General features: G+C 40.1%; 1 protein-coding gene across 1 annotated transcript; it reads left to right on the forward strand.

Annotated features, from left to right (window-relative positions):
• Positions 9,074-50,963, forward strand: ERICH6 (glutamate rich 6). Its single transcript, XM_005675576.3, has 14 exons — positions 9,074-9,363; positions 10,175-10,232; positions 12,136-12,227; positions 15,971-16,033; positions 16,393-16,448; positions 16,551-16,667; positions 18,409-18,522; positions 27,647-27,804; positions 29,979-30,049; positions 31,703-31,848; positions 37,515-37,600; positions 39,588-39,743; positions 42,730-42,958; positions 50,700-50,963. The coding sequence occupies exons 2-14, from the start codon at positions 10,210-10,212 to the stop codon at positions 50,961-50,963; spliced, it is 1,575 nt and encodes a 524-aa protein (XP_005675633.2). The 5' UTR covers positions 9,074-9,363; positions 10,175-10,209.

The raw sequence follows: 72,089 nt of genomic DNA on the forward strand, positions 1-72,089 counted from the left end.
ATTTTTTCCTAAACAAAACTACATGGTCTTACGTGGAAGCAACCTAAATGTCCATCAACAGATGAATGGATAAATAAAACGTGGTACATATATATAATGGAATATTACTCAGCCATAAAAATGAATAAAATAATGCCATTTGCAGCAACATGGAAGGATCTAGAGATTGTCATACTGAGAGACTTAAGTGAGACACAGGAAGACAATTATCATATGATATTGCTTATATGTTTGAAATCTGAAAAAAAAAGGGGTACAAATGAACTTACTTACAAAATAGTAACAGACTCATAGGGCTTCCCTGATGGCTCAGTGGTAAAGAACCTATGTGCCAATGCAGGAGACATCAGTTCAATTCCTGGCTTGGTAAGAGCCCCTGGAGAAGGAAATGCAACCCGCTCCAGTATTCTTGCCTGGGAAATCCCATGGACAAAGAACCCTGGAGGTCTACAGTCCCTGAAGTTGCAAAAGAGTCAGACACAACTTAGCAACTAAACAGCAACAACAACAGACTCATAGATACAGAAAACAAACTTATGGTTACCAAAGGGGAAAGCTCTGGGGAAGGATAAATTAGGAAGTTGGGGGATTAATATGTACACACTACTATATATAAAACAGATAAACATACTAGAGCTAATCAATGAATATAGTAAAGTTGCAGGATATAAAATTAACGCACAGAAATCCCTTGCATTCCTATACACTGACAATGAGAAAACAAAGAGAAATTAAGGAAACAATTCCATTCACCATTGCAGTGAAAAGAATAAAATACTTAGGAATAAATTAACCAAAGAAACAAAAGACCTATATATACAAAACTACAAAACGCTGATGAAAGAAATCAAAGATGACACAAACAGATGGAAAATATACCACGTTCATGGATTGGAAGAACCAAATAGTTAAAATGAGTATACTACCCAAAGCAATCTATAGATTCAATGCAATCCCTATCAAGCTACCAATGGTATTTTTCAGAGAACTAGAGCAAATAATTTTGCAATTTGTATGGAAATACAAAAAACCTAGAATAGCCAAAGCAATCTTGAGAAAGAAGAATGGAACTGGAGGAATCAACCTGCCTGACTTCAGGCTCTACTACAAAGCCACAGTCATCAAGAAAGTATGGTAGCACAAAGACAGAAATATAGATCAATGGAACAAAATAGAAAGCCCAGAGATAAATCTATGTGTCTATGGACACCTTATCTTTGACAAAGGAGGCAAGAATATACAATGGAGAAAAGACAATCTCTTTAACAAGTGGTGCTGGGAAAACTGGTCAACCACTGCAAAATAATGAAACTAGAACACTTGCCAATGCCATACACAAAAATAAACTCAAAATGGATTAAAGATCTAAATGTAAGACCAGAAACTATAAAACTCCTAGAGGAAAACATAGGCAAAACACTCTCTGACATAAATCACAGCAGGATCCTCTAGGACCCACCTCCCAGACTAATGGAAATAAAAGCAAAAATATACAAATGGGACCTAATTAAACTTAAAAGCTTTTGCACAACAAAGGAAACTATAAGCAAGGTAAAAAGACAGCCTTCAGAATGGGAGAAAATAATAGCAAATGAAGCAAATGCAAAGAATTAATCTCAAAAACATACAAGCAGCTCATGCAACTCAATACCAGAAAAATAAACGACCCCAATCAAAAAATGGGCCAAAGAACTAAACAGACATTTCTCCAAAGAAGACATACAGATGGCTAACAAACACATGAAAAGATGCTCAACATCACTCATTATCAGAGAAATGCAAATCAAAACCACAATGAGGTACCATCTCACGCCAGTCAGAATGGCTGCTATCAAAAAGTCTACAAACAATAAATGCTGTAGAGGGTGCAGAGAAAAGGGAACCCTCTTACACTGTTGGTGAGAATGCAAACTAGTACAGCCACTATGGAGAACAGTGTGGAGATTCCTTAAAAAACTGGAAACAGAACTGCCATACAACGCAGCAATCCCACTGCTGGGCATACAAACCAAGGAAACCAGAAATGAAAGAGACACATGTACCCCAATGTTCATTGCAGTGCTGTTTACAACAGCTAGGACATAGAAGCAACCTAGATGTCCACCAGCAGATGAATGGATAAGAAAGCTGTGGTACATATACACAATGGAATATTACTCAGCTATTAAAAAGAATGCATTTGAATCAGTTCTAATGAGGTGGATGAAACTGGAGCCTATTATACAGAGTAAAGGAAACAAGAGTGAAGTAATATAGAAAGAAAAACACCAATACAGTATATTAACACATATATATGGAATTTAGAAAGATGGTAACAATGACCCTATATGCGAGACAGCAAAAGAGACACAGATGTAAAGAACAGACTTTTGGATTCTGTGGGAGAAGGTGAGGGTGAGCTGATTTGACAGAATAGCATTGAAACATGTATATTACTATATGTTAAACAGATCAACTTTATTTTGGGGGGCTCCAAAATCACTGCAGATGGTAACTGCAGCCATGAAATTAAAAGATGCTTACTCCCTGGAAGAAAAGTTATGACCAACCTAGACAGCATATTCAAAAGCAGACACATTACTTTGCCAACAAAGGTCCATCTATTCAAGGCTATAGTTTTTCCAGTGGTCATGTATGGATGTGAGAGTTGGACTGTGAATAAAGCTGAGCACCAAAGAATTGATGCTTTTGAACTGTGGTGTTGGAGAAGACTCTTGAGAGTCCCTTGGACGGCAAGGAGATCCAACCAGTCCATTCTGAAGGAGATCAGCCCTGGGATTTCTTTGGAAGGAATGATGCTAAAGCTGAAACTCCAGTACTTTGGCCACCTCATGCAAAGAGTTGACTCATTGGAAAAGACTCTGATGCTGGGAGGGATTGGGGGCAGGAGGAGCAGGGGACGACAGAGGATGAGATGGCTGGAGGGCATCACTGACTCGATGGACGTGAGTCTGGGTGAACTCCGGAAGTTGGTGATGGACAGGGAGGCCTGGCGTGCTGCAATTCATGGGGTCGCAAAGAGTCGGACACGACTGAGCGACTGAACTAACTAACTAACTAACTAAACAGATCGCCAGTCCAGTTTCCATGCATGAGACAGGGTGCTCAGGGCCACTGCACTGGGATGACCCTGAGGGATGGGATGTGGAGGGAGGTGGGAGGGGGGTTCAGGATGGGGAACACACGTACACCCATGGCTGATTCATGTCAATGTATGGCAAAAACCACTACAATATTGTAAAGTAATTAGCCTCTAATTAAAATAAATAAATTATAAAAGAAAAATATATAACTACATCTTAATCACTTTGTTTTACACCTGAAATTTACACAATATTGTAAATCAACTATACTTCAATTTTTAAAAAACTATTTGGTCTTAAAAAATGAAACATTCAATACAAGATCAGTTCTCAATAATAAAATTATAATATATATATTTATAACATAACAAAAACAAAAATAAACTTTATCTCAAAATAGCATGTCAAGCATACTGACTGGGAATCTCAGATAAGGGAGCCGAAGCCCATTAAGCTCCAAATCACAAAGTAGGTAGGGCGGTGCCTGGTTCTCAAATCCCAAGCCCCCCAGCTCCAGTGAGGCACAGGGAATAGAGGAGGGGAGAACACTAAAAGGGTTTCCCTGGTAGCTCAGACAGTAAAGAATCTGCCTTCAGTGCAGGAGACGTAGGTTCCATCCCTGGTTTGGGAAGATCCTCTGGAGAAGGGAATGGCAACCCATTCCAGTATGCTGAAAGACCCAGAATCATCTGGCCTCTTAATGGCCAAAACAAAAAAGTGATTCCATTGTGAGGAAGTAAGAAATCGTTCTTTGTGCAGTGAGTAGGTCTGAGAAGGTTTTGAAGATTTTCAAAAAGGCCTTAATGAAGATTATAAATAAGGGATGCTTTAAAAAAATTACTTTTCCATGCAATTAAGAAAATGCTATACCAGCCACAGAACCTTGCTAGAGGCAGGCAGCTCAGAAGAACACTTTTACCCTTGGTGGGGGCTTTCTTCCAGCCCCAACTTTAACCCACATCCTGATTCCCATTCTGCTCTCTGAGGACCCTGGAAACCAACTTGCCTCTCCTCAGACAGGTCACATCCCTAAGGAGAAATGGTCGGCTGAGTTTCGTGACTTCTAGGTTCCCTTCCGGCATCAAAATACCCAGAAAAGTGTTGGGCTGTTTTCTTAATCTATTTATCTTTATTGTACCTTGAATCTCCACCCACAGTTCCCATTGCTAGCCCCCTTCCCTACCCTAGGTACCCTGAGATGCTTTTGAATGCTTTTCACTCTCCTCTCCAAACACCCACATTTCCCCCTTCCTTCCAGAGCCTTAGAAACGTCCTCTCATCTGTGCTGACTGCTTCGATAGCCTATAAGAGCGCTTCTTCCAACAATAGTCTGTGTATCAGCTCTCTGACTCCCTGAAGTGCATGTCAGTTTTGTGCCTCTCTCCTGCCTTGTTCTGCTCCTATGCCTGTGAGCTCACTGAACTCTTGCCCCATGCTCAGGTACTGCTTGGCAGGTAGGGAGGGCAGGGACCACAGGTTTCCTACTCATTGCCTGGCCAAGGCAATAGAGAGCTGGCTCATAGTCCTTAGTAAATATTAGTTTGATCTGACAGTCATAAAATACTGCTTAGGGACTTCCCTGGTGGTCCAGTGGTTAGGACTCTGAGCCTCCACTGCAGGGAGCATGGGTTTGATCCCTGATCAGGAAACTAAGACGTCACATGCTGCATGGAGTGGCCAAAAAATTAAGAAATTGTACCAAATTATATATTTTTAAAATAAATAAATAAATTACATATGGCTTAGTAATTCTAGACATTTAACTTCTCACTTTCTGCCCCCTTGAAAGCCCTGTTATTACAAGTGCCCTGGGTTGGAAGACTCAAGGCTGAAAGTCCCTGTTGGGAACTGACCAGATATTCACAGCTAGACCTCCATATTACTGCAAGCTAGGCTGGTGCTCACTGCCAGGCCATGTAGTCCTCCTGTTGGATAGAAAGATTCTCGAAGAATAACAACCTCAAACAAGGGGCTACAAACTAGAATGTTGGTGTCCCCTTAAAATTCATCTGTTGAAACCTAATTTCCAATGTGATGGTACTTGGAGGTGGGGCCTTAGGGTAATGATTAGGTCATAGGGACAGAGCCCTCCTGAATGGGATTAATGCCCTTAAAAAAGAGGCCCATAAAGTTCCCTCTCTCCTTCCGGCATGTGAGTTCAGTTCAGTTCACTCAGTCGTGTCCGACTCTTTGTGACCCCATGAACAGCAGCATGCCAGGCCTCCCTGTCCATCACCAACTCCCGGATTTCACCCAAACCCATGTCCATTGAGTTGGTGCTGCCATTCAACCAGCTCATCCTCTGTCGTCCCCTTCTCCTGCCCTCAATCTTTCCCAGCATCGGGGTCTTTTCAAGTGAGTCAGCTCTTCACATCAGGTGGCCAAAGGATTGGAGTTTCAGCTTCAGCATCAGTCCTTCCAATGAACACCCAGGACTGATTTCCTTTAGGATGGACTGGTTGGATCTCCTTGCTGTCCAAGGGACTCTCAACAATCTTCTCCAACACCACAGTTCAAAAGCATCAATTCTTCGGCGCTCAGCTTTCTTTATAGTCCAACTCTCACATCCATACATGACCACAGGAAAAACCATAGCTTTGACTAGATGGACCTTTGTTGACAAAGTAATGTGTGTTAGTTTCAAGTGTACAGTTATATATATTCTTTTTCATAGTCTTTTCCTTTATAGGTTATTGAAAACTATTGAGTATCGTTCCCTGTGCTATACAATAGGTCTTTGGTGCAGAATACTTCATTTTCTGACAATATCCACTTCAGAGTAAAAGCTCATTTCCTTAGACCTCTCACAAATCATCTAACCAAACATGAAATCCTGTATTAGATTCTTTCTGACATTCTCTTACTAAAACATCTTGCTGTAACAGTAATAAACCCAACTTATTTAACTATATATGTATTCCTGGTGGTCTTTGGCTGAAATGTCCTTACAGCTATAGGCAGTCATTTCACAGTTATTGTCTTCACATACATCTTTCTTATTCACTCAGTGGTGTCTGACCCTTTGTGACCTCATGGACTGTATGGGACTTCCCAGGCAAGAATACTGGAGCAGGTAGCCATTCTCTTCTCCAGGGTATCTTCCTGACCCAGGGATTGAATCCAGGTCTCCTGCACTGCAGGCAGATTCTTTACCATTTGAGCCACCAGGGAAGCTACATACACCTTAGGGGTAAATGTTATTATTCCCAATATACTCCCAGGGAAACTAAGGCTGCAAGATGTAAGGTTATTTAGCAGAGAACACAGAAGGGGACTCTAAGCCTAACCCTGGTTACTTAACATAAGGGTCAGTCCAGACCCTTTTCACAACACCTAAATGTCCTCAGCCACATAGAGTCTCAGCTGGCTTCCTTTATTAGAGGTAAAGTTAAACAGCAAGAACACAATCCTTCCCACCAGGAACCCTTGTCAGTCTTAATAGGCTTTTAAAAGGAAGTTGAACTGTACCGGTGAAGTTATAACTTGCAGTCCAAGCAGTAGGTAAACAGATGTCCATTATATTATTCTGTATACTTTATGTGTACAAAAATATTTTACACAAATTTTAGTAAGTATGAAACTATTGCAGGAAGGGGGCCCCTTCCAGTGCCCAAAAGTGGGCTCTTGTCTAACACTCGGAAATGAATTGTCCAAGGAGACACATGTGCTGACAAAGCAAGAGATTTTATTGGGAAAGGGCGCCTGGGCGGAGAGCAGCAGGGTAAGGGAACCCAGGAGAAATGCTCTGCCAGTCTTGGGTTTTATGATGATGGAATCAGTTTCTGGGTTGTCTTTAGCCAATCATTCTGACTCAGAATCCTTCCTGGTGGTGCACGCCTTGTTCAGCCAAGATGGATGCCAATGAGAACGATTCTGGGAGGTGGCTGGACACGTGGTGTCACTTTTTGACCTTTTCTGAACTCTCCTGGTTAGTGGTAGCTTATTAGTTCCATGTTCCTTACCAGGACCTCCTGTCATAAAACAACTCATGCAAGTAGTTACTATGGTGCCTGGCCAGGGTGGGCAGTTTCAGTTAGTGCTTCCCCTAACAAAACCAAGCAGCATCCTACAGGATTCTCCCAGGTACAAAAGCCCTTCCATGTGCCCTATTTCTTGTTTGTAGAAAAAGGCTTTAGTCCCCTAGGAGCCTCCTCTGAGTCACAAAAGCCTGGCTTAAGAATTAATGATTGAAAGGATGTAGACATGTAGTGACAAAAACAGCAATTAGGCCTAGAGAACTGGTAACAATTTAAGCAGGAAATCACCCGTAAGGCAGTCACAGAATCTTTGGTTCTGCCCTGAAGGACATAGATAACGGTATCTGAGACACATTCCTGAGTTATTTTGCAGACACTATAACCATCACCAAAGGGAAAAAGCTAAACAGCATAATGAACAGACTGTAACCATGATATAAGCTGCTGCACCCTGCGCAGGACTACATCTATGACTAGCACAATTCCAGGAGCTGGCTTCAAGAAAATGGCAACAAACCACCCTGAAACTGAGAATTATTATGCTTAAAAAAATCAAGACCAAACCACAGCATGATCAGTTTCAAGATGGTGGTCAAGAGCTGACTGTGCTGCTCTGCACAGCCCCTACCTGTACATCCTTAAAGCTTTCCTCTAAAGCTCTTGCCCCTGATCTGCTCACTGGGAGATGGTTTGGGGGACATTAGTTCACCACCTCCCCAGATTGCCAGCTTCCCAAGCAAAGCACCTTTCTTTTTCCACCAACCCTTGCTTGTTGAGCACTAAGTTTGGAGCAATGAGCAACCAAACCTGAGCTGGTTTCCAGCCAGGTGGTAAAAAGTACAATGAGCTGAAAACAAGGTCACAGGAGATGCCTTGGTGGCCAAATGCCTCAGGCCTTGTCCACCCCCTGTATGGATGGATAGAACAAGCATTAATCAGGCCCCAGACTACAGCAAGGCACTCACCTCAGTGGCAAAATATAACTGGCATCAAAAAATCTCATTAATCAAGATAAACAATATTTAAGGTGTGCATGCTAAGTCGTTTCAGTCGTGTCCAACTCTCTGTGACCCTATATACTGTAGCCTGCCAGGTTCCTCTGTCCATGGGATTCTCCAGACAAGAATACTGGAGAGGGTTGCCATGACCTCCTTCAGGGGATCTTCCCCACCCAGGGATGGAAACTCTTTTATGTCCCTTGCATTGGCAGGAGGTTCTTTACCACTAGCATCATCTGGGAAGCCCACATTTAAAGCAGTGTTTTAAAAAAAATCAAACCAGCAAACTACCACGGTGGACTTGTGCCAGCTTTTGTAAATAAAGTTTTCTCATAAGCTCCCCCGAGAAGCACCCGTCCACTCCAAAACCAAACCCTGGCATCAGCAATACCAAGTGGCCTTATGGGGGTCCATCACTAGTAGCCACTCTCCTTCCCTGGCTCCAAAAACTAGCTTCCCAATATTTTATAATAAATTAAAACGGAGTAAGTTCTACAAAAATATCGAATCGTGTTGTACACTAGAAATTAATACAATATTTTAAGTCAACCACACCTCCTTTTTTTTTTTTTAATTAAAAACAAATTTAAAGACTGGCTCCAAATAAGCTGAGAAATTAGAAAGGAGGATCAGTTGGCAGCAGGCCGCTAGAATTTCCTGCTGGACTCCAGAACGCAGATGCCAAAGGAACCTGCAGGAGTCCTGGCTACCCTCCTCGTCGGCCCCGCTCCCCTCAGCGCCAGTCCTCCCGGCTGAGGGGTCCTGCGACTTTAATCTCCAGGCTCGCGGGCCAAACTGCGGGCGGTTGCCCAGGGAAACAGACGCACAGAGGGCGGCGCGCCCCCCGGGCCTGGACCTGCCAGTGTCCTTTGTGCTAGCGGGGATCCTGCTTCCTGCCCGCCACCGCCAACATGCCCTCGAAGCGCAGCTTCGGAAAGCCCGAGAAAGAGCAAGGCCAGGAGGAGGAGGAAGAGGAGGAGGAGCGGGAGGTGAACGTGGAGGAAGAGGAGGAGGAGGAAGAAGAGGAGGTGGTGGACGAGGAAGAGGAGGAGGAAGAGAAGCAGCAGGCGGCGGCGGACCTGGAGAAGGAGCTGGAGGCCTTTGGGAGGTTCAGCGAGGACTACTTCTGGAAGTTTTGGGACTTCGGAGATGCCAATGAGGAAGGCTGGCCTCGCCCCCGCTTAGCCAGCGTCGTCAGCCCCAGCCTGAGCCCAACGCTGACGTTCAGTACGCCGAGCCTGTCGTGGTGGAGCCAGACGTCTGTGCCCAGCGAGAGCGCCCCCTCCAGGATCTCCTCCCAAAAAAGTACCGCTCCCCCCACCTCGGCCCCCAGCCCGAGCCCTTTCTTCTAAGGCTTCCCGATCCCTAGGGGAGAGCTGGTCCAACTACTCTAGAACCTTCGTCTACGGGGTGTCAGTTTCCAAATACACTGACCATTTCCCATACACCCCTATCTCAGTCCCTTCTATCAGAGACACTGAAATCTTCGCTGAGCGGCTGTGATGGTTCACAGTTTAGAATGAAGGGGAAGCATCCTCCTAAAACAGGAAACAGGCAGTAGTGTACCGAGTGCTCGCTTTATAACATGTACGAGTGCATTCAGTGATCGTGTCCTCTCTCTCATATTCATCATGTCCTCCTGCCTCTCTCTTTCTCTCATACCACGAGGAAGAGGAAGGAGTAGTGCTTTAAGGATGCTCTGCTATTGAAACAGCTCTGCCTCCCCTCCTCCCCGCGCCCCCCTCCCCAAATAAACAGTTCTCATTTGTGCCTAACTTCCTGTACTGAAACCACTCCAGCCACTTGGAGGCAGAGCAGTTACTTAGAGTAGATTTCGCCCATCCCCCAGTATTGACATTTCGGTCTAGATCACTCTTTCCTGGGGCTGAGTGTGTTGAGGGCAGGAGGAGGGACTGTACTTGGCATTATGGTATATTTAACAGCATCCCTGTCTACATCTGACTCTGCCAGTTAGCCCCTACCAGGCTTTGTGACAATCAAAAATTGTCAAAATGTCTTTAGATATTGCTAAATGTCTTCTAGGGGGCAAAATTGACCTTTCGAGAACCATCGATTCAAATAGAATGGCTAAATTGTTTCGTGTTTTATTCAACAGGTTTTCCTAAAATATTTCAGACATTTAGGAAAGACATGTCTGAAATGGATTTTGATAGGTAAGAAACTGTTTTCAGTTTTCATCTTATTATTTTTTGAAAATGATGTTTACTTTGGGGATGAACATGTCAGGAAGGTAGAGTAAGATCATCCAGGGCATTTGCAACTAATATATATATATTTGAATTTTTAATCTACACTGTTAGACACTTTGGAGCAGATAGAGACAGGGTCCTTGCCCATCTCTGGCCTATTATCTACCTGTAGATTTCTGTACCCCTCTCTGTTCCCTCTTCCACTCACCAGAGTTAACATACTATTAACAGTTTGTTTTGTTTCCAGTAAAATTTAAATAGCAGATTTTCATCACACTTGATTTATTAATTTTTAACATAGCTACTGACCTCCCATCATGAAAGCTGAGGAATGTAACTCACGCCACTTCCCTCCTCTCCATTTTCAGTAGTTATATTAATTTTAATTTTTCTAACCTTTAGGACTTTAAAGTATTTAAATCTCTACTTCTTGATTTATCAATTTTAGTGACTATTAACTCTTTTAAAAAATTAACACCTTAATGAACTGCTACTTCCTTCTCTCTTCTTACCCTTTCCTTTCCCAATAAATAAATTATTTAACAGATTTAATTAAAATATATAATATAGTCATATAGAGTCATATTACTTTACTAAGTTTTATTGTGATTGTGTGTTTTGTAATTATTATTAGTTCTTAGTGCTTTGGGTACAAGTTGATTCTAAAAGTTGAAAACCAATAACCAATACTCATAATTTCTTGCTAAGAAACCAATACTGTGACTGTATGCATCTACAAGAAAGTGAAATCCTATGTCCATAAAACCTGGCTCCTAAAAGGAGAACTTCTGAACCCTTGGTTGTTTTTAGTTGTCTTCAATTTTTCTGAATTGGGCTAATGGCCATACTTTCTTGATTTCCATTTTGCTTTTTTTCTTTTTATTCCTCTTCTTTTTGCTGGAGAAAATGACTCAGGTAATTATTTTGTATTGATCTCATGGATAGTTAAATTTCTGAGTTCTTGCCTGTCTTAAAATTTCTTCAGTGTTCCTTTACTCTTGGTCTCATAACTTGTTCCCCTGGGAAGTTAGACAGACAGGACTCCCCCAGATGGAGTGGCTTCAACAGAGCAGTTCTCCAGACAGTATAGTCATTTCAGAATTAAAACACACAATGTACCAGAAACAAAGCTTCAAAAAAGGAAGGTGGAGACATAAGAGAACTGAGAAAGGTGAAAACGTAACAGTCCTAAAGTTGACTAAACTCTTTGGGAAAATTTTGTCTGATATTTTTAGAAGAGCCAGCAAATTACAGCAAAACAAACAAACAAACAAAAAAAAAACTCTGAAACTCAAAGAGGCAAAGGAACTTGAAAAACAATATTTACTATTTACTTGTTACCCATAACAGTCATTTTAGCTAGTCAGTAAATTCATGCTTCCGGTTATGTCAGTGTTAATGGACTGATTAAGCACCACAATACTTGTGGGATGAATACAGAATGCTTAATTACAATGCATTTAACTTCAGCCCTTTAAAAAGACTGGATTATTTTACAGCTACTTTAAAACGAACAGTATGTTCTAATTTAAATTCAAATAAATGTTTAAACACACATAACATCATTGCCAACGCCAACAATAGTGACTCACATACACAGAGAGAGGGGTAGTAATTTACTCTCTGAGAGAAATAATATGGTATTGGGAGCCTCTAAGATTTAGAAAGGAGTACTTTGCAAAGAACAGATACGGCACTAACACAGACTTTACTGAAGACATAAAAATGGAAGAAAATATTTCCAAGAAAAAAGAAATCAGGGTCTTCTAGGGACATTTGTTATTTGATTGTTAAATGTACCAGATTTTAAAAGACTGCTAACAACTCTCTAGGTATACTGAAAGCAAGCATTTTGTCTAAATTTCAGGGCTATCTATCACAGTCTGCATCCAAAAGTTCCAGTATCAATACAAACAGAAGAAAGTTGGCTTCAAGAATTGGCCGGCATGGAGAAGCCCAGTGAGTGGTTTGGTTCTGAAGCTTTTGCTGGGAGGTGGGACTGCATGCTGGAAAGAGCTTGGGGGTAGGCGACCAGGAGAAGTAGAATTAAACCCCAGCACCAACACAAACCAACACTGTGACAACGAGGCAAGTCAGTTAACCTCATTGACTCTCCTTCTTCCTCTACTGGCCATAATAATCCTTGTCTCATAGGACCACTATGAAGATCAAAATGAGATTCAACATTGAAAATCCTTGGCACTGAGTCTTTAGTAAATGGTAGCATCTGTGTTCACATTAAGAGATAGTCTGCCATCATATTTTGATACATATCTCTATTTTTTTATTATAGAAGTAACACATGCATGCTGTTTTTTAAACATCAAACCATTAAGAAAAATATAATGGGAACATTAAGTTTTTAACTTACCCAGTATATTCCTCAGAAGTCATCATTATGAATAGCCTTTCCTTTAAATGTTATTATTTGTTGTATGTTGGATCATATGTTCATCAGATGTTTACAGAGCACATACCTGTAATAGGTCAAGTACCTGTCACAGGTCAGTTTCCTATTCTAGCGTCACAGCAATGAATAAAGCAGACAAACCCCTGTCTCAGTCAGTGGTCTTCTATTAAAGTGTGGGAGATGGAGGTGACGGTGATAGTGACATAAATAATACACAAAGCAAGTAAATGCACAATGGCTTAGATGATGTAAGTGCTAAGGAGAAAAATAGAGCAGGCAAAGGGGTGGGAAATGCTGGACAGATGGGTGAAAGTTTACACAGGATGCTCAGGGAAATCTTCACTGAGAAACTGAAGTATTTGAGTACAGACCTCGAAGTGTGAGAGTGATGATGGTCTCTGGGTAAAGAGTGTTCCAGGCATAGGGAAGAGCAGGCACTTCCCTCTAAAGCAATGGAGGCAGCCAGAGTGGCTGCAGTGGAGTGAGGAAGGAAGTGAATTCTAGGTAATAAAGGTCAGAGTGATGGTGAGGACCAGATCTTATTCAATGAGAATGAAGTCCGAAGTCACTGGAGGGCCTGCCCAGAGGAGTGACACAATCTAACATAAAAATCAGATGTAGAATTAATATCATATGTTAATATAATATTAAACCTACCATTAGAAAACTTGTTGGAGAAGGCAATGGCAACCCACTCCAGTACTCTTGCCTGGAAAATCGCATGGACAGAGGAGCCTGGTAGGCTGCAGTCCATGGGGTCTCTAAGAGTGGGAAACAACTGAGTGACTTCACTTTCACTTTTCACTTTCATGCATCGGAGGAGGAAATGGCAACCCACTCCAGGGTTCTTGCCTGGAGAATCCCAGGGACGGGGGAGCTTGGTGGGCTGCCGTTATGGGGTCGCACAGAGTCAGACACAACTGAAGTAACTTAGCAGCAGCAGCAGCAGCAGAAAACTTGTTAATTATTCCCAAATTAATCTATATAGTCCAAGTAATTGCGATGAGGTTTTTCAGAGGAATTTGACAAGTTGACTCTTTGATCTTGCTTTGCAGTATTAAAATATAAACTGAGACATTTTCCAATTTTTTAGAGTTTATTTAAGAGTTTATTTGAGCAGATATGGATTGGAATTGGCCAGCGCCAAACCAGATATGGTTAGGAGCACTTCACAGAGGAGAGCTCGGAGAGGTTTTTATAGAGAAGTCGAAAGAGCAAACCAAGGAAGTTATTTGATTGGCTATTGCCTAAGGTTGCATTATTTGGGAAAGCCCAGTTGGCTGTTTGCAGTTAGCTGTTCTTAACCTTGAGGCATTAACCTTGGCTCTGGCTTAGGTTTCCCTTTTGCTAACAGTTGGCTACCAAGGCATTATTAGAGCCACCTCACTGAATAATTTCCTTGTTTGATTACTTTAACAACAGGAGCCTAATGTACATTTTCAACTTTTTTCATATCTTCTTTTATAGTTCCTTTTAATAGAGAACTTATTTGCAGCTCTAATTAATTTATTCTGAGGTGTTTTGCAGTTGTCTTTTATTGATATAACAATTGGAATTTTTTTCTATTATATTTTCTGATTGGTTATTGTCCATGTATAGACTTGTTTGAAAAGACCCTGATGCTGGAAAAGATTGAAGGTGGGAGGAGAAGGGGATGACAGAGGATGAGATGGTTGGATGGTATCACTGACTCAATACACATGAGTTTGAGTAAACTCTGGGAGTTGGTGATGGACAGGGAGGCCTGGTATGCTGCCGTCCATGGGGTCACAAAGAGTTGGACGCAACTGAGCAACTGAACTGAACTGAGGAAAATTATTGATTGCATTAGTCTTATATCTGATTCTCTTGCTGAACTTTCTAATTCTAATAGTTTATCAGTAAAAGTCTACCAGACAATTATATTCCCTGTGATTAGCAGCAGTTTTATCTTTTTTTTAATTAAAATTTTTTTTTTACCTTCCTATGTCAGGAACAACTGATCTACTTTCTTGAAATGACTGCATAGCATTCCCTTATATACCTACAGTTACTGTGACTTATGTAATACATCTGATTGTTAGATGTTTCAAGGTCATTTGATTTGGTTTGGTTTGGTGTTTTGACCTCTTCGCTATAACAAAATATACCTTAATGAAAACCTTTGCTCACTCTTTTTTAAAAAAAATATCTGTGCTGGTGTTTCTGTTGGGCAAAATGCCTAAAACTTATTTTTAAGTTGTTCAAGGGCTTCCCTGGAAGTCCAGGGGCTAAAACTTCACCTTCCCATGCAGGGAATATGGGTTTGATCCCTAGTCAGGGAGTTAAGATCCCACATGTCTCACTACCAAAAAACCAGAACATGAACAACAGAAGTAATACTGTGACAAATTCAATGAAGACTTTAAAAACTGGTCCACTTGAAAAAATAAAAGTATTCAGATCCTCCACATAGGAAGTTGGAGAAGGAAATGGCAACCCACTCCAGTATTCTTGCTTGGAGAATTCCATGGACAGAGGAGCCTGGCAGGCTACAGTCCATGTGGTTGCAAGAGTCGGACACGACTTAGCAACTAAACCACCACCACCACAGAGGAAGGGTCTCATCCTCTGACACCCATCTCTTTCTCCAGCACCAGCTCTGGCTGTACTGGGAAAATGGGTCCACCCTCCCCCTTTACCTCTGTCCCATTGTGGATTGTTCGGATTGGTTTTTCATCACGCCAATCTCATTTGCTTAACCTTCTAGACATTTACTCTAAGTGGTTTGTGTGTTGATGGCTGTTTTTACCATTCCCAGTATTGCCCTGGAATCTGCAGAGGGAATTATCATGGTGGTTTAATTCACTGTTTTGAATGGGGTGCTCCTCCTCGACCCCAGCCCAGCACTCCTCTCGCTGAAGACTTTTGCAGAATGATGGTCATAAATTAGACAGAATGGTATGCTTAAAAGGCAGAACACAAAAGGGTCTGCGAACCATGATTATAATCAAGTAAAATATGCATTCATGTAGTATTCTGAGACTCAAAAGCAGCAAGGAAACATCTTTTATGTCTCCTGCATTGGCAGGCGGGTTCTTTACCACTAGTGCCACCTGGGAAGCTCCAGGAAACATTTTTCATGTGTTTCATTAGTGGTGCACCTCCTCTGTTTGTTACTTACTGTTGATAAAATGTTAGTTGGGAAAAGGAAAAACATTAAAAGATAAACACAATAAAGGAACTTATTTTCCTAAGAGGCATATTTTCTTTTCTATGAGATTTCTTTCCTCCTTTGTCAGGACTGATTGACGAATGTACACTCTTTTTTCAGGGAAGGAAGTGCCCTCTGTAAAGAAGGAGGATGAACCTGAAAATCTAGCATCTAAGTTAAGAGGTAACTGGATGTTTGGCATCAACCCCTCCTTCCGACAAAGACAAACTGCCCTTAGGGAGCCTGCCTTAACTTGGATGGCGTCCAACCCGTTTAGAAAAGAGCCCCTAAGGATACAGCAGAAACTACACAACATTGTAAAGCAATTATATTCCAGTAAAAAAAGAATATATACAAGAAGATGGTGAAGGTAGGGTTTCAGGGCATTTAGACTGTGTGTGTGTGTGTGTGTGTGTGTGTGTGTGTGTGTGTGTGTGTGTGTGTGTGTGTGATGGGCTAGGACTTTATAGAAAATGGTTTTCAAAGTACATTGCATAAAAGTTTTAAATGTTCCTTCTAAATCTGTCCCTTTCTTTCTTCAGCAAAATGGATAATTAACCCAGAAGAACTGAAACTAAGTATTTTATGTGAGCTGGAGGTAAGAGATGTTTATCAACCCACCTAGTACACCATACTCATGGTAAAAATCACTTATTCAATCTTCCTTTTTTTTTTTTCTTTCTCTCTTTTTAAAATTTAGTTTAAGGAAGACTTCATAACACTCTTTGAGCCCTCTCTGAGAACATTACCCAGCATTGGGCCACCACCTATTCTGACATTCAAACAAGAGAGTTCCAATTTAGGCATTAAGTTCAAGGTAATTTTCATTTACATTTTTTTTTTCTGTCATAAATGATGTAAAAAGGCACATGATGATTTGCACAAAAGATACTGAACATAATTTTTTAAGGTTTTTTTTTTATGTGGACCATTTTTAAAGTTGTTATTCAATTTATTACAGAATTGTTTCTGTTTTATATTTTTGTCTTTTGGCCGAGAGTCATATGGGATCTTAGTTCCCCAACCGGGGCTGAAATCCACACTCCCTGTGTTAGAAGGCAAAGTCTTAACAACTGGACCACCAGGGAAGTCCGAACAGTGAACTTGAAAAAAAAAAAAAGCAGGCTAAGAGCTCACTCACTTGGAATAGCACTTAGGGTGGCTGTGTTAATTTCCTAGGGCTTCTGTAACAAAATGCCAGAAACTAGATGGCTTATGGCAACAGAAAAGTATTGTCTCACAGTTCTGAACGCTAAAAGTCCAAAATCAAGGTGTCAACAAGTCCAGCCTGGGAGAGAGAGTCCTTTCTTGCCTCTTCCGAGCTTCTGGTGATGGCGTCAGTCATCCTTGGCTTGTGGCTACATCCACAGCATGTGTCTGTGTCCAAATGTCCCACTTCTCCAAGGATACCATATTGCTTTATTGCCCACTCTGATGACTTCATTACATCTTCAGAGACCCCATTCTAAGTCAGGCCACATTCACAGATACCAGGGGTTAGGATTAACATAGCCTTTGGGGGAACACAGTTCAATCTATAACAATGGCCATAAGCCTGGAAGCACAGTGAGCGTTACCTGTATTTAATAGTGTTAAGTGGCCAATTAATGTCTGCTTTCAATGGGCGAGGGAGAGGTCACCTTAGTTATTCTGACAGGATGCACACCACCTTGCTTGGCCGAAGAGGTATGGGACTGACTGGCAGTATGATTATTTCCAAACTTGGACTTGTGCTGAGAGCTGCACACTCCCCAGACTGGAACCTCCTTGATTACTTCTTCTGGGGCACACTAAAGGTACAGCCTTGTTTGCTGAAAATAAGATTCACCAACAAGTGAGGCAGGGCAGCACAGGTATGTGTGCAGGAGTTGACAGGAATGCCCTGTGGATGCAACAACGTGGTTGGTGTTCACTGATATTTTGTGCAGCACATTGAACTAAGCAATTCTAATGCATCGTGACACATTAAATACATCATGTAATGTAAATTCTTTCTTGAAGAAAGAAATTCTTTCTTCAAACATAAGTGTTAATCGCACAGTCACGTCCACCTCTTTGCGACCCTATGGACTATAGCCCACCAGGTTCCTTTGTCCATGGAATTCTCCAGGCAAGAATACTGGAGCCGGTGGCCATTCCTTTCTACAGGGGATATTGCTGACCCAGGGGTCGAACCAGGTCTCTTGCATTGCAAACACAGCACCTTCCTTTTTCTGAAGCACAAGAGCTTGTATTGAGCTTTCTTCCCCTGACACCCAGAGATGGGACTGAGCTTGAGGAAGGCCTTGGGGGCTGCCTTCCACAGAGCTGTCCCTGCACTGGTCTCTGGGCAGGGCTGGTTCCACCTGAATCCCAGGCAGACCTTTCAGGTCTTCTGAGACAGGCCTTGACACTAGTTAGGTTCGGGGTGGCAGCAGCTGATTGGCCAGATCTCTTTTCCAGCCACACTCTTTAAAGTGTAGATTCGCTGGCCCTGCCCAGGGCTCTGGCTTCTCCTGCTCTGAGAGGCTCTGGGCCTCCATGTGGGCATATCTTCATTTTTTCTCTTCTCTCTGAAGGAAGAAGAAGAGGAGGAATCACCCAAGTGTGAATTCTGTGGGAGCGACCTAAGAACATTTCTCTCCCATGTGGATGTTTCCTCTGATTACGGCAGCTCTGAACTGCCAGAACATGTAAGTTCTAGAGCAGGTTTACCGAGGAAATAGTGTTATTTTTAGACATTATAAAAAACATAAGCAGCATGTTCTTCTGCATCTTCCCACTACATCGCCCCCCACCTTTTTTTTTTTTTTTTGCCACACTGCATGGCTTGAAGGACCCTAGTTCCCTGAACAGGGATTGAACCTAGGCCCGCAGCAGTGAAAACACTGGAATTCTAACCACTAGATTGCCAGGGAATTCCATGAATTGCCATTCTTAAAAGGGTTCTGTGTTAGCTCTTGGGGCAATGCAAATCATAACCACAGTGGGATACCATTCCCCGCCCCCCTTGAATGGCTATAACCCAAAAGACAGATAATAACAACTGTTGGCAAGGGTGTAGGGAAACTGGAATTCTCAAACATTGCTGAAGGGAAATATAAAATCATGCCACCACCTTGGACACGTCTAAACAGTAGTTCCTCAGAAAGTTAAACATACAGATACCATATAACCCAACAAATAATTCCATTCCTAGGTATATACCCATTAAAACTAACAACATATGTCTACCCAGAAACACATATAAATGTTCACAGCAGCATAATTTATAACAGCTAGAAAGTGAAAACAACCCAGATGTTCATCAAGATAGTGTAAAGAAACGTGGAGCATCCAGACTATGGAATCTTTTTTTTCCCAGATCATTAATTTTATTTTATTTTTAAAATTTGTTTATTTTTAATTGAAGGATCTTTGCTTTACAGAATTTTGTTGTTTTCTGTCAAACCTCAACATGAATAAGCCACAGGTGTACATATATCCCCTCCCTTTTGAACCTCCCTCCCATCTCCCTCCCCATCCCATCCCTCTAGATTGATATAGAGCCCCTGTTTGAGTGTCCTGAGCCATACAGCAAATTCCCGTTGGCTATCTATTTTACATATAGTAAATAAGTTTCCATGTTACTCTTTCCATACATCTCACCCTCTAGTCTCCTCTCCTCTCCCCATGTCCTTAAGTCTATTCTCTATGTCTGTTTCTCCATTGCTGCCTTGTAAATAAATTCTTCAGTACCATTTTTCTAGATCTAAATTGCATATGTGTATGTTAGAATACAATATTTGTCTTTCTCTTTTTGACTTATCTCTGTATAATAGGCTCTAGGTTCATCCACTTCATTAGAACTGACTCAAAGTTGTTCCTTCTTATGGCTGAATAATATTCTATTGTGTATATGTACCAAAACTTCTTTATCCATTCTCTGTCGATGGACATCTAGGTTGCTTCCATGTTCTAGCTATTGTAAATAGTGCTGTAATGAACAATGGGATACATGTGTCTCTTTCAATTTTGTTTTCCTCAGGGTATATGCCTAGGAGTGGAATTGCTGGGTCATATGGTGGTTTTATTCCTAGTTTTTAAGGAATCTCCATACCGCCTTCCATAGTGGCTGTATCAGTTTACATTCCCACCAACAGTGCCAGAGCGTTTGCTTTTCTCCACACCCTCTCCAGCATTTATTGTTTGCAGACTTTTTGATGAGGGTCATTCTGACCAGTGTGAGTTGATAACTCATTGTAGTTTTGATTTGCATTTCTTTAATAATGAGCGATGTTGAGCATCTTTTCATGTGTTTGTTAGCCATCTGTGTGTCTTCTTTGGAGAAATGTCTGTTTAGGTTTTTTCCCCAGTTTTTGATTGAGTTGTTTGTTTTTCTGTTATTGAGTTGTATGAGCTGCTTGTATATTTTGGAAATTAATCCTTTGTCAGTTATATCATTTGCTATCATTTTCTCCCATTCTGAGGGTTGTCTTTTCACCTTGCTCATAGTTTCCTTTGCTGTGCAAAAGCTTTTAAGTTTAATCAGGTTCCACTTGTTTGTTTTTGTTTTCATTTCCATTACTCTAGGAGGTGGGTCATAGAGGATCTTGCTTTGATATATGTCACTGAGTGTTCTGCCTGTTTTCCTCTAAGGGTTTTATAGTTTCTGGTCTTATGTTTAGGTCTTTAATCCATTTTTAGTTTATCTTCACATATGGTGTTAGGAAGTGTTCTAATTTCATTCTTTTACATGTAGCTGTCCAGTTTTCCCAGCACCATTTATTGAAGAGGCTGTCTTTGCCCCATTGTATATTCTGGACTCCTTTGTTAAAAATAAAGTACCCATAGGTGCATGGTTTTTTTCTGGGCTTTCTATCTTGTTCCATTGGCCTATATTTCTGTTTTTGTGCTAGTATCATACTGTATTGATGACTGTAGCTTTGTAGTGTAATCTGAAGTCAGGAAGGTTGATTCCTCTAGCTCCACACTTCTTTCTCAAGACTGCTTTGGCTATTCGGGGTGTTTTGTGTTTCCATATGAATTGTGAAAATTTTTGCTCTAATTCTGTGAAAAATGCCATTGGTAATTTGATAGGGATGGCATTGAATCTGTAGATTGTGTTTGGTAGTATAGTTATTTTCACAATATTGATTCTTCCTACCCAGGAATAAGGAATATCTCTCCATCTGTTTTTGTCATCTTTGATTTCTTTCATCAGTATCTTATAATTTTCTCTGTATAGTTCTTTTGTCTCCTTAGATAAGTTTATTCCTAGATATTTAATTCTTTTTGTTGCAATGGTGAATGGGATTGATTCCTTAATTTCTCTCTGATTTTTCATTGTTAGTATATGGAAATGCAAGTGACTTCTGTGTATTGATTTTGTATCCTGAAACTTTGCTAAATTCACTGATTAGCTGTAGTAATTTCCTGATACTATCTTTAGGGTTTTCTATGCACAGCATCATGTCATCTGCAAACAGACTTCTTCTTTTCCAGTCTGGATTCCTTTTATTTCTTTTTCTTTTCTGATTGCTGTAGCTAGGACTTCTAGAACTATGTTGAATAATAATGGTGAAAATGGATACCCTCGTCTTGTTCCTGATCTTAGGGGGGATGCTTTCTGTTTTTCACCATTGAGACTAATGTTTGCTGTAGGCTTAGCATATATGGCCTTTACTATGTTGAAATAGGTTCCTTCGATGCCCATTTTTTGAAGAGTTTTCATTATAAATGGGTGCTGAATTTTGTCAAAGGCTTTTTCTGCATCTACTGAGATTATCATATGGTTTTTATCTTTTGATTTGTTAATATCATGTATCACATTGATTGACTTGCTTGTATTGAAGAATCCTTGCATCCATGGAAGAAACACAACTTGATCATAATGTATGAGCCTTTTGATGTGTTGCTGAATTCTGTTTGCTAAAATTTTGTTGAGGATTTTTGCATCTATGTTCACCAGGGATATTGGCCTGTAGTTTTCTTTTTGTGTGTTGTCTTTGTCTGGTTTTGGTATCAGGGTGATGGTGGCCCCATAGAATGAGTTTGGAAGTGTTCCTTTCTCTGCAATTTTTGAAAGAGTTTTAGAAGGATAGCACTAGCTCTTTAAATGTTTGATAGAATTCTCTGTGAAGCCATCTGGTCCTGGGCTTTTGTTTTTTGAGAGATTTTTTAATCACAGTTTCAATTTCAGTGCTTGTGATTTGGTTTTTCATAATTTCTGTTTCTTCCTTGTTCAGTCTTGGAAGATTGAGCTTTACTAGGCATCTGTCCATTTCTTCCAGGTTATCCATTTTATTGCCATATAGTTGTTCATAATAGTCTCTTATAATCCTTTGTATTTCTGCATTTGTATTTCTGTCTGTTGTAACCTCTCCTTTTTCATTTCTAATTTTGTTGATTTGATTCTTCTTTCTTTTTTTCTTTATGAGTTTGGCTAAAGGTTTGTGAATTTTGTTTATCTTCTCAAAGAACCACCTTTTAGTTTTATTAATCTTTACTATTGTTTCTTTCATTTCTTTTCCACTTATTTCTGCTCTGATATTTATGATTTCTTTCCTTCTACTAATTTTGGGATTTCTTGTTCTTCTTTTTCCAGTTGTTTTAGATGTAAAGTTAGGTTGTCTATTTGATGTTTTTCTTGTTTCTTAAGGTAGGATTGTATTGCTACAAACTTCCCTCTTAGAACTGCTTTTGCTGCATCCCATAGGTTTTGAGTTGTTAAGTTTTCATTGTCATTTGTTTCTAGAAATTTTTTGATTTCCCTTTTTATTTCTTCAGTAACATGTTGGTTATTTAGAAATGTGTTGTTTAATCTCCATGTGTTTGTGTGTTTTACAGTTCTTTTCTTGTAATTGATATCTAGTCTCATAGCACTGTGGTCAGAGAAGATGCATGATACAATTTCAGTTTTCTTAAATTTACTGAGGTTTGATTTGTAACCCAAGATGTTGTCTATCCTAGAGAATGTTCTATGTACACTTGTGAAGAAGGTGTATTCTTCTGCATTTGGATGGAATGTCCTGAAGATATCAATGAGATCCATTTCATCTAATGTATTATTTAAGATTTGTTTCCTTATTAATTTTCTGTGTTGATGATCTGTCCATTGGTGTAAGTGGGTTGTTAAAGTCTCCTACTATTACTGTGTTACTGTCAATTTCTCCTTTAATGTCTTTTAATGTTTGTCTTATGTATTGAGGTGCTCCTATGTTGGGTGCATAGATATTTACAACTGTTATGTCTTCCTCTTGGATTGATCCCTTGATCATTATGTAATGACCTTCCTTATCTCTTGTAATCTTCTTTATTTTAACGTCTATTTTGTCTGATATGAGGATTGCTGCTCCAGCTTTCTTTTGCTTCCCATTTGCATGGCATGTATTTTTCCATCCTCTCACTTTCAGTCTATATGAGTCTTGAGGTCTGAAGTGGGTTTCTTGTAGACAGCATAAATATGGGTCTTGTTTTATTATCCATTCAACCAGTCTTTGTCCATTTACATTTAAAGTAATTGTTGATGTGTATGTTCCTATTGCCATTTTCTTAATTGTTTGGGGTTGATTTTGCAAATATTTTTTCTTCTCTTGTATTTCTTGACTATATAAGTCCCTTTAACACTTCTTGTAAAGCTGGTTTGGTGGTACTGAATTCTCTTAACTTTTGCTTGTCTGAAAAGCTTTTGATTTCTCCATCATTTAAATGAGATCCTTTCCAGGTAAAGTAATCTTGGTTGTAGATTTTTCCCTTTCAGTACTTTAAATATATCCTGCCATTCCCTTCTGGCCTGCAGAGTTTCTGCTGAAAGATCAGCTGTTAAGCATATGGGGTTTCCCTTGTATGTCACTTGTTGCTTCTCCCTTGATGCTTTTAATATTCTTTCTTTGTGTTTAGTCTTTGCTAGTTTGATTAGTATGTGTCTTGGCATGTTTCTCCTGTATGGGACTCTTTGTGCCTCTTGGATTGATTGACTATTTCCTTTTCCAGTTGGGGAAATTTTCAACTATAATCTCTTCAAAACTTTTCTTTTTCTCTTTCATTTTCTCTTATTCTTCTGGAACCCCTATAATTTGAATGTCGGGGCATTTGATATGGTCCCAGAGGTCTCTGAGACTGTCCTGAGCTATTTTCATTCTTTTTACTTTATTCAGCTCTTCAGAGGTTATTTTCACCATTTTATCTTCCAGTTCTCTGATTTGTTCTTCTGCTTCAGATATTCTCCTATTGATTCCTTCTAGAGTATTTTTAACTTCAGTAATTGTGTTGTTTGTCTCTGTATGTTTATTCTTTCATTCTTCTAGATCATTGATTAATGATTATCATTAATTAATCATTAATCATCAATTAATCATTAATCAATCATTAATTGATTGATTAATTGATTCTTACATTTTCTCCATTTTGTTTTCAAGGTTTTTGATCATCTTTACTACCATTATTCTGAATTCTTTTTCAGGTAGTTTTCCTATTTCCTCTTCATTTATTTGAACTTCTGTGTTTTCTGGTTTGTTCCTTCATCTGTGTAGTATTTCTCTGCCTTTTCATTATTTTTTTTAACTTATTGTGTTTGAGGTCTTCTTTTCCCAGACTTCAAGGCTGAATTCTTTCTTTCTTTCGGTTTCTTCCCTCCTAAGGTTGGTCCAGTGGCCTGTGTAAGCTTTGTATAGGGTGAGATTTGTGCTGAGTTTTTTGTTTGCTTCTTTTTTTTCCCGTTGCTGGGTAAGGCTGAGTGAGGTGCTAATCCTGTCTGCTGATGAATTTCTATTTTGTTTATTGTTTAGATGAGGTGTCCTGCACAGTGTGCTATTGGTGGTTGGGTGATGCCAGGTCTTGTATTCAAGCGGTTTCCTTTGTGTGAGTTCTCACTATTTGATATTCCCTAGGGTTAGTTCTCTGGTAGTCTACGGTCTTCGAGTCAGTGCTCCCACTCCAAAGGCTCAGGACTTGATCTCTTGTCAGGAATGAAGATTTCACAAGTGGTTTGTTATGGCATTAAGTGGGATGAAAACAAATACCCCAAAACGAGAAACCAAAGATGAATCCCAGACAAATGGCAGTTACAAAATCAGACAAATAATAATTAAAATAATGGAATATACACCCATAAGAAAATCAAAACAGTCTCCAACAGAAATAAAGTACAATAGATTGATCTGGTAAACAAAGGAAACCAAGAATTATATCTACCAGTTAACAGCAAAACTAAAGCACAAACTGGAAAACATAACTAAATCAAGGTGCCAAGATGGGAATAAAGCAATGAAAACAAAACTAACTAATATGTTGAGAGTAAAGGAAAGAAAAAAAGACTAGATATGCAAAGATAAATAGAGGTAGATAAAGAAGATTTATATACATTAAAGATTAACTGCAAGGGGAAAAGAACAGTAGGAAAAGCAAACAAAGGAATAAATGTAGGAAAAAAATAATAACAGGTTTAAGAAAATTAAAATTAAAAAAGAGAAAAGGAAAAAAAAGGGAAGAAGAAAGAGAAAAAAAAAAAAGGAAAACTCCCCAGAACAGCAAAAACCCATAAAAACACAGAGGTTTATGACAACAATAAAAAATGTGATGAGAAAAATAAAAGCTTAATTAGATTTCATAGTGCCAATAAAATTGACAACTACAACAGAAGTGGGGTGGGGAGAAAAAAATGAATCCAAAAGAATCTGTAAAACAAGTCAAAACATAAGAATAATAAATGTTTTTCTTGAGTCACTGCTGTCAGAGTCCTTTCCTTTGCTGGAGTCACAGTCTACTTTACTTCACCTCCCTAGGATGCCCTCCAACACTGTGCCGGTCACTGGACCTGCTGTGGGGGCAGCTCAGAGTCTAATCTGCTCCTACTCCTGTGTGTTCTTGCCTCCAATGTCCACAGCTATCAGAACTAGTGTGTTTTCTTTTGGGGGAGCTCTCAATGTCCTTTTATATATTCCATAGACACAGAGTCTGCCTAGTTGATCACGTGGATTCAATCTGCAGCTTGTACAGTGGGTGGGAAGATTTTGGGTCTTCTTCCTTAGCCACACTGCCTCTGGGTTTCAGTTGTGCTTTTATTTCCAAATGTGTGGGTCATCCCCTGGGGTTTGCACCTGAGACTGCCCTGGAGGATTTGGGTCTGCCCCAGTGAGGGCCAGGTGTGGAGGTGGTGCTGCTTGGGTCCCAGGGCTTCTGGCAGCACCAGGTACTCAGAGGAGTTGGTGATTAGGGCAGCAGGAAATATAGGGCTCTAGAAGGGTATGGCAGCCAGTATTGGCCAATACACTCCAGTATTCTCACCTGGAGAAACCCCCTGACAGAGAAGCCTGGTGGGCCACAGTCCACAGGGTTGAAAGAATTGGACATGACCAAAGTGACCCTGCATGCATAGATGCAAGACCTTTTTGGCCTGTGGCAGCTCTGCCCCAGTGAGGGTTGAGCATGAAAGTGGTGCATCTTTTTGGCTTGCAGGGACCCTGGCAGCACCAAGTGTGCAGGGACACAGACTGCCTCCACTGCAGGACTTATGGCCCTAACAGTCTTTTTTCAAGCCTCTTATAGCTGGCAATCAGAAGGCCTCTTTGGGCAGTCCTTTCTCTGTAGCCCTGCCTGTTCAGGCACTTAGAGGGTTCCCTTGCCTGGGGTCCTTCTCTACTGTTAGGCATGTCAGGCACATAGGGGGGCCCCCCTGGCTGAGGTCCTACTCTGTAGTTCAGTGGTGAGGCGTTTGATGGGCCAGCCTCTCTATTTTCAGCTGCCGATGCTGGCATGTGGGGAGAGAGAGGCTATGGTGATGGCTACACCCCACACACATGACTCAGCAGTATTGGCTTGCTTCTGTGGCTGCCCGGCTTTCCTCCACAGGCATTTCCCATCACAATCTCCTCCCTCACATCCCCTCAATCCGTCTCTCCACAGTCAACAGCAGCCCTCGCCCTGGGATTGCTCCACAATCCCTAAACTCCAGCTCCCAGCTGTTGCGCCTTCTAGGGGACCTGTGGCCCTGTCCGGGGTACGTATGGCTGCAGCAAAAACTGTCTGATTCTCATTCCATTTAGGCTGCCACAGATCAGCTGTTTCACTCTCAGCCTTTATATTTCTCCTCTGACTCAGACAATTGCCCCGCTGTGGGGATCGGACCCCTCCTTCAGTTCCCCCACCTGCCAAGGGCAGGTCCATCCTACTAACACTCCTGTTTTTCCCCCTAGTTCCTTCATCCTGCTGAGTTTTGCATGGCTCTGTATATTCTTTTCCACTGGTCAGATACTCCTGTCAGCTCTCAGCTGGTGTTCTGCATGCACTTCTGTGTCTGAAGGTGTATCAGTGGAGAGAGATGTATTCCATGTCCACCTACTCCTCCGCCATCTTGTTCCTCCTCCCATACCATGGAATCTTATGCAGCCGTAAAAAGACATGAAGCATTTAAACATGCTTCAACATAAATGAAAATATTGTACTAGGTGAAAAAAGCCAGTTACAAAGCACCACATTCCATTTATATTAACATACAGAACAGGCAAATCTACAGAGACAGCAGATAGATTAGTGGCAGCCATGTGGGGAGGAGAAGGAGTAACTGTTACTGAGTACAGGTTTCACGTTCTAAAACTGATTGTTGTGATCACTGCACACTTCTGTGAATATACTAAAAATTGTTGAATTGTACACTTGAAATGGGTGAATTGTATGATATGGGAATTATACCTCAATAAAGCTGTTAGCACCCCCCCAAAAAACATGATAGATTGTTATCCAAAACCCCATTAGCCATTTTGGGTTTTAATTTTTTCCCCTCCTGTAATTACCTTCATCTAGGGCCGAGGAGAAGAAAATAACGTCTTTGTTTTTCAGACCTCCTGTTGTGGTTATTTCCAAAATCTGGTTGACTACATTTGTGAAGAAAACCAAAAAATCCAGAGCTCTAAAGCTGAATTAATCAGTATTAACCCTCATGCCGCCCACGGCAGTGAAGTTGACAGACTCAAAGCGAAAGAAAAGGCTCTGCGGAGGTAACAGTGAGCCTTTGATATTGGAACTCAGATAGGCCCACTTAATTAGAAAGCCTTTTTTTTTTTAAGATTTATTTACTTATTTATTTTTGCCTCTACCGGGTCTTCATTGCTACACGCAGGCTTTCTCTAGTTGTAGCAAGCAGATGCTGCTCTCCCGCTGTGGTGGGTAGGCTTCTTTTTGTGGCGGCTTCTCTCGTGGCACAGTGTGGGCTTGAGGGTGCAAGCACTTCAGTAACTGTGTCCTGTGGGCTCCGTCGTTGTGGTCTGAGGGCTTAGTGGCATGTGGGATCTTCCCAGACCAGGGATCGAACTCATGTCCCCTGCATTGGCAGTGGATTGTCAACCAATGGACCACCAGGGAAGCCCTAGAAAGCCTTTTCTAAAAACAAACCTCATTTTTTCAAAGCAGATAATTTTGTAGATGCATTCCCAGTGAAGAAACAAAAATTGGCTAAAGCAAACTTCATGCAGTTCCTGGTGGACGTTATGAGAGTCAGAAGGTGTCAGAAACTCAGTGAGCTCACTGACTTTTAGAGTAGAAAATTTACCCATCCCAAATTCTCAGGGAAATTGGGAATTCCTATTAATATATTAGAGAAATCTGTCACTAAGTACAGTAGAAACACATATGCACTGATTAAATGACTGGGTTCACAAGTAATAACAGATACAAAGAATAAGGAATGGCATGTAAACAGTAAAAAATTATAGTATACTTCTTTTTTTGTAAGAAATAGAATGGTGGCTTTTATTCTCAGCTGGCAGAGAGGGGAACACCTTATGCTCCTGCCTCAAGAACTGTGCCCCTAAGGCAAGTGCTCAAAGTCAGGAGTCGGTGAAGAGGAAACAAACGTGATGGGATCTAGATTTCTTCCTTCTGCTTTGTTTCAAAGACAGTCATAAACTGGTGTCAGTAACCCAGTAACTGCATCTGGCAGTTTGGAGGCTCTGAGGCCTTCTTTCTGACATGTAACTACAAGGGAAAGGCTGTTGTAAAGGTAGACACTGGGTAGGGGATGTATTTAGCATAGAGTCAAGTGAAGTGTAGCTCCTGCAGTTAGGGGGCAGAAAAGCAAACTTACAGATGTGCAGAATTAGGAGCAGTTAAAGTAAAATAAACTAGGAGTGTTCAGGCCTGCTCACTGTTCTCTTTATCTTCTTTGCTCTCAGAGAAGTGAAAAAGAAAAACTCATTCCTCTTTTTTCCTTTTCACTGCTACAAATTCCCCCGTTAGTTTATTCCCTCCATATCAATGGAGGAAGGGAAATACGTGTCATTTTTGTCTGGCTGAGGACAAACTTCAGTTTTGCTCTGTTTGAAAATCACCAGCTGTTCAGTCCAGAGACCCATCTATCTCCTACTTCAAATTTTCCTTGAGACATGAACCCCAAGAAATCTTTACTGGGGTCATGAGGGACAGATGGTCAGTCTTCTGTAACTTCTTTAATGCTGACACAGAACTCGTAGACCCTACTTCGGTGGGGTCATGGAGTTCTCGCCCTGTTCTATAAGGGGCTCTGGCGTGACTTTTGTGGTTATTCCTGCTGGATCTGTTTGGAGGAGTGGCTGTAATCTCTTTGGGGGCATGGGTTTTTCTCTGCACATCATCTTTATCTTGATGTAAATCTGTGTCATCGATAAGGGTCCTTCTGTCCAGGTTGGAGATAGTCCTTTGAATAATGTCTTTTTCAGAATGTATAATCCTCTGGTTGCAGGTCACAGGGCATCTCGCAGTTAGAGAAGGCTTTATCCAATTAAATACATGTGAGGTTGTCGGGGTAGGGGCAGGAAAAGGCAAGCTGCTGGCTTGCATTTCGTATAGCCCTTAGCTAACTGGGGCCTGTAATCCTTCATTCTCAGAGTTTCCTCTAGGTTCACCAGAGGCAGTGGTTAGAGTGGCTGCAGTCGAATGAAGGCCTGGTGGCAGGTATTCTCCTTTCTCAGCGCCTGCTGACTCACACTGAAAGGCCAACCGCTGATTCCATGTCTCAGGTCTTTCCTTCTGGGTCATGAATGACCATTATCCTCCTGGAATTTAGGCTCTGGGTTCTGCTTTGGAGTCATCTATAAGTGATTCACCACCACCTCCTCCTTCTCCCACCACACTATAGTATACTGTTTTAAACTTGGAACACATTTCAGACTTGTGCATCATGTTTTTAATTTTGTAGAAAACAAGAGCGACAAATGGCCAAACACTATGAAATATTAACAAAAGAACAGCCTGCTTTCTCTGAAGAAGGTAAGTTCCTCAAAGCTGATGTTATAGATCAGTTATACATCAGAGAGCTCATGTGTTTGACCAAGGGCAAAAACTGATGTATTTTAAAAATAATATTAAAATTTTTCATTTTGGTCAATGCCTCAGTCAAAATGGCTAAAAGTCAGAAAACCCCACTTTTCTATCACCTAGCTTTTGAAGTTATGAGTCTTCAGTTCACTGCTGTTATTGACTGAAATAATTTAGCAGCATCTATAGAGCACTGCAGAGAAGGTGACGGCACCCCACTCCAATACTCTTGCCTGGAGAATCCCATGGACGGAGGAGCCTGGTAGGCTGCAGTCCATGGGGTCAAGAAGAGTCGGACATGACTGAGCAACTCCACTTTCACTTTTCACTTTTATGCATTGGAGAAGGAAATGGCAACCCACTCCAGTGTTCTTGCCTGGAGAATCTCAGGGATGGGGGAGCCTGGTGGGCTGCCGTCTATGGGGTTGCACAGAGTTGGACACAACTGAAGCGACTTAGCAGCAGCAGCAGCATAGAGCACTGACTTCGACTGGCTTCCCTCGTAGCTCAGTCGGTAAAGAATCTGCCTGCAATTCAGGAGACCCAGCTTCAATTCCTTAGTCGGGAAGATCATCTATCTGAAGAAGGAAATGGCAACCCACTCTAGTATTCTTGCCTAGAGAATCCCATGGACTGAGAAGCCTGGCAGGCTACTGTCCATGGGGTCGCAAGAGTTGTATGGGACTTAGTGAGTAAACCACCACCACCAGAGAGCACTTGGGAGCTTCCCAGGTAGCACTAATGGTAAAGAACCTGCCGGCCAATGCGGGAGACATAAGAGATGTAGGTTCAACCCTTGCATTCAGAAGATCCCCTGGAGGATGAAATGGAAACCCACTCCAGTATTCTTGTCTGGAGAATACCCATGGACAGAGGAGCCTGGTGGGCTACAGTCCATAGGGTTGCAAAGAGTCGGACATGACTGAAGCGACTTAGCACATAGAGCATTTTAAAGAGAGCTAGAAAGAGCTTTTGAGTTCATTGTCTCTCTTTTAGTAAAACATACATTCCATTTTGTTTCAAGCTAGGATATGGAAAGTCTGTCAAAAATAAATCAAATTCCTTTCTTATAGATGGGCCCCACTGGTCAGCTGGTCAGTATAGCTGCAGTACTAATACAACTGAAGGGGCATCAATTTTAGAATCAGAAGTTCTAGAGTTATATTTTTGCTTTTCTCCTTATAGGCTGCACATTGGAGTTAAATTTTATTTTTAATATTTCTGCACATCAGGCTCCTCTGAAACTCAGAGCTATTGAAAAAATACTTTGAGAACATTTTTTTCCCAACTCAACCCCTAGTATAAAGTTCCTTAGGATTCAACTCTTTCATACTAAACCTACGGCCAAAAAATTCCACATAATGAAAATCATCATTTTTGTTCTTCCAACAAAATGAGAATGTTCTCATTTTTTTTAACAAAAGAGGGCCCCTCAATTTAATTTAATGAAGCTCCTCATTCTTCTTTCATTAAAAAAATGTCCAATGGAAAAAAGTGTCCAATGAATCAATGCATTTGTAATAGAGTTTGAACTTTCATTTTAGAAGAGAGATTTTGGAAAGTTTTAAACATATATGTATTTGCATGTGATTCTTGTCCCATTAGATGCAAAACACTATAAAACAATTTCTTATCAATTTTCCATGGATATTCCAGAAGGAGAGTCAGTTAAGGAAGAACTAACTGATTATCAACTGGACAAAAGAAATATATCCATTGTTTGCTGTGATTCTAGGATAGCATGTGGAAAGGTAATTAGCTTGTAATTTTTTTATTTGCTACTCTTTAAAAACCAGTTTTACCTAAAATTATAAAAGCTGTCTCGATGAAGATGGTGGCTTGGTTACAAGACACGTTTAACTATTAGTCATAAAGAATCGGTACAGACTTGGCCTTTTAACTTCTACTTTAGAATAATGGGCTTCCTTGGTGGCTTAGTGGTAAAAAAAAAATCCACCTGCAATGTAGGAACTGTGGGAGATACAGGTTCGATCCTTGGGTTGGGAAGTTCCCTGAAGTAGTGTGTGGCCACCCATTCCAGTATTCTTGCCTAGAGAATCCCATGGACAAAGGAGCCTGGTGGCTACAGTCCATAGGGTCACAAAGAGTCAGACAAGACTAATGTGATTTAGCATGCACGCACACAGACTTTATAACAATACCTTACATGTGTCTAATGAGGGGCTATTTTAGTTAAAGCCTTTTTAGTTTAAAATGTGAACACTGTATAGTGAGGAACATTTGAAACCCTTTAGAAACCTAAAATCAATGGTAGAAAACCACCAGAAGTCTCAGCCTCATCCCCAAAATCATGATTAGTATTTCAATATTATCTAGATCTGCACCACCCAATGTGGTAACAAATATTTCACACGGCTATCCAAGTTTAAAGGAATTAAAATAAAATAAATTTTAAATATAATTCTTCAGTCACACTAGCTAAATTTCAAGTTTTAAATAACTGTGTGTGACTAATGGTAACCATATTTCAAGGCAGTTATAGAAAACTTTTATGGTCAATAAAAGTTCTATTAGCACTGTTCCAGAGTTTTTAAACATAGGTTTTTGTTAACAGACCTGTAATTATATTACATATGTAATTTTTTCTACTTTTAACTTTGTGTTATTGTGTTACTCGCTCAGTCGTGTCTGACTCTTTGCAACCCCATGGACTGTAACCCACCAGGCTCCTCTGTCCATGGGATTCTCCAGGCAACAGTACTGGAATGGGTTGCCCTAATTTTCAACAATTTTCCTATGATATTATATAGCTTACATTGCTGTTGTTTAGTCACTAAGTTGTGTCCTATTCTTTTACAACCTCATGGACTATAGCCCTCCAGGCTCCTCTGTCCATGGGATTTCCCAGGCAAGAATACTGGAGTGGGTTGCCATTTCCTTTTCCAAAGGATCTTCCCAACTCAGGGATCAAACCTGCATTTCCCACATTGGCAGGGGGATTCTTTACCACTGAGCCACCAGGAAAGCCCATAGGTTACATTAACATCATTTTAATATCTATGAGCCTTTTCATATAGTATCTAACCATTCTTCTGGTATTGGAAATAAAAATTATTAAAAGTTTTTTTTTGTTTTACTAAATAATGTTGCTTTGAATATCTTTTTATATAAATTTATTTTTATATGAGCATAGAATCCTCCTGCAATGCAATTTGATTCCTGGGTCAGGAAGATCTGCTGGAGAAGGGATAGGCTGCCCGCTCCAGTATTTTTGGGCTTCCCTGGTGGCTCAGCTGGTAAAGAATCCATCTGCAATGCGGAAGACCTGGGTTTGATCCCTGGGTTGGGAAGATCCCCTTGAGAAAGAAACAGCTACCCACTCTAATATTCTGAGCTGGAGAATTCTGTGGACTATAGCATGCCAGGCTCCTCTGTCCATGGGATTCTCCAGATAAGAATACTGGAGTGGGTTGCCATTCCCTTCTTCAATATGCAGAGTATATTATGCAAAATGCTGGGCTGGATGACTCACAAGCTGGAATCAAGAAGGCTGGGAGAAATATCAACAACCTCAGATAATGACAGAGAGAGTTGGTGATAGACAGGGAAGTCTGGCATGCTGCAGTCCATGGGGTCACAAAGAGTCAGACACAACTGAGCAACTGAGAAACAACATTACAAAGTATAGTAATTAAGATGGTGTAGCTTGAGGGCAGGATAAACAAAAAATCCATGATACAGAATCAAACTTATGCACACACAGACATCTGATATGTGCCAGCAGTGACACTACAAGATAATGGAGAAAGGAAAATGTTGTCAACACCTGGTGCTGGGACAGTTAGATATCCATATTTTTTAATGAAGTTGAAATAATATTTCATTTCCAGTGGATTAAAGACTTAAATGTGAAATATAAAACTATAATGATTTTTTTAAATAGATGAATAGCTTTATTATTTTAGGTTAGGGAAAGATTTACTAATTCTAAAAAACAGTATCCATAAAGGAATTGATAAATTAAAATTTAAAAGAAAAGCCAAGAAGGGAGATATTTTATAGCACGTATGATATACGAAGGGCTTTTGTCCTAAATGTATAAAGAATTTTTATAAATCAACATGAAAAAAAGTCTCCCTAGTAGAAAAAAATGAACTAAAAAAAACTTGACCACTTCTCCAAGGAAAAAATCCAAATGGTCAATAAAGATATGAAAAGATGCTCAACCTCCTTAGTAACCTAGGAGAAGAAAACTGAAACCACAGTTAGAGATCAGTGTACACTGGCAGAGGAGCCTGGTGGGCTGCAGGCCATGGGGTCGCAAAGAGTTGGGCAAGACAGGACGGAGCGACTAAGCACACACACACACACGTATGTCCGTATCTATCATATTGGCTAAATAAATCAGTTGTAAAGTCTGATACTACTGAATGTTAGAAAGGATGTAGAATAACAGTCACTACAATTTAGCCTGTAATGGGAATGCAAATCGGTACAACAGCTTGAAAACCATTTTGGCAGTTTTTTTGTAAAGTGAAAGACACATATTCTTTTGTAAAGTGGAATTCAACAATTCTTCCTCTGGATATAAGTTCTGAGAGGAACTGGGTACCAGCATACATGCAAAAGAGTGTTCAGAGTATCATTATTTATAAGCCAAAAACTGGGAACGACCCAGATATCCATTAAAAATACAATGGATAAATAAATGATGAAGTCATACAATTGAATACTATACACAATTGGAAGCTATTGGACTATGGCTACACACTGGGACACATATGAATCTTACAAATGTAATGTTGATTAAAAGAAACAAAATATAAAAAATTCCCATCATATGATTCCATTTATATAAAATTCAAAATGGGAAAGAAACTATATTGTTTAGATATTATAGAACACTGACTTTGGATTAGCACACAGGGGACTTCTAGAGTTTTAGCACTGTTCTATTTCTTGACCCAGATGGTGATAACATGGATGTTCATGTTATAACTATCCATTAACAAAATAGCATATTTTAGTGCTTCTCTAAATGTATTTTATATTTCATAATAATGAGAAACATATTATCTTTCAAAATAAATGGCAACATTTACATGAAAATTTAGATTAGCCCTAGGAATTCTTATATCTATTTTATTATAATTCAAGATTAGCAAGAAAGAGAATTAAACTGAATTTTTAGTTCATTATAAAACCCTGTTGGGTACAAATTCATTTTCCTATTGAGTATTACCTAGATAATAAAATAGTTAGGCTTAGAGCTATAATACAGAATATCTCTCAGTATTTCTTTCTTCATCTTCCCATATTTCACTAGTATTTTGCTCAAATCAATTTCAAGAACAACCTTGAAGAGACACCAGATGCTACAGCTTATACTAGAGTGTAAAGTCATTCTATTGAAGTATAATTTATAGTGAAACTCACCTTTTTTATATGTACAGCTCCATTAATTTTGATAGTTATATAATCACCTCTACAGTCAGGATATAGGATATCTCCATTGTGCTAGGGCTGGTTGGTTTTTTTTTTAATCTTCTGTTTTTGCAGCAATATGTGTATAAAGTAAAAGTAGATAAATAAAAAATAAACTTGGTTGAAAAACTGGCATAAGACCCAAATAGACATTTTTTTTAAAGAAGACATAAAGGTGGCCAATGGGCACATTAAAAGATGCTCAACGTCACTAATCATCAAGGAAATGAAAATTAAAACCACAATAAGATATCACCTAAGCTGTCAAGAATGGCATCATCCAAAAGAACACAAATAACAAATATTGGCAAGGATGTGGAGAAACAGGAATCTTTATACACTGTTAGAGGAAACGTACATTGGTGCAATCACTACAGAAAACAGTATGGTGTTTCCCCAAAAACCTAAAATTAGAATTACCATATGATTTGGTGCTTCCACTCTTGAGCGTATACATGAACAAATGAAAATGCTAATTTGCAAAGAGACATGCACCACAATGTTCATAGCAGCATTATTTATTGTACAATCGCCAAGACATAGAAACAACCTAAGTGTCCATCAACAGATGAATGGATACAGAAGACGCTACACACACACACACACACACACACACACACACACACACACACTCACACACACACACACACACACACACACAGATATGAATGGCCTTACCCTGGTGGCTCTGGTGGTAAAGAATCTGCTTGAAATTCAGGAGACACAGGTTCAGTCCCTGAGTTGGGAAGATCCTCTGGGGAAGAGAATGGCGACCCACTCCTGTATTCTTGCCTGGAGAATTCCGAGGACAGAGGAGCCTGGTGGGCTACAGTCCACAGGGTTGAAAGAGTTGGACACAACTGAACAACTAACACACATAGATATGAATAGTACTCAGCCATAAACGGAGAAGGCAATGGGACCCCACTCCAGTACTCTTGCCAGGAAAATCCCATGGATGGAGGAGCCTGGTAGGCTACAGTCCATGGGGTCGCTAAGAGTCAGGCACGACTGAGCAACTTCACTTTCACTTTTCACTTTCATGCATTGGAGAAGGAAATGGCAACCCACTCCAGTGTTCTTGCCTGGAGAATCCCAGGGACGGTGGAGCCTCGTGGGCTGCCGTCCATGGGGTTGCACAGAGTCGGACACAACTGAAGTGACTTAGCAGCAGCAGCAGCAGCCGTAAAAAAAGAATAAAGTTTTGCCATTTGTTGCAACATGGATGGAGGGTGTTTGACTAAGTGAAATAAGTCAGAAAAGACAAATACTGCATTGTATCACTAATATGTAGAGTCTAAAAGAAAATAAACTAGTGAATATAATGAAAAGCAGACTCACAGACGTAGAGAACAAACCAGTGTTTTTCAGTGGGGAGAGGGAAGTGGGGAAGAGCAAGACAGGGATAGGAGGTTAAGAGGTACAAACAACTATGTATAAAATAAATAAGCTACAAGAATAATACCATACAGCACAGAGAATACAGCCCATATTTTATAATAAGTATAAATGAAATATAACCTTTAAAATTGTGAACCACTCTGTTGAAGCTTATATAATATTGTACGTCAACTATACTTCAATTTAAAAAAATACCTTACCATGTGATAAACTCTTTTTAAGTGTTTGCTGTTTTGATGAGAACAATTGCTTAAAATATAATCCTGGCTAAAGCCTAAGCACTCTCTTCTATCTTGTCCTACTGAATAAATTTTTTTAAACTTTTAAATAAATTAAAAACGACAAAAAACACAGACCCTTTAAAGAGATAAGTAATGTCAGATTCCTGCCAGAAAGATTTTCTTAAGTTATCTGCATGGCTTAGGGACAATCTTTAATGATTCCTAAGGATTGTCCCCTGTTGCTGATGCCAGAAAAATTTAAATTAAGAAATGGTTTGTATCACTATCTAGCAAGCAAAGGTTGTCTGTTGTCATCATATAACCATCCTTTTGTTTTCTGTGGTGTGTAGATCGTGACGAATGAGCTCTTTGAAAAGCACTACAAGCATGGGAGCAAGTTTCTGACTTCATTTCCAGACGGGACAACGCAAATATTGTATCCTTTCTTTCAACAACTTATTTTCATTAGCTTATTTCTTCACAAAAAGAAAGCTAAAGAAAAAAGAGATTAAAAAAATACGAAGGAAAAAAGATAGATATGACCAAATCCTATCACACAGAGCAAAGCTATTAACATCTGTTTATAAATTTTTCCTTATTTTTTCCTAGGAGCAATTATACAATTCTTTAAAAATTAATTCTAAACAAGTTCTTCATTATTTTATAACTTGCTCCCTTTAATAATAATATTGGACAATAAATACTCATAAACATTATGAGTATGTAATATGCAATAAATACAGAGATACTACACCATCTTTATATGCATATGGTATTCCATCATAGGGAGGAACTATAATTCCTTTAATCTATCCACTAGTACTGATCAAAGGTGTTTTCACAATTTGGGGCGGTTTTATACAATGGCTAAATGAACAGCTTTGTGCGCACTTTGCTGCATACTTGTCACTTACTTCCTTGAATTAAATACCTAGAGATAGAAATTCTGGGTAAGAAAAAAGCCTTACTAGATTTTGTCCCCCAGAAAATGTGTACCAGTCTACACATCCATGAGCAGTACGTTGTTTTTTAATACAAAAATTCAATATCCATTTTATGGAACACTAAGTTATTGATCACTTGAACTTCTGCCTGATGGCCAGGCCATTTGCTATTTTGACACAAAGGCCATTTAATATCTCTGGGAAAGTAAAACAAAGCTATGAAATCAGGAGGAGTTTTTGGTGAACCAAGGGCCTCACTTTGTAGGAGAAAGTCATTTTTAGCCATAGTTGCCTAAATGTTTAGTTAAACCCCATCATGAACCCAGAAAAATGACTTTATGGCATAAGAAGTGTAAAGAAATTTTAGTTCCCCAAGCCCTATGAAAAAGAGAGTAGGTTTTTCTTTCATTATATCAAAAAATTTTTAAATAACTTTCCAACTTGTAGCATTACTTATCACTTCCTGCCCTGGCTTTAATTCCTTTTCACTCCTTTGAAGACTAAGGCTGATTTTCAAAATGATTCAGAATCAATTTTGTGTTTACTTCACTGCTGGACTTCCAATCAGTTTAGATTGGACTGAATATTAACAGTCCATGAATTATCCTCAGTATATTTCATTCTTTGATGCTATTGTAAATGGAATTATTTTCTTAATTTCATCTTCAAAATGTTCGCTGCTTAGAAATACAATTTTTTCGTATATATTGACCTTTCAGTTTACAGTCCTACTGAACTCTTTTGTTAGTTCTATGACATTGTTTTGTAGATTCCTTAGGATTTTCTTTTTTACAAGAGCGTGTTATCTGCAATTAGAGATAGGCGTTAACTTCTTCTGTTTCCAATGTAGATGCCTTCATTTCTTTTCCTTCCATAATATTTGCCTGATTGGAACCTCCAGCATGAGGTTGAATGGAAGTGGGGAGAGTGGACGTTTTTGTCTGCTTCCTGATCTTAGGGGGAAAACACCTAGTCTGCCATCAGTTAAGTGTGACGTTAACTGTGGGTTTTTGTTAGACATGCCTTATTTGGTTGAAGAGGTTCCTTTCTATTCCTAGTTCATTGAGTCATTTATCACAACAAGGTATTGGATTTTGTCAGATGCGTTTTCTGTGTCTATTGCAATGATCATCTCTATTTTTGCTCTTTTCTCTATCAATGTAGTATGTTTCCATTAATTTATTTTTAGATGGTAATCCAACCTTACATTCCTGGGATAGACTCCGATTTGTCGTTGTACATATAATCCTTTTTATGTTTTACTAGATTCCATTTGCTGGTATTTTTGGTGAGGATTTTTGTGTCTCATAAATATATTTTGATGCACACAGAAAGCATAAAATTTTTTAGTAATTAACAGTGCTTCCCATTCATTTTCAGGACGCTTTATAGCTTCAAAGGACTCTCTCATAAATTAAATTTATTCTCAGGCTAGTCAAAGACCATTAGAATAACTCAAATGACCTTAACTGATCTCAGTTACCCATCTGGAAACCTAGCCATCATCCGAGTGCCCAACAAGATAAATGGTTTCACTTGTATAGTCCAAGAAGACATGCCCACTAACCCTGCAATCCTGGCATTGCTAGATTCTTCTGGCAGAAGTTCCTGCTATCATCCCAATGGAAATGTCTGGTAGGCTTCTAGATTCCTCCTGAGGTTATTTTGTTTCTCGAGTTTCATGAAATTTTATTTTTCCTTTTATTTTTTCAACTTTTTGAAATATAACTGACATATACTGGGTAAGTTACAAGTGTGCAATGGTTATTGATTTGATATGCTTATATGGTGCAAAATGATTACTTCTGTAGTGTTAGCTAACAACTGCGTCATGTCACATAATTACCATTTCTTTCTAAGACATTTAAGATCCACTGTCTTAGCAACTTTCAACTACATAACTGCAGTGTTAATGGAAATCACTGTGCTATACATTAGATTGCCAGATTTTATTCATCTTATAACTAGAAAGACAAAAATGAATTTAAGAAGATTTTTTTAAATTAGTGGTCATAGGATAGGAATGTTCAATTCAGAGAAGTTTTTTATTTATGTCATCCCATATGCAGTGGAAAAATCCCAGGCAGTTACATAAAACAAAGCTCATCATATTTTTTCTATAAGCAGCAAGAAAATATAGCTGTACAATTTTAATATTAGGAAAAAACCCCTCTAGATAAATTATATGACCACTCTAGGGATGTTTGAGATATAAACCCAGCAGTCTCTCTTTAGCCTAAATGCTGGCCTCATCAATGGAAATAATTTGCAACTGACAGCTGTCATACTCTGTTGTTTGAGATATAGTCCTAATAAGTAGGCATCCCACTGGAGAAGGAAATGGCAACCCACTTCAGTATTCTTGTCCGGGAAATCCCATGAACAGAGGGGCCTGGTGGATTACAGTCCATGGGGTCACAAAAGGAGTCAGATACAACTTAGTGACTAAACAACAAGGCACCCCATAGCTACAATGAACAGCACTTTTCCTATGAGCAACTATATAATTCTTTAAAAATTCATTCTTAACAACAATATATAAAATCTCTAGCGATTAAGGTCCTGATGCCTTTGATCTACTATATATATGCTCTGTGATCTTGTATTATTTCATTTAGCCTGAGAAAGTGAAATTTGAGTTCTAACTTCAAATACAATTTCAACTTTTTAAGTTTTTCAGAAAGAGATATTCTCTGCCTTTAAACTATTTACAAGTATAACAATCTCATCTTAAGAAACTCTGCCAATAAATTGACAAAAGTTTGAATACTCTGCCAGTACTTGAGGAAGTTAGGACACACGGAGCTATCAATATTGCACTTTTAGTTCAAAGGAGTAGTCAAACCATTATCCCCAATTATATTGGAGGATTTCTACTTATCCTTCAGGGTTCAGTAGCAATTCTGTGGGGCTTCCCTGGTGGCTGAGTGGTAAAGAATCTGCCTGCCAATGCAGGAGACCTGGGTTTGATCCCAAGTCTGGGAGTTCCCCTGGAGAAGGAAATGGCAACCCACTCCAGTGTTCTTGCCTGGAAAATACCATGGACAGAGGAGCCTGGCAGGCCTTAGTCTGTGGGGTGGCAAAAGAGTCAGACACGCGTTGACAACTGAACAATAACAGCAGTAATTCTGTATTACATTTATTTGGTAAGGCACAATATTAATTGTCACCAAATATTCACTGGCTTCTAGGACTTTTCTGTACCAATGAACCCTTCCTACCCACCAAATGAACTCTGGGCCCCCTGACATGGCTCCTTAACACCCTCATAGCCTCTTGTGTAGCAAGCCCACCTCTCCTGTAGGATTGAAGTTCCTTGAAGGCACACCCTGAATCTTTGCCACTACATACTATGTAAATGGCACACAATTTATCTAGATAATGTTAACCAAATGTTTTCTTCGCCCACATAGCATGATAAAACTAAATCTCCTTCCCAGAAACAATAAGATAACCACCTCAATTTCTCATTTGTATTTTTGCTATTAGATTACTGCTGCTACTCAAAATTGGGAAAATAAGACGTGAGTTATCCTATTCTAGGGGGCCCTCATGGCTGATTCATCTGATTTAAAAAAAATAATTTATTATCAAATTAAGCCAACTTTCTAAGTACCTAGAACCCTACCTATCCTCCCTCCCTGAGAAATACATGGTGAGCCGAGATGGAAGAATGTGATACAGTGTGCAGAGGAGATCATGGAATAGAATGGCAGTCACTAGTGACACCAGATCTCAGATGGTACAGGGCTGCTTCTGTTGGTAATATAGTAAAATGTGGCATTAGCGACTCTAAGAGATTGGGGCGCCTGGCTGGTGTCAGTTCCCCCTTCTACTCCATTACTGGGCTCTTCTCAACCACAGTGATCTCAAAAATGTTCCCTGAGCCCTTTCTACCCATACCAGCCTTGATATCCTTGAAGTCCTGGCCCCCCCAGTTGCTGTTAGAAAACAAGTCTCAGTACTGAGGCCAGTACAGCCTTTCCTAGAACTTACACTCACTGATACCCATACTGGCACAGGAAAAGTCTAAGCACCAGTCCTCGCCCGTCTTCCAGGTAGAGCCTGCCTTCTTGTGTTTTTTCATGTCCAGACTAAATCTACCCTGCTCCCTCTTAATCCTCCCCAGCACATCATTTTCCAGATCCCTTTATCATCCTGGTTCCACCTCTGGATGCATTTTGGTTTATCACTAGGTCTTAAACTACACCCAGTACTTCAAATTAGTATAGAATTCTGCCACAGTAATATGGCTCCTATGATTGTATGAGGTTTTCCACTATTCATATGCACATCGTGTTGTGTGCAGTTGTGTCCAACTCTTTGTGACCCCATGGACTGTAACCCAGCAGGCTCCTCTGTCCATGGGATTTTCCAGGCAAAAAAAGTGGAGTAGGTTGCTGTTTCCTACTCCAGGGAATCTTCCTGAACCAGGGATTGAACTCGTGTCTCCTGTGTCCCCTGCACTGCAGGTGGATTCTTTACCGCTGAGCCATCAAGGAAGCCGTAGACTATTGGCTAGTATAAACTGCTGCTCTCTTTGGTTAGCAAGTGGCAGAGCTAATTTCAAGGTTGAATTATAATGTTCCTGTTTATGATTTTTACTTTCCTTTCTCCTCAGGGTATACATCAATATCTTGGGTGGTCAATATTCAGATCAAGCTGGCAACAGAGTAAGGGCTTGGAATTGGTCAAGTTCCGTCACTTCCTCACCCTTTGTTTCATTTAAACCTGTGTTTCTGGCTTTGAACCATTACGTTGGAATCCGCATCTTAGAACAAGACAAGATTTCAATCACTTTTCTAGCAATGGGCCAACAAGCAAGAATCAGTGTCGGAACCAAAGTGAAGGTAGGTCCATTTTTATAAACATTTTAAAGCATTTAGAATAAGAGTAAAATAATGTTAGTTAGTGTTATTACTGACAGATTATGCTCGTGTGTAATCTATGGTGCACCACTGTGAATTTTGAAATTCAAGGAAAAAAGTGAAAGTTTTATATGGAATTGAATTCATACGGAATTGAGACAGCCTTATTGTTTCTTCTTCCTCAAATTCCTTTTTAGTTCAAACTTGATTCCAAATAACATTTACTGAGTGTCTACTCTATGAGTGAAGTGAAGTGAAGTCGCTCAGTCGTGTCCGACTCTTTGTGACCCCATGGACTGTAGCCTACCAGGCTCCTCTGTCCATGGGATTCTCCAGGCAATAGAACTGGAGTGGATTGCCATTTCCTTCTCCAGCGGATCTTCCTGACCCAGGGATCGAACCTGGGTCTCCCGCATTGTAGACAGACACTTTTACCATCTGAGCCACCAGGGTAGTGCAGCTTTGAGGTTTGGGTTTTAGTATTTTGTATTGTTTTTCTCTGTGTTCTAGCTGAAAGCCTTTGGCTGAGTCAGGAGACCTGGGTTCTGACCATGTTCAAGACCCAACACAAACCCTGTTTCCTTAGAGACACTTCCCAGACCTCCTTGCCCTTTGTCCAAACAAGGTCAATCATGTCCTTCTCTAGGTTGTCCATGTACTCATCTCTGTCCATGTGTGTGCTTGCTGAACTATTGAACTATGCGCCTTACTTGCCTTTGTGGCTGCCTTTCCTACTGGATGGTGAGCTCCTGCAGGATAGAATCTCTTTCTTACTGATTTCTCTACACCGCCCAGGGCATGGCCCAAAGAACACTCTCAGTGACCAGCAATGCTGCACGATGGTTAAGAACACAGACTTAAGTTTATAGGAAATAGTTTCAAACCTCAACACTTAGCTAAGCTGGTGAACTTGAACTTCAGTGCCCTCCTCTATAAAATGGGGATGATTCCTCTATTATATTATTGATTGCTGTGATGATTCAATGAGAATATAAAGTGCTTAGCATGTTTCTTGGCACCAACTACTTAATAAATGATAGCTCAATAGAGATGTTTGTTGTTGTTTAGTTGCTAAGTCCTGTCCAACTCTCTTGCAATCCTATGGATGTAGCCCACCAAGCTTCTCTGTCCATGGAATTTCCCAAGCAAGCCCCAATAGAGATGTAGAATTTCTCAATTATATCTCAGTAAAGCTGAAATATATATATATATATATATATATATATATATATATGCATGTATGTGTATAGATTCAAGGGATTAGATGTATAAAAATTACATGTATATAAATAGATTACATGTATATAAAAGGGATTACATGTATATACACAGATTCAAGGGATTAGATCTGACAGACAGAGTGCCTGAAGAATTATAGATGGAGGTTCATGACATTGGACAGGAGGAAGTGATCATGACCATCCCCGAGAAAAAGAAATGCAAAAAGGCAAAATGGTTGTCTCAGGAGGCCTTACAAATAGCTGAGAAAAGAAGAGAAGTGAAAGGCAAAGGAAAAAAGGAAAGATATACCCATTTGAATGCAGAGTTTCTAAGAACAGCAAGGAGTGATAAGAAAGCCTTCCTCAGTAATCAATGCAAAGAAATAGAGGATAACAATAGAATGGAAAGACTAGAGATCTCTCAAGAAAATTAGAGATACAAAGGGAACATTTCATGCAAAGATGGGCTCAATAAAGGACAGAAATGGTAGGGACCTAACAGAAGCAGAAGATATTAAGAAGAGATGGCAAGAATGCACAGAACTATACAAAAAAGATCTTCATAGCCTAAATAACCATGATGGTGTGATCACTCACCTCGAGCCAGACATCCTGGAATGCAAAGTCAAGTGGGTCTTAGGAAGCATCACTATGAACAAAGCTAGTGGAGGTATGATGGAATTCCAGTTGAGCTATTTCAAACCTTAAAAGATGATGCTGTGAAAGTGCTACACTCAGCAAATTTAGAAAACTCAGCAGTGGCCACAGAACTGTTAAAGGTCAGTTTTCATTCTGATCCCAAAGAAGGGCAATGCCAAAGAATGTTCAAACTACTGCACCATTGCACTCATCTCACATGCTAGCAAAGTGTGAAGTTGCTCAGTCGTGGCCAACTCTGCGACACCATAGATGTAGCCTACCGGGCTCCTCCATCCATGGGATTTTCCAGGCAAGAGTACTGGAGTGGGTTGCCATTTCCTTCTCCAGGGGGTCTTCCTGACCCAGGGATTGAACCCAGGGTCAATCAGGTCATTGCAGGCAGACGCTTTACCATCTGAGCCATACGACTTAACACACGCTAGCAAAGTAATGCTCAAAATTCTCCAAGCCAGGCTTCAACAGTACGTGAACTGTGACTTACAGATATTCAAGCTGGATTTTAGACAAGGCAGAGGATCCAGAGATCAAATTGCCAACATCATCGAAAAAGTAAGAGAGTTCCAGAAAAACATTTACTTCAGCTTTATTGTCTGTGGCCAAAGCCTCTGACTGTGTGGATCGCAACAAACTGTGGAAAATTCTTAATGAGATGGGAATATCAGACCACCTTACCTGCCTCCTGAGAAATCTGTATGCAGGTCAAGAAGTAACAGTTAGAACTGGACATGGAACAACAGACTGGTTCCAAATAGGAAAAGGAGTACGTCAAGGCTGTATATTGTCACCCTGCTTATTTAACTTATATGCAGAGTACATCATGTGAAATGCTGGGCTGGATGAAGTACAAGCTGGAATTAAGATTTCCAGGAGAAATATCAATAACCTCAGATACACAGATAACACTGCCCTTATGGCAGAAAGTGAAGAAGAACTAAAGAGTGTCTTGATGAAAGTGAAAGAGGAGAGTGAAAAACTTGGCTTAAAACTCAACATTCAGAAAACTAAGATGGCATCCGGTCCTATCACTTCACGACAAATAGATGGGGAAACAATGGAAACAGTAAAAGACTGTATTTTGGGGAGCTCCAAAATCACTGAAGATGGTGACTGCAGTCATGAAATTAAAAGACACTTGCTCCTTGGAAGAAAAGCTATGACCAACTTAGCGTATTAAAAAGCAAAGACATTACTTTGCTGACAAAGGTCCATCTTGCCAAAGCTATGGTTTTTCCAGTAGTCATGTATGGATGTGAGAACTGGACCATAAAGAAGGATGAGCACTGAAGAACTGATGCTTTTAAACTGGGTTGCTGGAGAAAACTCTTGAGAGTCCCTTGGAGCACAATGAGATCAAACCAGTCAATCCTAAAGGAAGTCAACCCTTAATATTCATTGGAAGGACTGCTGTTGAAGCTGAAACTCCAATACTTTGGCCACCTGATAGGAAGAACTGACTCATTTGAAAAGACCCTGATGCTGGGAAAGATTGAAGGCAGGAGGAGAAGGGGACAACAGAGGATAAGATGGTTGGATGGCATCACTCACTCGATGGACATGAGTTTGAGCAAGCTCCAGGAGTCGGTGAAGGACAGGGAAGCCTGGCGTGCTGCAGTCCGTGGGGTCACAAAGTGTCGGACACGACTGAGGGACTATATATAGAACACACATAATATGTGACTTTGAATAAGTATCCTAAGCTCTGAGGACCTTATTTCATCAATTTTTCAAGGAAGAGATGGCTCCAAACTCCAAAGACATCTTCAGTTTCTAAAATGTCTATACATTTAAGTAATTGGAAATATGCCTTCAGGATTCCATATAGGCAGGGATATTTCATAAACACCAGACAAAAGGGAGACTTCAGATTCAGTCAACAGAGAGCGAGGGTCCACACTGTGCTAAGCAATATTCAAGCTGCTTCCAGTCAATCTAGCTACTGCAGTCAGCTGGCAAGTCCAAACAAGTTTCTTCCTTGGTTAGAAATCTACAGTATAGCCTCTTTTGGGTTCAATAGATTCATGGTAAATGCATCCTTAGCAAAAATGTCAAAAATGCTCTGTCTCTTTCTCCTTGCCTTTCTCTTTCGAAATGAGTTTTAATCAGAAGGACAGTTGGTGCAAAAGAAAGAATCTGATGTTAAAAAGTTTGCTTTTCTCATTATCCTCATAATGACCCTTTCAGTTTTTTAAAATTGCAAAAGTGACATGTGAATACACTGTTATATTTGAAGATTCAAATAATATAGACATAAAAGAGTTAAAATGATATTCCTCCCTTCCATCCTTTCTTCTATTCTAATCCTCTTCCCAAAGGTAATCACATTGAAAATTTGGTGTGTATTTCTCTTTTCTATATATTTATAAATTATTCATATACATCTTTTTTAAAATAAAAACTGCATCTGTCTACACTGATTGTACTATTAGACTTGTTCTATTTGTTTTTGTTTTCCACAAGTTAAATGGAATATCTTTCATGTCTAGATATCCAAATAAATTTGTCCATTTGGTTGTTGCATAGTATTACACGTTTACTGCGGTCACCATATGCTAAATCTAATGCCCTCTCAGTGACAATGGGCACACATAGTTTCTCACCCCTCTCCCCCTGGAAGCATTTCCTCTCTTGCTTCCAGGAGTTACTCTGCCTTGATTTTGCTTCCACCTCAGGGACTACTCCTTCTCATTTTTCCTTTCCTATTTTCTTCACCTCCCCTCTTTTAAATACTGAAAGGCTCCAGGGCCTGTCACTGGGCTCACCTCTTCTCTCTCTGTACTAACTCCCTCATTAATCTTCTGTCCTGAAATACCATCTGCTCGCTGATAACCCCTCCTTTGATCTCCAGGTGGATCTCCCAGGAACTTTAAACTTGAATATCTCTGATTCCAACCCTGCATCTCCATCTGGCATCGAAAGGGTATTAGGAACTTCACAGAGCACACTGACATTGGACGGCATGTTCTACCTTCCGTCTTCTCCGTCTCAGGAAGTGGCAACACCTTTCTTTCATTTGCTCAGACCCAAAACTTTGGGGTTGGTCCTCTCTTCTCTGTCCACGTCTTTCATCTGCAAGTCCTCTAAATGCTACCACCAAGATGTCACCAGATTCCAACACTCCTTGCATCCTTCATTACTATTACCTCATCTGCCTTATGTATCTACTTAATCCATCTTGTTTAAATTATTACAATAGCCTCCTCCCGAGTGTCCCAGCATCCAAAGTCAATTCTATCATGATAGTAAGGGTGATATTTTGAAAACATAATTGATATTTATAGGGCATTCCATCCAAAAGCAGCAGAAAACACATTCTTCACAAGTACACATGGAACATCCTCCAGGATTGCTGGCCCACAAAGTCAGCCTCAGTAAATTTAAGAAAATTGAAATCATATCAAACATCTTTTCCAATCACAAAGCTATAAGATTAGAAATAAACCACAAGAAAAAAAACTGTAAAAAACACAAACACATGGAAGCTAAACAATATGCTACTAAACAACCATTGGATCACTGAAGAAATCAAAGAGGAAATCAAAAAATACCTAGCGACTAATGAAAATGGTCTATCTAGTGACTTCTAACATTACTCAGAGTAATGTTCGAAGAGCCTATAAAACACCTACACTACAATACATGATCTGGACTTCCTTTTTAAATATTTCTCTGTAGTCCTCTTTTCTTACCCACTTTGCTCTAGCCACCGTAGCCTTTTTGCTGTTGTGGACAATGCCATGCACATCACTGCCACAGGGCTTTTGCACTTGCTGTTCCCTCAACCTAAAATGCCCCATACCCCACTTAGCACTTCCCTCACGTTCTGCTCTCAGAGTCCTTTCCTGACCACCCTGTGTAAACTCCCAGCAGTCCACCCCACCCCTACCGTGGCATGCATATAGTGCTTTTGTTTTCTTTCACTTCTATATAGTCTATGAGTGCTATTTTGATTTTTTCAACTCAGTAGTTACTGAACTTTCAAATAAGGTTTTTTAAATTTGCTACCTTTTCTCGTTAACTTCTAAATGGTCAAGGAATACAGCTTGTATTTTTTCTTGCTATTTAGAATGCAGGGATATTTTCTTTGTAGTTGATGACATAATTTATGACTGTTCCATGTATATTTGACCCCCCAGATGGTTGAATGTTTATTGGCACAAATTGTATAATGTATGTTTAATTGTTCTATTCATACTTCTCTCTATATCCTTTTCTTCTTATATTGTTGGTTTATTTCTGAGAGATGTACGAAAATATCCCAGTACAACTGTGAATTTGTCCTTTTTTTCTATAATTTCTATCAGGTTTTGCTTTGTCTTGTCTTGAAGTTCTGTGGTTAGGAAATTCCAGGTGTTGTCTTCATGGTGAGTTACACCTTTCACCCCTGGGCCAGCTCACCTATTGGCCCTTCAGCTTTGTGTCCATTATGTGACTCAGAGTATCACTGAGGGGTTTTGTTTCTATTTTGACAAAAAAATTTAATATCATCAATATGTGTCCCTCTTAATGCTCTTTGCCTGAAATGCCATCCTAATAGTCGCTTGACTTTGAGCTCAGAATATGTGTGTTCTGGACTAGTGGTTTCATTTGATCATTTATCTCTCAGTGGATATGGTCCCAGCTGCTTCTCAATCTTCAGGAATTCCTTAAGATTATTCCTGCTGATAAAAATCTTTCCTATTTCCTATTGATTTACTCTCTGAAAACGTTTCCCATTTTATGGGATTTGAAGGAAAACTAAAAATGGTTTCTCAGCTATCTCAACCTCCTTCCCCCATCCCTCTTTCCTTTCTCTCTCCCTTCCTTCCAAGGTGGGGAGGGGTGAAAATGCAGAAGAATACTGTGATCTCACATCTCTGGCAGGTGAATAAGTGGTCACTGTGCCTGCAGGAGGTAGCAGATGGGCTTGCTTTTTAGCCCACCCCACTGAAACTACATGCCCCTCCTGGACTGGTCCTAAAGCTCAGCCTTGGAAACATTCCAGGCAAGGCTTGGGACCCTTGACCTTCCTGCAGCTCAAGGAGACAGCATCAGCCTGAGTCACCCAAGGCTGAGAGGACATGGGCGGCACAGAGGGCAAGGAAGGGTCTTGGGAATGTTCATGTGCAGCAGCTCCTGGAGGTGGGGGCGCATTTAGGAGAAGAAAAGGAGTGTCGGTCATCCCAGGGCCTTCTGGAAAGCCCAGCTCAGGTGCTCCCCACCGCCTTCCCAGCCTCCAGGCCAGCACTCACTCCACACTGGGTATGTCCCAGGGACAGGATAACTATAGCATTTCTGTGCCCTCCTCCATAGATGCTGGTGAAATAGTATATGCTGTTATAATGACTTGAATGCATTATAAGCATTTGAAAGAAAGTATGCAAATTCTGTTTGGTCTGGTCTGCTCTAGTCTCTCAAATCTCCACAGCTCATTCCTGTTCAGATCAGAATTAATACCACTGACCCTATTTATAGATAACAATGGCACTCCACTCCAGAACTCTTGTCTGGAGAGTCCCATGGACGGAGGAGCCTGGTAGGCTGCAGTCCATGGGATCGCGGAGAGCCGGACACGACTGAGCAACTTCACTTTCACTTTTTACTTTCATGCATTGGAGAAGGAAATGGCAACCCACTCCAGTGTACTTGCCTGGAGAATCCCAGGGACGGGGGAGCCTGGTGAGCTGCTGTCTATGGGGTCACACAGAGTTGGATATGACTGAAGCAACTTAGCGGCAGCAGCAGACTCACAGGGGACTCCAGCCCCTAACTAGTGTTGCCTCTCGCCTCCTCCCACCTCCTGCTTCTGCAGTCACTATTTCCACACGGAACCCTGAGCTTCCTTTCTCTTTCTCTTTGCTGAAAAGCTGCTAAATGCCAAGGAGATTCCAGCGCTCCGATACCTGAACGGGGATGACCTTCTTCTGCTGGCCAGTTTAATAAAGATCCGACGCCTGTTTCATAAACTGGAAGGATGTGTGAATTTCCCCTCCAGCCAGGTTTGGGAAAAATTAAAGCAACCTTCCTACCTTTCTTCACTTTCTCTAAAACTAATAGCCCTTTGTCACAATTCTGGTATGAAGCAAGATATAATAACGACAATAGCAGCTATGATAAATGAAAACATTTAACGAATGACGATGGTGCTTTCATTTGTTCTGTTGTGTTTTTCTGGGAGGCAGTGTGAAGAAAAGTGTATACAATGACTAGGAAATACAAATTTGGAGCACATCCTGAGTCATCCCTGGTTTGCACTCTTGGTCGGAAAACTAGACCACTGACTTTGGGGACAACAGAGAATGAGTAAGTCAGCCAAAGGCCTTATTTTTCAGTCAGAGTTCCATCAGGAAAACAGAAAGCAGGGAGGGAGCAGGTGCTTTCACAACCTCCTGAAAGGCTGGGAAAGTGACGGTCAAGGAACAGCCCTGCTGTTTGGGAAAATGAGGGAATCTCAGGAAGCCACAAAGCCAACAGCACCAAGGGAGAGAGTGGCAGGAGTTACCCATACTCCAATGCAGAAATGGCAAGCAACTGCCATCCTCCAAAGACCACCCTCCTGCCAGAAGTGAGCGAAGGCCACTGCTCCTCTCCCACCTCCCACACCTCAGGCAGGGGCCTCTCCCTGGGGAAACATAATGGGATCCCACTGGCAAAGGATTATGGGACCACGTGTCTTTCCCCTTCTGAGGGGAGGGAGGAGGGATGTTGCTGGATCCGCAGGGATAGCACAGCACAGCACAGCAGCCTCTGCTCAGTGATAAAATTACTTAAGAGCAGAAAGCAGAGGTGAGAGTCTTTAGATGGAGAACCCTAAAGACGAATGCCCAGCCTGCCCTCTCCTGAACTTCCCTGACTTTCAGTTATCTGTTCTTGGGAGAGGGAGGAATCTCGTTGGAGGGGGCCATTCCTTACAGTGAATAACAGATTTGGTGTTAAGTGTGTGTAGCAAGAGGAAGTAAATCTAGCCGCTAGTTATTCATCAGTTAGTGTGAGGACTAAATCATATTGTTTTCCTACTAAGAGGCTGCTGAGGAAGCATGGGGAAGGGCTGAAGGGCACAGGAGGAGTGGAAGGATGAGGTGTCCCAGGGAGGGCTGAGTGCTGGGCCGCAGGAAGGGGGTGAGCTACTGGAGAATCCATTCACCACCTTTTTTTTTTAAGCTGCCTTTAACAAACACATTACCAAAGGGTGAAGGGGGTGCGGGAGGGATGAATTAGGAGTTTGGGATTAGCAGATACAAAGTATTATATATAAAATAGATGAACAAGAAGGTCTCACTCTATGGTATAGAGAACTATTCAATATTCTGTAATAAACCATAATGGAAAAGAATATAAAAAAAATATGTGTATAACCAAGTCACTTTACTATACACCATTAACTAACACAACATTGTAAATTAACTTCTATAAAAATTTTTTTTAAAGGCAGTTGTTATTTAAGGGTTTCAGTTGTTAAAACAACAATGATAATTTTTACTTTGGATATCAGCATCCCAAAGTATATTGGGATATACCATAGATTTTATTTATCAATGCCTGTTTTTTCACATGGCTGTTTAAAGTAAGCTTGGTGGTTTTTTAAAAATAATCTACTCTGTTAATTCATAGGGTATTTTTTCTCATTTTTCACAAGAAAAACCTCTTCAAAAAAATTAAACTTTCCTAGGAAACCATAAACAAAATGACAACCTACTAACCGGGAGAAAATATTTGCTAACAATGCAACTAACAAGAGCTTAATTTCCAAAATATACAAATAGTTCATACAACTCAATATCAAAAAACAAACAACCCAACCAAAAAAAAAAAATGGTCAGAAAACCTAAATAGACATTTCACCAAAGAAGATATACAGATGGCCAAGAAACACATGAAAAGATTCTCAACATCACTAATTATTAGAGAAATGCAAATTGAGACTACAATGAGGTGTCACCCCACTCCAGTCACAAATAATAAATGCTGGAGATGGTGTGGAGAAAAGGGAACCATCTTATACTGTTGGTGGGAATGTAAATTGGTGCAGCCACTTCATGCTGGAGAACAGCATACAGATTCTTTAAAAAAATAAACACAAAACTAAAAATAGAGGTACCATATGATCTAGCAGTCCCACTCCTGGGCATATATCTGGAAAAGATGAAAACTCTAATTCAGAAAGTTCATACACCTCAGTGTTCACAGCAGCACTATTTGCAATAGCCAAGACAAGGAAGCAACCTAGAAGATACGGTACATGTATACAATGGAATATTACCCAGCCTTAAAAAGGAATGAAATAAATGCCATTTGCAGCAAGCAACATGGATGGACCCAGAGATTATCATACTAAGTGAAGCAAATCAGGGAAAGACACATATCATATGATATCACTTATAAGTGGAATCTAAAAACAATAGTACAAATCAACTTATTTTCAAACCAGAAACAAACTCACAGACATAAACAAATTTATGATTACCAAAGGAGAAGGGGAAGGAGGGGAAAATCAGGAGTATGGGATTAACAGATACACATTGCCATATATAAAATAGCTAAACAACAAGGATTTATTGACTTCCTTGGTGGCTCAGATGGTAAAGCATCTGCCTACAGTGTGGGAGACCCAGGTTTGATCCCTGGGTTGGGAAGATCCTCTGGAGAAGGAAATGGCACCCCACTCCAGTACTCTTGCCTGGAAAATCCCATGGACACAGGAGCATGATAGGCTACAGTCCGTGGGGTTGCAGAGAGTCGGACATGACTGACTGACTTCACTTTCACTTTCACTTTCACAAAGAACTATAGTCAATATCTTGTAATAACCTATAATGGAAAATAATTTTTTAAAAGAATATATATAAACGTATAGATTATATATAACCAAATCACTTTGCATCTGAAAATAATAAAATATTATAAATCAATTACAGTTTGACATAAGAAAAAAATTAAACTCTTCTAGTACTCTTGCCTGGAAAATCCCACGGACAGAGGAGCCTGGTAGTCTGCAGTCCATGGGGTTGCGAAGAGTTGGACACGACTGAGCAACTTCACTTTCGCTTTTCACTTTCATGCATTGGAGAAGGAAATGGCAACCCACTCCAGTGTTCTTGCCTGGAGAATCCTAGGGATGGGGGAGCCTGGTGGGCTGCCGTCTATGGGGTTGCAGAGTCAGACACGACTGAAGCGACTTAGCAGCAGCAGCAGCCATAAAGTTGTCATATAGTAATACTGCACAAATTGAGGGAGAAGAAAACACTAAATGTGTAGGTCTGCCCATTTGTAAATTTCAAAGGAATTATTGATATACTTAAAGCTTACAGTAGTACTACAAATCCTTGTATTCTTTTATTCCTGATCTCAGGATTATCATTTTATTTTGCTTATGCATATTTTACATTTTATGTGTACAATTTTGAACAGATAAAATTGTCATCTTTGAGAAGATACATATATGCACATCGGTGTAACAGATGAGGAAAGAAATGAAAACTTTTGGACTTCCCTGGTGGTGCAGTGGGTAAGAATCTGTCTGCCAGTGCAGGGGACACTAGTTCTATTCCACATGCCCAGAGGTAACTAAACCCATGTGCCACAACTACTGAGCCTGTGCTCTAGAGCCGAAGAGCCACAACTACTGAAGCCCCAGCGTGCTAGAAGCTGTGCTCTGCAACAAGAGAAGACACCACAGTGAGAAGCGGGTGCACCCTGACTCCTGCTCACAGCGACTAGAGAAAGCCCGCCTGCAACAGCGAAGACCCAGCCCAGCCAAAAATAAATAATAAGATAAATGAAAAATTATTTTTTAAAAAAAGAAGAAAACTTTTTGCTTCAGATAAAGCTGGCAGCAGCGTCAGTAAAGCCCTCGGGGATTGAAACATATGAGACACGTCAAGTGTATTGGCCTCCATGCAGCTCTAATAGTTGAGTGAGCAGCATATTCCAGAGCGCATTTCCTTGCTAGGTTTTCCTGCTAACAAAAGTCACACCAGGGAATTTCGAAGCAGTCCAGTGGTTGGGAATCTGCACTTTCACTGTGGAGAGTGTGGATTCCGTACATGATCAGAAAACTTAAGATTCCATAAGCCACAGTTCAGTTCAGTTCAGTTGCTCAGTCGTGTCTGACTCTTTGAGACCCCATGAGTCGCAGCACGCCAGGCCTCCCTGTCCATCACCAACTCCCGGAGTTCACTCAAACTCACGTCCATCGAATTGGTGATGCCATCCAGCCATCTCATCCTCTGTCGTCCCCTGCTCCTCCTGCCCCCAATCCCTCCCAGCATCAGAGTCTTTTCCACTGAGTCAACTCTAAGCATGAGGTGGCCAAAGTATTGGAGTTTCAGCTTTAGCATCATTCCTTCCAAAGAGATCCCAGGGCTGATCTCCTTCAGAATGGACTGGTTGGATCTCCTTGCAGTCCAAGGGACTCTCAAGAGTCTTCTCCAACACCATAGTTCAAAAGCATCAATTCTTCGGTGCTCAGCCTTTTTCACAGTTCAACTCTCACATCCATACATGACCACAGGAAAAACCATAGCCTTGACTAGACGGACTTTAGTCAGCAAAGTAATATCTCTGCTTTTGAATATGCTATCCAAGTTGGTCATAACTTTTCTTCCAAGGAGTAAGCGTCTTTTAATTTCATGGCTGCAATCACCATCTGCAGTGATTTTGGAGCCCCCCAAAATAAAGTCTGACACTGTTTCCACCATTTCCCCATCTATTTCCCATGAAGTGATGGGACCTGATGCCATGATCTTCGTTTTCTAAATGTTGAGCTTTAAGCCAACTTTTGAAATGGAGTAGCCATCATAGTCAACAAAAGTCTGAAATGCAGTACTTGGATGCAATCTCAAAAACGACAGAATGATCTCTGTTCATTTCCAAGGCAAACCATTCAATATCACAGTAATCCAAGTCTATGCCCCAACCAGTAACGCTGAAGTTGAACAGTTCTATGAAGACCTACAAGACCTTTTAGAACTAACACCCAAAAAAGATGTCTTTTTCATTATCGGAAACTGGAATGCAAAAGTAGGAAGTCAAGAAACACCTGGAGTAACAGGCAAATTTGGCCTTGGAATGCAGAATGAAGCAGGGCAAAGACTAATAGAGTTTTGCCATAAGCCACAAGGGGTGGGCAGAAAAACAAAAAGTCATATCAATTCACTGTAGAAATGATCCAAGATTACAGAAAAATATAGCTGACCCCTGAACAGCTGGAGTAAGGGGCACCAACCCTCCACATACTGGAAAAAAAAAAAAAAAAAAAAGGAGGGAGAGTATTATTTTTAGTCACCTCTCCCTACCTTCAGTTTCTCTACATCCAGCATGCCTCAGGAGCCACAGTCCCTCTAGACCGGCAGTTCTGCATCTGTGGATTTTATTTTATTGATATATATTTGCCCTGCAATACTATGTTAGTTCCAGGCGCATGTGCCAATGTTTTACGTCAGTAAAACACATAAAACCTTTATATGGTTGACCCTTGAGCAACAGGTGTTTGAACTACCCAGGTCCACTTGTGCAGGGAATTTTTTCAGTAGTACCACCACAAACTCCCCTGTTCCCAAGTGTGTTGAATCCACTGATGCAGAACTGCTGATCTAGAGGGACTGTGGCTCCTGAGGCACGCTGGATGCAGAGAAACTGAAGGTAGGGAGGCGTGACTAAAAACAATACTCTCCCTCCTTTTTTTTTTTTTTTTTTTCAGTATGTGGAGGGTTGGCGCCCCTTGCTCCAGCTGCTCAGGGGCCAGCTATATTTTTCTGTAATCTTGGATCATTTCTACAGTGAATTGATATGACTTTTTGACTGCAGCCATGAAATTAAAAGATGCTTTCCTTGGAAGGAAAGTTATGACCAACCTAGATAGCATATTAAAAAGCAAAGACATTACTTTGCCAACAAAGGTCTGTCTAGTCAAGGCTATGGTTTTTCCAGTGGTCATATATGGATGTGAGAGTTGGACTGTGAAGAAGGCTGAGCGCCAAAGAATTGATGCTTTTGAACTGTGGTGTTGGAGAAGACTCTTGAGAGTCCCTTGGGCTGCAAGGAGATCCAACTAGTCCATTCTAAAGGAAATCAGCCCTGGGTGTTCTTTGGAAGAAATGATGCTAAAGCTGAAACTCCAATACTTTGGCCACCTCATGCAAAGAGTTGACTCATTGGAAAAGACTCTGATGCTGGGAGGGATTAAGGGCAGGAGGAAAAGGGGACAACAGAGGATGAGATGACTGGATGGCATCACTGACTCGATGGACATGAGTTTGAGTGAACTCCAGGAGTTGGTGATGGACAGGGAGGCCTGGCATGCTGCAATTCATGGGGTCGCAAATAGTCGGACACGACCGAGTGACTAAACTGACTGACTGATACGTTACAAAGTGATCACCACTAAAGCATAAAGATCTTGAAAGCAGTCTCACTAGACGGAGATATCCATCTCTAATGTTGTGCCTTCTCTCCAGTCTTTTCCCTGTATTTGTGTATGGGTGTGTTTTTGGAAAACGAAAACAGAAGCCTCTCAAACAAGGGAATTTAGTCATTGCCAATAAGAATTTTGAAAGAGGAAGAAAACTGGATTTCTACTCCCCAAGAAAAGCTGTAGAAAGTTAAACTCTATTAAATAGAGAGCTACAAAATAAGTCAAAAAATTAAATGCACACTATTTCTTAGTGAACTGGAAACAAATATCTCGTGAAACTTTAGTATTTCCATTTTCACTGGTAAATTTACTACCACTTTATGAAAAATGAGTGAATGAATAAAGCAAAAGCTTTCAGAGTCTAAGTTGTTTCAATAGATGTATCTAAATAAAATTGGTAACATTTTGGATGCCAATGTTATGTTTTGAAGAAGCAAGTACTATAGTTTAATGATAATTTTTTAAAAACATAGAAACTGCACAGTCCTTTTTTAAAACTATGTTAGAAAATGCCCAAAGGGTAATTAAGATTTTACTTAATCCAAGTAATTTATCATGATCATTCTATTGTTTCATTTTCCTGTGAGACAACAAAGATCATATATGTATATTTTGTTTATACTCTACCTTATTCCAGAAACAATATAAGAAATATTTTCAGAATATAGTCAATATAGAAAAACAATTTTTAAATAGGTGAATATAATTCAGGTAATAAGAAAATAGTATGAGTAAAATTATTTCCAAAATGCATCCCTTTGGGACTCTTCCTTGGTGGTCCAGTGGCTAAGACTCTGTGCTCCCAATGCAGGGGGCCCAGGTTCAACCCCTAATCAGGGAGCTAGATCCCATATGCTGCACTAAGACACAGGACAGCCAAATATATAAATGCATAATAATTTATTTTAAATGCATCTCTTTGATGAAGCCTAAGTTAAAGGCTGGCCCAAGACAACCTATAATGGAAAGATAGCCAATGAGCTAGTGGGAACTCCTCAAATTATATGCTTCCTTGGAGAGAGTGTCTGTGTCAGTTTTTCCCTCATGACACATAGTAAAATCCAAGAATTAGGAAAACCTTGATTTGAGCCCAATTGGGAAATCAAACTCAGGTGATAAAAAGACTTAACTTGTGTCCACAGCCAGGAAGAGAATCACGTACATTTCTGTCACACCTGTAGTGACCCAGCATTGACCAATGCATAGAGGAGTCAGTCCTGTGGGGGGCGGGGGGAATGACTCTACCATCTGCATCCACTTTTTACATACTTGTCTTGGGAAATGAAAATGACTATGTAACATCCATCCAGAGTCCTCAGAGATGATGCCCCATTGAGTCATTTTCCAAATAACACAGGCTTTTTGTGGGGAAACTAGTAAGCAAAGTGACAACACACTAGGGGAAAAAACCAGCCTCTTTCTCTCTTGTTTATGTGAAAACATATTTACACCTGATGAATGCTGAATGAATGACGTCTCTACCTGGGATGGACATGGCCAGGGAGCAAAATTCTGGGTGTCTCTTCACTGCTCTATTTGTGCTTAATGGTGGAGTTTGAGAATACACTAAAACTGACTCTGCCCCAAGTGTAGTTCAGTTTACCAGTCTGTGGAAAATCTGGTTTTCTCAAGAGTGAATAGCCACTGATTACAAATTTCTACCAGAAACACCTGGCACACACTCTGTCTCTCTTCAGATTGAATGTGCTAATAAACCAGGTTTTCATTCCAGATCTAGAGGTCATACCACTCATTCATTTCTTCATCTGTTTAATAAGCATTTATTACATGCCTACTGTGCCATGCACTAGTGATACAAAGCTAAAAATCACATTTCTCTATCCTCAGGGGAAAAGAGACCATGACAAAACAATGAGGTAAGTGCAGAGGCAGAATTATAGGGAGCACCAAAAACAGATCATCTGTCCCAGCCCAGGAACTAAATGTCATGTCGGGTAGAAGAGGGAGGCACAAAGGTGAGCGAGTCAGCTAACCAGTCTCAGAATAATCACAGAATTTCCCCCGCCTAAGGCAACTAGTAATCCTTAAGCAGGGTGACTGCAGAAATCACAGGTAATTCAAATGATGCCCATAGAGTCACTGTGTCCAGATGATGAGTAAGTGAAATGTGCTCAGCGGCCTTTGAGGAATTTTCCACCCCATCAGGTTGGCAGGAGACGGCCAGAGATGACTCGAGCAAACCCTTACCCTTGACCAAGCACTTACAGAAGCCACAATGATTTCCAGAAACATGCAAAGAGAGGGGTGGAGGGTCACAGGTTTTACTCCAGGCACTGAGGGTAGAGGGGCTTCAATCCAAAGAGAAAATTAGTCTGTAAGCTGGAAAAGGGCTCTTATCAAAATGTGACCATGCTGGAACCCTGATCTCACATTTCCAGTCTCCAGAGCTGTGAGAAATAAAATTGTGTTTGTAAGCTATCCAGTCGGTGGCACTTAGTTAAGCAACCTGAACTGACATATTCCATATAATGGAATTCCATACAGCAGTGAAATGAATGAACTAGACCTACCTAAATCAATATGAACAACCCTCAAAAACTCTTCACTTTGAATGAAAATATCAAGAGGGCAGATGGATATGTTTAGTATTATTCTATTTATATAAAGTTTTAAAGCATGCAAAAGCAACCATTTATATCATTTAGTTAGACATATCCATGCAGGTAAAGTATAAAGAAAGGCATGGGATTTACAGATGTCAAATTTTAGGCTGGTGCTCGCCACTGGAGGTGTATGTATGGGGAGAGGACTGCAGGGCCTTTGACTATTGCTTAAGTAAGGTGGTAAGTTTATGGACCCTCATTAATTATTCTTTATGTTTGTAATATCTGACATTGTTCTTAAAAAAGAAAAAAGACTATCCAGAAGCAGGCAAACAAACACAGGAAAGACAGTTGAAGCAGTTATTGGGGAGAAACAATTCTATAAGTCAGTAAAAGCTTTAACTGAATTCTTGAAAGTAGAGTGGGAAACCAGACTGGAACTTAGAAAATTTTCTCCTTAAGGAACAAGTGATATTCCTTTAATACACACTGTATTCTTATTTTGTAACGCTACCCTTACATAATTCTAGGGACCAGATTCAGAGCTCAACACAAACAACGTAGATGTTCTCTACCCAAGTTCATTCAATTCATGGATCATCTGTACAAAAAGGGCAGCTCTCACATCCTACAAGGTAGCAGAGCCCAACTAGAAGAATTGTTTCCTGGCAAAGACCCACTGAAAAGCCATGGACTCTTTTATTTCCTATACTCTCCCAGGATCCTTTCCCCATCTGTAAAACAGTTCTCTTTACCTTGTATTGGGTGGAAACCTGCACATGGCCCAACATGGTGCAGACTCTAATTTATAATTCTTTGCTCATCCCAAATAAACCCATTTTAGTGGGAGAAATTTCTGGCAGTCTATTTATTTTAGATCAACATCTAGAATGCACACAGGTAATATTTATCTAAAAAGATGTGCAAATATTTTCCTAATATCCATCCACTACCTGGGTTCTTTTCCCAATGCAAAAATCAGGGAGGAATACTCCACACTTCTACACATTTCCAAGCTTTGACAATACAATCACTGTAGGATTTAACAGAGGCAGAAAAACATAACCCAGGCCCCAATCCCACAAAACTGAATGATGTTTTATGAACACTGTGTGACCAAAAGGTGATATGATGGTTTCCCATTAATTTTATAACAAAGTAAGAGCTAGGAGACAGTACAAAATAATGCTTCTACATACTCCTGTATTGCTTGCAGTTTAAATCTCATATAATCCTGCAAAGTTCCAATGACACTAAGACAGGAAGATGGTGACTTCTCATGATGTCACAACTAGCCAGGAAGGTGAGCCCAGGTCTGGAAAGTAAGCCCAGGACTTCAGATTCCATCCAGTATTCTTCCCTCTGTTCCTCACCTGAGTGCTCTTCTTTGCTCTTAGAGCCCAGAGGGCAGTATGCTGAAGTGGAAGTCATCCAATAGACCATCCCAGGGATACATCCTAGCTCTCCACCAACTAGCTGTGTGCCTTTGGGCTACTTACCTCCGTCAGCCTCAGCTCTCTCAGATGTAAACTGAAAAAGACGGAATCAACTTGCCATGGCTGTTGGTGGCCATTAGAGTAAACGTACAGTGTGTAGCCTGGAGTAGGTTGTGCTCAGTGATGGGAACCCTCATCTGCTACAGGAACCTTGCAAAGCTTATGCAGAGCCCCACGTTTCCACAGCCCCTCTGACCAAACCAAAGAATGCACCCACCTTTCTTCTGAGAATTCATAGAATTAGAAATAAATTATAAAGTTAAGTTAGGTAAATTAGACTAAAAATTGACAGGAAATGAAGGCTGACGTCAGAATGAAATGATTTCATTATTCCTATGAAATAAACTATTGATAAGTATTGACAGCAAAAGTAACTTTGTACTACACAGATATATTTGTTTCTCCTTCAAGGACATGGAATGGATAGAAAGTGCATAAACAAAACCTACCCACACAATTTCCCTAAACGTACTTTGTTTTTTGCAGCATTTATTAGTTATCAGTCCTAAAACAGGTGAAGTTGTAAAGTATGAATCAGTTTCTGCTTCATTAACTATGAAGACAAAGTTTAAAATAAAAATACCTTGTAGTGAATGGTCCTTGGCCCTCCAGAAGGAAACAAAGAAATCTAGACCAATGATTTTCACTTTTCCCTTCTCGAGCCCTTAAAAAAATTTTTTTTAGTACACGTTCTCCCTTCTACATTTTTCAGTTGACATCTATGATTCATCATAAGTTTAAGCAGTTGTGAAGGACCTAGTTTCCAATATACTATGAATCTTGACATTTTGAAGTAAAACATTACTTTCTAAAATGAATCCAATGGAACCTAAAGACCACAGCAATATGACCTGTCATTTTCCATTAAAAAATATATGAACTCACTCGTAACATTCTTTTTTCTTTTTGAACTTACACTGTTTTTAAAAAATTTTTTTGATTAGAGGGTAATTACTTTATATTGTATTGTTTTCTGCCATACATCAACATGAATTGATCATTGGTATACATATGTCCCCTCCCTCTTGAACCTCCCTCCCAGCTCCCATCTTCAACTTACACTTTCAGCCCTACTTCTTTCAAAGATGTTTATTGGACTGTGAAACATTTTTATACTTACAGATTTATTACTGATCATTTCATATTTCTTGACTACCAAAGTATATATTTACATTAAAAATGTTTAAACGTAACTTCCTATGATCTTAAGGCTCTAAGTGTTCAAAATAACATTTTGACTGAGTTAACATTACAATTACTAGTAGCACATGGTTGATTAAAATGACAGATTTTGATAATTGAAAGTAAAATTTTAGTGGACATTCATGACTTACCCTTTCAAAATTTTATTGAAAGCAAAGAACTGCAAACCCCTTGACATGATCTTCAAACAGGCAATTAACACCCAGGCCGCAACCACTAGGATGTAAGGTAACGGGAAAATTTTTTCTCCCAACAGTGTTTATATGTGTGTGTATTTGTGTGTGTGTAACAGTATCTGTTTCATGACCAAGAACCACCTCAATTTTGCACCTCATATGATAGAGAAACTGTACAAAGTATACTTGGGATGTCAACTCTACCCTGGATATTCAGCTAATGCTGATTCCCTGGAGAAGTCTTCCACCCCCAGGGTTCTTCATACACTCAGTTTAAAGATCACTGTTCTCACTTCAGAATATATTTAAAATTTTTCACATAATAGCGAAAAAAACACAACATGCATATATACATACATGTACAATACACATATAGTTTACATTTATATGTATACACACACACATATATATTTACACACATACACACACACACTGACAAGCAGGAGACGTGGGTTTGATCCCTGGGTTGGGAAGATGCCCTGGAGAAGGAAATGGCAACCCACTCCAGTATTCTTGCCTGGAGAATCCCATGGATGGAGGAGCCTGGTGGGCTATGGTCCACAGGGTCACAAAGAGTTGGACATGACTTGGCAACTAAACAGCAACAGCAGCAGGATAGAAATGGGCTTCAGTGGTTTTTTAAAAACTCCCCAGCTGATTTGAAAGCACAGCTGAGGCTGATAATGACTGGATTAAGGCTAAAAGGAAGGAGGAAAAAAATTCCATAAAAGCATCATAATCAGTGCAGACTCCTGCTTACACTAGGACCACGGCGCACTAGGCTTTGCTTCGTTTTTTCCATTTGTGCTTGAAGGAAAAACCATCACCTCTACCATGAACTCTGGGACATGGTATCATCTGAGAATTTGGGGACAGGGAAAGTGTACTGTCTCATGCAAAGGTCAAACTGATAGTATTTAGACTCAAAGAAAACATGGTTTTTTTTAAACAAAACTTTTAAAAGAAATTCAACGCAGCTATTTTAAGTGTAGTATCCTTAGGTTCTGTATTAGTAGGTGTTCTTCTTCCTCTATAAGCAAGCAAGTCTTCCACTGAAAGCAAGCAAGTCTTGTTTTCCTCTGGCTGCTTTATAAGATTCTTCTCTTTATTACCGGTTTTCAGCAGATAGAAAAACAACAGAAAAAAAAAATCAATAAACTGAAAGTTGTTTCCTTGAGAAAATCAACAAAATTGGCAAGTCTTTAGCCAGACAGACCAAGGAAAAGAAAAGGGACTCAAATTATCTAAAAGAGAAACAAAAGAGACATTTACAAAACTTACAGAAATGAAAAGGATTATAAAGGAATACTATAAACAACTGTATGCTAACAAAACAGATAAATGAAATGGACAGATTACCAGGCAAACACAAAATACGAAACTGATATACGAAGAAATGAAAAATATAAGCAAAGAGATCATCAGCAATAGAAGACGAGGGCAAGCTGGCATAAGGCTAGAATTGAATTGAAAATCCAGGGAATTCCCTAGCTGCCGGGAGCCAGCACAGGAGATCCCACCCATGGCAAAGGTCATGAGGAAGAGCCCTGACGGGCAAAGGCGGGTCAGGACTCGAGGGACTCCCTGACCCCACCCATGACAAGGTCATGCAGGCGAGGCGGATCAAGACTCACAAAGTCCCCTAGATCTGCTCGAGCATCTATCCCCGAAACCAAAATCTGTCTGTTATACTACACTCTTCTGACATTAACAGGGGCTATCCTTGACCACCTTTCTCTGGAAAATTAACTTAGAGCTCCAGTTAACAGTCTCCTGCATATAAAAGGAGTGTCTCAGGTCAAACCTCTCTGCTGGCAGACTAGCTTGTGTGACAGGATTATCCACACTCTTGCTACTATGCACATGATTGTTTACAATCTCTCAACCATAAACAGCACAGAGAGTTTGGAGTATTTTGAAAGTCTTAGTTAGCATAGGGTTTTTCTAAAGATAAAAATCATGTTGGTGAAGGGTTTCATTGCTGAGTTAATGACTGCCGCCAGGCCTCCATATCCTCAGGCACCTGGGAGTGTATTAGTCAATGTAATTGGAATGTAGAAAAAGAATAGTTTTGATGTTAGCAATACTAGACTTTTGAGTTAATGAATTTTCTCTTTATTATAAATCACTGTACTCCTCTTTGTTATAAATCGTTGTATCCTTGCTATGTAAGAATATAACTTTATTACTATCTTAAGACTAAGCAGATCTTAAGGGAAAACAAGTTTTCTGATTGACTAACCTTTATCAATAGAAAGAAAAATGGGGCCATAAAATGTTAATCAGTCTTCAGACCAGAAGATATTGTAAACAAATGTAAGACCCTTGTAAGAACAAAGGTATGCAAAGAACACTCTGTCTTTAGATAAGAGTCAGAGCAGCTGACCCTGGGTGACTGCATCTTACATTTATCTCTATGTACAACTTAAAGCGTAAAAGCTTTCCTGAAAAATAAAGAGACGGGCCAGTTTCTCGAAAGTCTGGTTTCCCCATGTTGTCTTTTCTTTCTTACTCTTCTTTCAGGCTAGTTCCCATTTGGAGCACAGAGGTCCACCGTGTCTACTTATTTCCCTGGGCTTCTAAGATCTGAACGGGAAGGCGCCCTGCGTCTTCACTCCCTCAGGAGACCGGGAGGGCACCTGCGGCCTATGTAGACAGTGCAAGTCTCTTGTCTCGAGACTTTATTGATTTTCTGTGTAAACCAAGGAATATAAGCCTCTTTCTCTCCTCTATTCTCTTAACTGCAAATTCTTTCCTCATCTCTCTCTAAATCTATATATCTCTCTTGCCTCGCCGTCCACGCTTTGGATACCCTGGATACAACCAGGGCTGGACCCCGCTACCTAGCTGTCTGGTGGTTAGCACTCTGCGCTTTCACTGCTGGACCATGGGTTTGATCCATGGTTAGGGAACTAAGATACCACAAGCCATGTGACATGGCAAAAAAAAGCAAAAATGAGAATACAGATATAAACCCTTTACACTTATCGTCAGTAGACCTTTGACAAGATGACAACACAATTTAGTGAGGAAAAAACAGTCTTTTTAACAGTGTTGAGACAACTGAACTCCACATGCAAAAAATGAACTTGGAAGCCTCCTTAAGCCATTTACAAAAATTAATGCAAAGTGGATCAAAGACCCAATTGTAAGAACTATGAAACTCTTATAAGAAAACATAGGCATAAATCTTGATGACCTTGAATTAGGCAATGGCTTTTCAGATATGATACCCATAGGAAAAGTAACAACAACAAAAAAGAAAAATTGGATTTCACCAATAGTAAAAAAAAAATTCTGCTTTGAAGGACATCATTAAGAGCCAAAGCAACCTTGAGGGAAAAAAAAAAATGAAGCTGGAGGAATCACGGTCCCTGACTACAGTCTATACTACAAAGGTTCAGTAATCAAAACAGTATGGTACTGACACCAAAACAGAAATATAGATCGATGAAACTGGATGAAAAGTCCAGAGATAAATCTAAGCACTTATCTATGACACCTAATCTATGTCAAAGGAGGCAAGAATATAAAATGGAGAAAATACCATCTCTTCAATAAGTGGTGCTGGGAAAACTGGACAGCTACATGTAAAAGAACACTTTTATATGAACACTTACAAGAACACTTCCTAACACTACACACAAAAATAAACTCAAAGTGGATTAAAGATCTAAACGTAAGGCCAGATACTATAAAACTCCTGGAGGAAAACATAGGCAGAACACTCTCAGATGTAAACTGCAGCACAATCTTTTTTGATCCACCTCCTAGAGTAACGAAAATAAAAACAAAAATAAACTTAAAAGATTATGCACAGTAAAGGAAACCATGAACACAACAAAAAGATAACCCCAAAGAATGGGAGAAAATTTTTGCAAATGAAGCGGCCAACAAGGGATTCTCCAAAATAAACCAACAGCTCATTTAGCTCAATATGAAAAAAAAAAAAACAACACAATTTAAAATAAATAGACATTTCTCCAAAGACATACAGATGACCAAAAAGCACATGAAAAGGTTATCAACATCACTGATTATCAGAGAAGTGCAAACCAAAACTACAGTGAGGTATCACCTCACACTGGTCAGAGTGGCCACCATCAGAAAACCTACAAACAAGGAATTCTCTGGCAGTCAGTGGTTAGGACTCTACGCTTTAAATACTGAAGGTTCAGGTTTGATCCCTGGTCAGGGAATTAAGATCCCACAAGCTGCCTAGTGCAGCCAACAACAACAAAAAGTCTACAAGCAATAAATGCTGGAGAGGGTGTGGAGAAAAGGGAACCCTCCTCACTTGCTAGTGGAAATGTAAATTGGTACAGCCACTATGAAGAATAGTATGGCGGTTCCTTAAAAAGCTAAACATAGAGTTACAATATGATACAGCATTTCCATTCCTAGGCATATATCCAGATAAAGTATAATTTGAAATGATATATGCATCCCAATGTTCGCTGTAGTCCTATTTATAACAGTCAAGACCTGGAAGCAACCTAAATGCCCACTGACGGAGAAATGGGTAAAGAGGATGTGGTACAGATATACAATGGAATATTAAAATATAAAAAGAATGAAGTAATGCCATCTGCAGCAACATGGATGGACCCAGAGATTGTCATACTGGTTGAAGTAAGGTAGAGAAAGATAAATATCATGATATCAATTATACATGGAATCTAAAACCTAGTACAAAAAAAAAACCACACACCTTACTTACAAGACAGAAACAGAGTCACAGACATAGAAAATAAATTTATGGAGAAGCAGGGATGGATAAATTAGGAGACTGAGATTGACATACACACATTACTACATACAAAATAGAAAACTAATAAGGATCTACAGTGTAGCACAGGGAACTCTTCTCAATACTCTGTAATGACCTATATGGGAAAAGAACCTAAAAAAGAGTGGATATATGTAATATGTAAATGATTCACTTTGCTATACCCTTGAAATGTAATATATAAATAATTCACTTTGCTGTACATTTGAAACTAATACAACATTGTAAATCAACTATACTCCAATAAAATTTTAAGTTGCCTAAAAAAAGAAAAAAGTTAAGAATATAAAAAGATAACCCACAAAATGAGACATTTGCAAATCATATATCTGATAAAATTTAATATGCAGAATATATGAAGAATGCTTATAACTTATAGACATTTCTTCAAGGAAGATATACAAATGGCAAATAAGCACATGACGATATGCTCAATAACATTAGCTATCAAAATTTCAGATAAAACCACCATGAAATACCACTTCACAAAACACTAGGATGGCTATAATCAAAAAGTCAAATAATAAGTGTTGGTGAAGATGTTGACAAACTGGAGCAATGTTGTTGAGAATGCAAAATAGTGTAACCACTTTGGATTTTTCTTTCTTTAGTTTCTTTTGCAATGTCTTTAAGTTCATAGATCTTTTAATCAGTGTCCAATCTTTTAAGCCCCTCCAGTGAACTCTTCATCTAAGATATTGCATTGTTTCACTGCTACAATTTCCATTTGGTTCTTTTTTTGTATCTCCAAATCCTCTCATCACCATATCCATGTTTTTCCTTAAGTATTTGAGTAGATGGATAAAAACTATTTAAAAATCTTTGCTAATCCTATTGGCAGTCATTTCTGATAATTTTCTATTTATCAGTGTTTCTGCTACAATTCATATTTTCCTAATTCCTTCAATGAGTAGTAACTTTTTAAATGGATTGCCATTGCAAAATCTACATTGTGAAGGGTTTAATTTTGTTAGTTCCTTCAGGGTGTAAGACTGTTCAATGTGACAGGTTACTTCTGGATCGTGCTGCTTTCAAGGCTTGTTATTAAGCTTACAGGTGGGAGTTTAAGGTAATCTTTACTCTGGGCTAGTTTAGCTCTACTGCCAAGATGCGACCCTTCTGAGGTGTCTACTGAATGCCCTAAATTTCTCTCTCCATTCTGGCAGCTCAGAACATGAATGTTTCCCAGCCCTTTTGTGCTCTGGTAACTGTTCAGCTTGCAACTCCCCATTCTTTGCCCAGCCTTAAGAGGTTTCAGCAGAACACTCAAGAGAACACCTGTGGAGACTTGTGTGGCTGTTCCTTTGCGTAACTCTTTCCTCAACTTTCTGCCCTGCAAATTCTAGCCCCCTTCGTGAACTGCCACCTCAACTGAGTAATAGGACTGTGCTTTGACTGGGATTCCCCCCTTCTCTGCATCTGAGCACAGAAAGTGCCCATTATGAACTGTGTTCCCTCAAATTCATATGTTGAAGCCCTAACCCTCAATGTGACTACATATCAGAGACAGGGCCTTTACAGAGATAAAGTTAAACAAGGTCATAATGGTACAGCTCTAATCCTATAAGGTTGGTGTCCTTTTAAGAAGAGATACCAAAGATCTCTCTCTCCCTCCACATGGGCACAGAAGAAATGTCATGTGAGGACACATGAGAAGACAGTCGTCTACACACCAGGAAGAGAGGCCCACCAGAAACCAACCCTGATAGCACCGTGATTACTTCACAGTCTCCAGAACTGTGAGAACCTAAATTCCTGTTGCTCAAGCCACCCAGTCTGAGGGATTTCGTCAGCTAAGATACACCCCCAGGAGAAAGTCTGAAAGTGGTGGTTCATTGCTATGTTCTTTCTCTTGGGGATCAGTCCTGTACTGCCTGTTGTCCAGTTTCTCAAAGTAGTTGTTTCACAAATTTCGTCTACTTTTAATTATCTATTCAGAAAGTTTAGTTAGGGCTGTTACTCCATTGTGGCCAGAACCATGAATTCCCTCGTAACATGGTTTTCGTCTACTAACCAAATGATCTTCAGAAGTTTCTGGGATAGTAAGAGATGGAGAGGTACAGCACCGTCGTGAGGGGCCACTGAGAAGCCTTTAGTTACTGCCCATTATTCTCCTGAGGAAAGCAAGTGTATTACACCATCTTGACCACTATGGGAGAGGGGAATCTATACATCAATATATTGGGCAGCTCAGTATAGGCTAATCAAGATTTCAGATTTCAGGAGGACAAGGCTTTTAGGTCCTACTTATACTTCACTTTCACGCATTGGAGAAGAAAATGGCAACCCACTCCAGTGTTCTTGCCTCTAGAATCCCAGGGACGGGGAGCCTGGTGGGCTGCCGTCTATGGGGTCACACAGAGTCGGACACGACTGAAGCGACTTAGCAGCAGCAGCAGCAGCATACTTGTACTGAGTTCTCGTTTAGTCCAAGAGAGTAATCAGTTTAATATCCATCATATGATTTTCCTTAGAGTAAGAAAAATTAATTCCCTATACAGATATCTAGCTGTATCATTCCTGAAATCAATATTCATAGGATACAGAGTATTGTCCCCAGAGACTAAAGTCACGATTATGTCCTTAACTGGGTCACAAAGGGCAAGGATGGATTCTCAAAAACAAAAAACAAGAGGGACTTACTTGCCTGGCAGTCCAGTGGTTGGGACTCCACCATTCCACTGTAAAGGGAATGGGTTTGATCCCTGATTGGGGAGCTAAGATCTAGCCAGCTGCATGGTGCAGCTGAAAACCCTCACCAAGAATAATTACACTAAAACTCCAGATACTTTTAATTACAATGAATTTCATGTACTCTGGGCAAGGCAGGCTCCTTAGCCAATGAGCAGAAAATAGATACAAAAAGAAACTTAAATGATACCAAAGGGTTAAAAATTATGTTGTAAACATGAGACAATTTAAGGAGGATAATTCTAAGGGAATGTAAATTTTAGCATGAATCTAAACCCTGAAGTAAAAGAAAACTCCAGAATATAAAGGGACTATGACCACAGAAACTGACACTGAGTTGTAACCGCATAAATCACTGTGTGTTTGTCTCTGAGGTCAAAGATATAAGAGATGCTATGAGGATACCAAAATAGTTTTGTTAGAGCCTCTGCCTCCCCTCTGCTCCAGCCCCCCAACACCCTCGCTAGAGCCAAATCACCTCAAAACCCAGATCTGATCCTGCTACTCACCTGTACAAAGCCCCTCCTTGGCTATTAATCCACAGCATGCAGGCCAATTCCTCAGTTCTCAATGCCCTCTACCATCTTCCCTCCAACCTAGAGTTCCAGCCCACTTCCCATCACATGACTCACCCCTCTTCCTCCCACCCTCTCCCAGACACCTCTCAATGATCCTTCCCTGCAGGAATTATCAGAGATTTTGTTCCTCTGTACTTTCCCATCTCCGAATTCCTTGTTCCTCTTGCCTCCTTAATCTTCCTCCCCCATTTACCAAAAATTCTATATTCAAGGGTTTAGATCCAATGCCCCACCCTCTACTTCTGTAGCCCCCTTTGTTAGGCTTCTTTCACCAGGACTTACTATTTCGTGCTATGTTTATCTGGAACTATAAGCTCCCTGAATGCAGGAACTGCACTATACATCTTCACAATTGTTAGCCTCCACATTTCCTGGCTCAAAGAAACCTCAAAACATGCTTTAAGAAGCTAAACAGAAACATTGTCCTGAAGTTGGAATATTAAAAGAACACAGCTGCCTTTCAAGTGTGGATTTGCTTGTCCTTCCTACAGACTTCAAAGCTATTCCCCACCACCCTCTCAATCAGCCTAAGAAAAGGTGGAAGCCTGGAAGATTTCAACACAAGTTATTTTAATTGTTAGAAGACGTTTCTGGACTCTATTAGTCTGAAATATTAATCATCTTTTTCCACCCAACTCATAAATACAAATCTCTCCAGGGGAAAAAATATTCCTACACAAATGCTAGGCTGCTTTTAAACTTATTTACCTCAAAGCTGCTTCTGATCATGGTTCACTTGCTCACACAAGTTCCAAGGAAATAGGGACTTCCCTAGGAAACAATGTGAAGCCTCTTTCTGTATCCCCTTCCATGCTCTGCGGTGGCCCACTACCAACTTCAAGCCCTCAAAGTCCTCCTCTGTTCCTAATCAAAACCAGAAATCATTTATTAAGAGCCATTTCTCTTTGTTGGCTTGACAGTCTTTTCCCACAAAAATGTTTGTCACCTTCAATTTAGCTCTTTATTTTTGGAATGAGTCTTCCTCTGTCGAAGCAATTTTAAATATGGAAAAACTACTCAGGGAAGCAAAGGAGACCCTTGAAACTATACCAGGCCTTCTTAATAGGAAATCCTTTCAGTCTTGGCTAGAAAAGAACAGCCCTCTCCCCACTACACCCCACCACCAACCCCAGGTCCCAGCTAAAGGCTATGGTTCCCAGGATCCATTCCAGTACCCTTTAAGCAAGCATATGCTGATCCACTGGTCTCTCTGTCTCTCGATCTTTTTCTTCTCCTTTCCCAGCACCCTCCTCCAACACTCCTAACAGCTGCCCTACTAACATTTTGATCCAAGATTATTCTTTGCTGTAGGAAAGTGTCTTGGTCACTGTAGGACGTTTCATAACAT

The sequence above is a fragment of the Capra hircus genome, chromosome 1 (assembly GCF_001704415.2).
Source record: "Capra hircus breed San Clemente chromosome 1, ASM170441v1, whole genome shotgun sequence".
Classification (NCBI taxonomy): Eukaryota; Metazoa; Chordata; class Mammalia; order Artiodactyla; family Bovidae; genus Capra; species Capra hircus.

Coding starts and splice junctions, on each gene's coding strand:
- ERICH6 (XM_005675576.3), top strand. CDS start 10,210: ATGTCTGAAATGGATTTTGATAG. Junction 10,233..12,135: donor TCTGAAATGGATTTTGATAG/GTAAGAAACTGT, acceptor TCTAAATTTCAG/GGCTATCTATCACAGTCTGC. Junction 31,849..37,514: donor CTAGGATAGCATGTGGAAAG/GTAATTAGCTTG, acceptor TGTGGTGTGTAG/ATCGTGACGAATGAGCTCTT.